The 72,089-nt window shown below is 38.2% G+C and overlaps 2 protein-coding genes across 2 annotated transcripts; both read right to left on the bottom strand.

The window, feature by feature from the left end:
* Positions 1-38,316: 38,316 nt before the first annotated feature.
* Positions 38,317-46,201, bottom strand: LOC111901258 (uncharacterized). The gene is made up of 3 exons (XM_023897114.2): positions 45,816-46,201; positions 45,138-45,223; positions 38,317-38,755 (listed from the first exon to the last, which is right to left on the bottom strand). Exons 1-3 carry the CDS (start codon positions 46,114-46,116, stop codon positions 38,465-38,467), a joined length of 678 nt encoding a protein of 225 aa, XP_023752882.1. The 5' UTR covers positions 46,117-46,201; the 3' UTR covers positions 38,317-38,464.
* Positions 46,202-48,092: 1,891 nt separating this feature from the next.
* On the bottom strand, positions 48,093-50,729 carry LOC111901262 (zinc finger BED domain-containing protein RICESLEEPER 2-like). Its single transcript, XM_023897118.1, has 6 exons — positions 50,616-50,729; positions 49,432-49,503; positions 48,994-49,295; positions 48,722-48,939; positions 48,293-48,606; positions 48,093-48,251 (listed from the first exon to the last, which is right to left on the bottom strand). Exons 1-6 carry the CDS (start codon positions 50,727-50,729, stop codon positions 48,093-48,095), a joined length of 1,179 nt encoding a protein of 392 aa, XP_023752886.1.
* Positions 50,730-72,089: the final 21,360 nt, after the last annotated feature.

Below are 72,089 nucleotides of genomic sequence, written 5' to 3'. Positions count from 1 at the left end.
CATTCATTATTGCATGCAACTTTTCTTAAATTGTTTGGAATCATTACCCTCATTTCTCTTCTGAATAAATTTTTTTACATTTCACCTTTTGAAAGCCCTTGCATACATGAGATAATCTGGGAAATTTCAAGAGCTTTTGTTATTTCTTTGATTTATTAGAGTTATTGCTAAAACCAAGGTGATAAATCATATAAAATAATTCCAGAGGTCAATAAATCCTAAATAAATTCATGGATGATACTTATGGGGAAAACTGACCCCTCACTATATTTCAGCAATTTTTGTTACTGTTTAATATGATTTCTAATTATCTTTTATTTAGGACATGATAAATTACAAAACCACTTTAGATGATACTAAAATTGTATCTAACAATTTTCGCATACCTTACCTGTGATGGGTGACTCCAGAAAATAATTTCAATATTTTTCATCATGTCTTACTATTTTTTCCAATTTTTGGTAATTATAATGGTCTAAAAATGGGAGAAATAGTTCTGATTATCCAAAATTCATGAAAATTTACCAGGATATAATGTTATACAGTAGGAGGTTACATAAAAAATTTGAATATTTTTCTCTACTGTAAACTGTTTTTCTCTTTTTTTCTAAAATTAATTGCATTAAAATGCACTTAAATACACATAAATACCCAAAACCAGTTTATACATTAAAACCAGTTTTGATATTTTTCCCAGGTTATTTACACTGTAAATGATGTTACAAAAATTTATGGTGATTTATTTTAACTGTTTAATATTATTTCTTTAATTTATGATTATTTAAAGGAATAAAACAAGGAAAAATAGAAATACCCATTGAAAAATATCTTTTATATTTTCCCAGCCTATTTATGTATAATAACAGTTAATTAAAAAGTTTGGGTAGTTTTGGAAACTGTTTTCTATATATTTCAATTTTTATTGAAATAAATGCTCAAAAATCATAAAATATAATTAAACAGCTTGGAAATCCATTTTATAATTTTCCCAGCTTAGTATTGTGTAATAACAGTTAAATAAAAAGTTTGAGAATTTTTATCCTTTGAATGCCATTTTCGTGAATTTATGTTTTAATAAGGACTTAAAAATTTGGAAAGTTTATATTCCAAGGTTGTAATTAATCGCCCGATATATAGAATTTCATTACTTCAGAAAAAGTGTAACTAATTGATATAAAATCCAATACTAAAACATAAATTGGCATTTCCCTATATGTAGAGTTTAGTATATTAGCATTAGATATCGACATGGAAACTCACTAGTGCGTGTGTTTGATGTCGTAGGATCCCGGTAGTAAGACGTTGGTGCATCCCGAAGTACCGCTTGTGCCTACACAAAACATCGTGAGTATTCACGTACTCCCCTATTTTCGGTTTTTATGTTTTGGGGTGGAAAAGCATGTCCTAAACTACTTATGTTCGTTATATTTAATTGATTCGTATAAACTTGATTACTATATTTTGCATATTGTGAGTATTCACGCACTCCCCTATTTTTAGTTTTTATGTTTTGGGGTGGAAAAGCATGTCCAGAAAAACTATTGTTTGCATGCTGTATTTAAATTGATTATTATCAAACACGATTGCTATTGTATTGCTATGTTTCTCTATGTATGTCTATGCAACACGGAACATGAGAACTTATTGTACTAAGGCCCTTCCCTTATCTCTAACCATTAACTCTTTGAGCCAATGGTCATTATGGATAGCGCTATTAGGAATTGACAACTCCTCACTCGCCCGAATCGCTAGAGTGCATGATACCATATTCATCTATGGAATGATAAACATAGATCTCGATAGGGCTTCAGTCATAGGTTTGGTTGAGACTCATTGTTTGCTCATACACATACAAACTCGTTTCTCGTTATAGCAATAAACTTGTATTCATTAATAGCAATCAACTATGTTTATCATTAAAGCAATGTACTTGCATTTACGAAAAGCCTTATTTCAAGCTCGATTTTATAAACTTGTGAACTCACCAACTATTTTCATAGTTGACGCTCGTTTTACATGCTTTTTCAGGAAATCATTAGTAAGTGAATGTAAAGATTCATCATCATAGAGCATGCTGCATCGTGTTGAAGCTATTATGAAGTTATATTTTGATTAATGTTGTTTTTGAAAAACTTGTACTTTGTTTCTTTTAAGCTATGGGTTGTAAACTTTTAAATACTGCTATGGTGATGTATCTTTATCTTTTGCAATGAAACCGTTATTGCTGTCATACCTTGCGTTTCCGCTTTCGCGGGGTGTGACATCTGGTAAGTAGGATCTTGCTATGTTGTATGTGTGAGAATAGGAGTGCGAGAGATAATTACTAGGCATCTAACTCTTATAATTAATTACTTATAGGGGTGATCCTTATTAGTTACTTCTATAATGACATAGTGCATACAAATTACATATAATAAGATGTGATAGACCTTTGAATAAGTGATCCTAACCTAGGTCCACATCCAAACAAGGAAAAGGAAGTAAGGCATTGACCACCGATTCTAAGTCTATGATCTCTAAGTTATATATAACTTTGGAGTATCCACTTAGTGAATATAGACCTATTATTAAGGATCTATTTAGTTTTCATATAAGTTATGATATTACAAAATACTCCTATAGTATTTTAAATTTTATGTTTGGTTCTAAGTAACTTTCTTGTATGGGAAGTTTTTAGGCTTGTTGCTCACCACGACCATGCCCTGGCATACCATAGTCACACCTCGGATAAATATAGTTGATCAGGCTATATTCATCCCAAGTCTGATTAGATACCCCAAGGTCTACTCGTAGTGTCCAACTCCTCGTTTTACTTTTGTATTGTCTTGGATAATGATACTATACTAGTATGTATGTATGTATGTACTCATACTTTTAACAAGAAACTATTTCATTTCTAAAAGTATAATTGTTTTGAAAACTTAAATCAGAGACTTTAGTCCCAATGTATTTATATTTTGTATATCTTATGTGGTTCGATATACTTAGTTCACTATAAACAATGCTCTGATACCAATCTGTCACACCCCCAAACCAAGGATGGCGGAAACATCCGGGGGTGGCGGGCTTCATGTATAGTATCACAACGTGTATAATAGTGCTCTGAGTAAATACAACCATTCATATATATATATATATATATATATATATATATATATATATATATATATATAATCAAGAAAGAATTACATGGTTTCAAGTATTACATATTTCGATGATTGATCACGACATGATATAAAAATAGTTGTTCAACGCCGTAGCGTTCCATCCTCAAAAGCTTGTGGTTACTTGGTTTCGTTGATTTCCTGAGAATACAAGTAATTTTGAAAAAGTGTCAACAATTAAGTTGGTGAGTTCATAAGCTTTTTAGATAAAGAGTTTGGGAACCGTTCTTTGTAATGTGTTGTGTGTTACCAAGAAAAATCCAATATTTTCCTTATAAAAGTTATGTGGTCCTAAATCCTAGGACCCAGAATAAACAAGTATTTTCCATACTTAATGATATAAACGTGGTTTTAAATCGGCATAAAACCCTTTTAGATTTGAGGAAAATCCCGTAATGGATGACGTGTAGTCTTAAATTCCAAGACCGAAAGTGTACAGTAATATCCGTACTTATTGATATAGAAAGTGATTTTAAATCGACATAAAACCCTTTTAGATTAATAAAAATTCTCGTAAACTTTATGAGTTTTTAACTCCCTATGTGAGTCGCTATAACCATACTATGACTGAATGAACCTGCCACGACGTTTCTCAGGCGTCGAAAACTGATATGACACTTGTCACCCGTAGACTGCAGGTCCCACTGTAGCTAGCAACAAGGTGTGGGGTGTCAAACCCAATATAGATCTATACACAAATATCACGTTCTCCTTACAAGAGAATCTGGTTATAACTACCAGGAATTTTAACCCATACTCTAAGAGTACTGAGAAGAATGTCTCACAATTTAAGTTAACAAGTTTACGTGTGGTGTGCGTGAGTGTAAAACCTTTTTCTGTGTGAATAAAACCTTCCGAAATGTGTTTGTTGTATTAATGGAAACATAAACCATACCTATTAGTGTTTATCAAAACGTTTAAATGTCATAGTTATAACTTTGTTTATTATGGTTAACTACTGTATTTGTGAAGGTAAAAACCCTTTTGTTTACCGATATGTGTATATACCTTTTACTAAAGTGAAGCAACATGCAATATAACAACTAATTAATTACCATACTTTTGAAGGTAAAAATCCATTTGTTTTCTGATGTATGACTATATACTAAGATAAAATGTCATCTATTTGCAAAAACATATATTCACATAAAGATATACACCTTGCTCAACATGTTACAAGGTGAAATGAAATTTATAGCATTTTTCTGTTGTTAAGATTTTCCTTTACTGTTCTTGGAAAATTTATAGAAAAATCATAAGAGGTCCAAATCAAAATCCGTAAACTCTGAGCGTTTGGGAAATGAGTCTAGCTTGTTCATAATTTTTATTATGAATTTTAATGACCTCCAACTTGTGTCAAAAAGTCCATAATCACAGAATGGTCCGGATTTGCTCTTGAAATGATAGGCATGTTTCTAAAAATCACCATAAATTGTAAAAAAATCGTGTCGAGATGTGCAAGTAGTCATTTTAAAGCTAAGAACCGGAACTACTTGCACCTGAAACAGTTTTGAAAACTAAAATGTTTAAGTTGCTCAAAACAGTCAGTAAATGGAGTTGAACTTTTTTGATGAAGCCTGTTAAATGAGTTTAGTTGTGTTCTTGGTGATTTAACTTCTATTCCCCCCCCCCCCTTAAAACTTAAGAAAAACATGAAAAGATAGGGGTATGAACTCACCTTATGTGATTTTAGTTGGTGAATGTTGAAGATGAGAAGTGTTCGACTCAAGAACACTTGAAGGATCACTTGAAGATTCGAAGATCTAACATGAATGTGATGATGTTTGTGTAAAATATTTATGATTTGTGTAAGAGGGAATGTAATAACCATAAGGAGGGTGATGAAACTTACCAAAAATGAGAGAAAGTTTGATGATCAGCCCTTAAATCTAGAAATTTGAGTGAGAGAATTTGAGAGAAAAGTGGTGTTTGATACTTGGTGGGAATGAGGAAAAATGAGTGAAGTGAAGAGTGAGAGAGAGGGTTTTACAACTTATTTTGATGTGGGTTTGCTGGGAAATGAGTGGGGTAGTGCCATGAGGTGACTAGGAGTGGTGGGGAGTACAATAGCTGGTCAAAGGAATGGACATGGGGTGGTTGTTTGTGTTAAATATTATGGCAAGATCCACACTCCACCTCAAGATCTCACTTAATAGATTTTATTCTTAAATAAATATTTCCATAAAAATATGTTTAAATTATGAATATTTAGGGTCTTATATGTTAAAATATGATTTTTGGAGAAAATCCCGCGTTAAAATAATTAAAATCGGGCTTAAAACGGAGTCATGGTCGAAAACCGGGTGGAAAATGGCAAAATCCGAAGTCAGGAGGGTGACTCCGGCCTTACAGCATTAGATCGGAAGTGGGGCTTGGCAGCTGAAATGGGTGCGAAGGGAAAAAGGGGTTGCGGTCCGAGCAGCTACCGCGGTGGCTTCACTAGCAGGGAACCGAAGGTGAGGTTGCTACGGTCGGTGGCTGCGTCTTGCTGGCTGCGGTCAGCTTGCTGTAGCTATTCCATTGCGGTCCAAAGACTGCGGCTGCTCAAGGGCCTTGGACTCGGTTCAAGTGGCCTCGGATCCAAGAGGACTTGGCCCCTATAGAGAGGCTTCGGCCCTAAGGGGCTATTTTCCAAACTATCTCCCCTCTTTGAGTGGTTTCTCATCAAACCAAGTACCGGGATGCCCTCAAATGATCAAAATAAATCGAAAGGGGTTTTGAGAGAGATTTGGGAGAGATTTCACAATCTTGGAGAGATTTTTCATACGAAGAGAGATTTGGGAGAGATTTCACATTCTTGGAGAGATTTTTCATACCAAGAGAGATTTGGGAGAGATTTCACATTCTTGGAGAGATTTCTCATACAAAGAGAGATTTGGGAGAGATTTCACATTCTCAGAGAGATTTTTCATATGAAGAGTGATTTGGGAGAGATTTCACATTCTTGGAGAGATTTGGGAGAGATTTCACATAGTTGGTGATATTTGGGAGAGAATTCGTATACTTGGAGAGATTTCTCATACAAAGAGAGATTTAGGAGAGATTTGGGGTAGCGAGAGATAGAGCGAAAGAGATTGGGAGAGGCTTCTTTTATGACCTTTTTGAGTGCTTGGCTCCGCAACGCAAGGTTTGTATGCCCCGTTAAGCCGTGTTTAAGGATCTTACACACTCCCAATGAGTATGCTACATCGTTTTATCGATTTGGTTCGTTACTTACCACAGTTTTAGGTTAAGGAAACCTAGATGTACGAAGTTTTCAATTTATGATTTCTCATTAGAATAGCGAGTTGTATAGTAATTACCTAATGTAAGCCCTAGTACACAAGGGTTAGTTGGCTTGACCGGTTTGACTTGTTGACTTTATTTGACTTTGAGTTGACCAGAATTTGACGGTTTCCACACATGGTTATTCACACCTTTTTTGTGATCCTCGGCATCCCAGTCACAAACTTGATAGGGAACAACCGAGATTTAAACATGCCATTGAAAAGTTCAATGAATATCAAAAGATCTAGGAGTTTTAATCCAATTAAAACCTTATTAGTTTTTTGTAGTAGAAATTGGTGAATCGTTATTCGCCTACCTTCAAATATTTTATAGCTTGGATTACGACATCCCTCTTCCAAGTTATAAAATATTGTGTTGGGTCCTAGCTTTAATATTTCATATTGGGTGTTATATTAAGGACTTAAATCAACTAACTTGAATTTCTCCCATTGTAGATGTATGGTTCAGACAACTATGGTCTTCCCAAATACCTTGTAACAAACTTTCCTAATGAAGATGATATCTCGCGATTGGTTCATGGAAATCATGCTTCTCTTCCTCCACCTCCTCCAATTATTCCCCTTAACCCACAAGTTCTTGAAAAGTTCAAGGTCACTCAAGACCTATTAGCAAGGAAAGTTTATGTGTGCTCACATCTTAGAGATGAAGTCACATATTGACAAGCTAGGAGAGTTGGGTGTCAAATCCTTGAGTAAGTTGGTTGTTGAGTAGGTTCTTCAATCACTTGCTAAGTCACATAGTGAGTTCCATTAGGACTACTATATGACAGACCATGACATGACCCTTATTGATCTCACCTATTTGTTTGATGTTGTTGAATCAACAATGATTTGGGGCACTAGTAAAGCAAATTTGATTGGAAGATCGACTTCCCAAACTTCCATGGACATTGACAATGGTAACATTGGAAATCCAAATAAACTTTCTCTTCCCAATGCAAATGGATCGGCCATAGTCAACTCGGTTGACCAAATAGTAAAGAGAAAGGTTAAGTTTGAGATAGTCTCGTCTGCCATTCCCAAAGCGTCCATATGTTTTCGTGGCCAAAGAAAGGGGTATTGGTTGCGAAGCTGCCCTATTTACCTAAAATATCATAAGGATGGTAAAGTCAAAAAGGTTTGACTCTACTTCGGGTAAAGTCCATTATCTAACTCTATTAAGTTCATATTTAAGATTCTTATTACATGATGTGAGTAGGTCACATTTTGATGTTTTGAGCTGTTGCTTAAGAGTTGTGATAGATTGCCTAGGAATAAATACCAACATTGTTTTCATATCCATTTACATTGTAAGGATAAGTTTTTCCGCACGTTTTAAATAAAAGAAACGTTATGATTTTGTTTATTTTAAATTTCCTTACAATGGCATTTATGAAAAAGTGTAGTTTATATGATTCCATTGATAACAATATTGGAAAATGGATTTGATTCTTTCGTTTGTGGTAGTGTCATAATTACCAAATAAGGAAAGATTCTCATCACCCAAGTTTCAGTTTGATAGAAACATGGAATCAGGCAACTTGTATTGTATGATGAATGAGAATTTTCATCTTTGGGAAATTAAGACTAATTCTTTGTTCACATGTATATGTGTGTCAAGTGAAAGATTAGGAGATCGGGTACACATGGTTGAGCGCTGATTAGTCCACCACAAAGAATGATAAGGTTATTCGACATGATTTACTAAAGTTTAGTAAATATGGTTATGCTTACAAGTTTATGTGTACTTCTGAAACATTGGAAAGAGTTCAATGTGTGAAAGGACGAATGAGTAGAATCAAATTATGTAGAAAGATAAAAGTTTCTCCAATCTGAAAAGATGGGAGAGTACTTTAGTATCGTGTTTTATGATTATCTTAGTGATTATGAAACCATATCACAATTGATTCTCTAAGGACATCTTAGTGCATTTGTTTGGCTAAGAACAGGAATCGTGAATTGTAGAAATGGTTAATTCAAGAAGATGAATCATACTTCGTTCCAAAGAAATTGTTAGAGTGATGCTCCAAGATTGTAACCTTGAGTGACATAAATAAAGGTTTAAAACACTTGTCAAATGTAGAGTAAAATGTTTTCTTACGCTTGTACATTTGAAATTGGTAATTTATGATGTTTTCGATAAAACATAGACCAACTAAGGCCAATTGTGTGAAGTTTTTGTCTTGATAAAGAATCTGCACTAACTCTTGAATATCTGTTTGTCAAGGAATGATTCTTGACAAGAGAATCTTATATGTCAAGAAGTTAGTGGGAGTCTTAAAGATCTTGAAAAGATTCAAGAACTAATCAAGAATAAAACATGTTGTTTATCACTAGCACACGACTTGAGGTTTATAGCCTATCGTGTTGACATATTCTTGTTTCTATGCCTATTCCATTTAAAAGTTGACTATGCATGTGAGTTCTATGAGTTCTCAATTGTTTGCATGACAACCTGGAAGCAATTGTAGGCCCTCGTGTTGTCAGGGGGCAAGAAGTTAAGATTGAACAAGTTCAGTCCATATGAGTTTGGATTTGTCACTAACCTCCTCTTGTTTTTATGACACATTCACATGGACAGGAACACATGCACCATAAAATTCTAATTTTCATAAGGTTTCTCTTTGATTCATGAAAGTGATGGTGAGAAAACGCTTTCACTAAATAGATTTTAAGTAGAAAACAATTGTGATATTCACATTCTCAAAGTCGTTAGTGGAGCATGTGTGGTTAACCGGCACACTAACATGGACTTGTGAGAAATGGCAAAGGTCTAAACAATTGAGACTATGATTACGACATCCCTTTTCTTAGTTCTAAAATTGGTTTAGACACACATGTGAGCTATCTAAGAAAAGGTGTATGATTTTGATAAAGTCTTATCAAATCATCTCGTATCAGAAATTTGAACTTTGGTAAGAAAGTCAATAAAGTATTGATTTCTAGAAGTCCAGCTGATTTCTCTATACATGTCAAAGCTACTGGGAGCATAAGTGTTCTGCTAATAATTATCATGTTAAGTATTACAAGTTAGCAATGTTAATTATAGAAAACAAAGTTTCAAATTTGTAAAGATGCAGGGTGGGAAAAGTTGTTTTGCTATAATTAAGGGAGAGGAAAATATACTTCATTTCAATTCTAAAAGCTTAGATTGAGATTTTAATCATCTTTAGTCAAGGATATATATATATATATATATATATATATATATATATATATATATGAATTTTATGTTGGAATGGTTCAACATAAGGAAATTCTATATATATTGCATTCTCAAAATTCGATTATGATTACGACATCCCTCTTCATAGTCGAATTTTGAAAACATGAAAAATAAAAAATATTGTAGAAAAAGACTAGTCTAGGATCATGTCTTTATGTGATACATCATGAATCGTGTCCCATATGCTTCGGGTATAGGATCGATTACATGTTCTACAATAATATATCCTTTCTAAATTTTCCAAATGCCTAGGGCATTAAGAAGTGAAAAGGTATAGAATTAGATATGACTAAATTGATTAAGCAATTGTCGAGGACAATCTGAGGTTTACCAAAGATTGGTTGCTCATGGACAATTGGAAGTATAGTGTTAACTTTGGAAGGACCATATTGACATATTCTGATAGGAGGCAACTCTTGTTTAGAAGTGATAGTCAAAACGGGAATGTGGAAATGTCTCCATAGGTGGAAGTTATTCGTTAAATATTTTTAAGATTAGAAAACATAATGCAAAAAGGATGTTAAAATGAATGTACTTTGAATTTGAGACTACGTTTCCATGGAATTGCTCTCCATTGGAACACGTTGTAAATGTCTGTTGCCAAGTCTTTGTGACTTTTGTGCATAGTCATTACAAGAGGATCAATGAATATAAGTTTAGAATCTAACATATTTCGGTAAATGGCAAAGAATCTTGTATTCTTACATTGGCGGTAAGGATTTGGGATTGTGAAATGAGCATAATTGGAATCTTGTTCAATTGATCTATTTCACAAAGTAAGGATAGTGTGCATACTTAGAGTATGGCATAACTATTATTTGGACAAACATAATGTGCATGCTTGGAGGATGGCATGACTATTGTTTTAATTCAAGTATTAGGTTGATAATTAGAAACATTATACAATGAATAATGCGTAATCAATATGGAGATAAATAAAATGTGTTTTATTTATATTCATAAGTTCTGAGACCATATTGGATTCAATTATTCTTGTGTTTCACTTTGCATGTTTTGACTTCTCGAATAACTAGATTATTCAAACTCTCCACAGTCAATCATACGTTGGAAGTAAGTATGAATCAAGATTGTCATGAATTGGGTTTGTAGATGTAACATCCCAAAATTCAAGACAAAAAAAATTTTCTTTTAATAAAACATTACTTAAAGCAAAATCATCAATCCAAATATAATCAGAGTATTAATTTCCAAAAAACATGTTCATTATTAGAGTAAAACATTCCCAGGCTGTCTAATCTATGGTGTGTGCCATGCAATCACCCCGAGCTCTTCTCTCCGCTACCGGAAGTACTTGAAACCAAAACTGAAAACCGTAAGCACGAAGCTTAGTGAGTTCCGCACCCTACCACATACCATGCATAACCACATACTGCACAAATGGGGCCACGCCCGCTATCCTGGGCCTTGCCCGCTACAACGGCCCCGCTGCTCCAGGCGCCGCCTGGCTTCGAGCCCCGCTTGGATACAGATCTGTTTCACTTAGGCCTCGCCTGTCACAGGGCCTCGGCCACTAACATATAATAACACATAAACACATCACATCACATCACATAAGTTAAACACATACTAACGGATCTTGTCCTAAGGCCTCGCCTATCTCTGGGCCCCGCCCTTGTCCTGCTACTGATGAGTCATGGAACCCCGTCCATACTCCTGCTGATAGTGAGGTACGGGCCCAACCCACCCTCACTCCTTCCCTAACTTAGGCCTCGCCCCTGATTTGCTGCTACTGAGATGTGGAACACCATCCACACTCTGCTATTGGTGAGATACTGGACCTCGCCCACACTCACCTCCCTACCAGGCACATACAAGTATCACACAGACAACAAGTATAAACTATCACATAAACCATTCCTTGGGCACCTGCCCTTTATCATTGGACCTCGTCCCGAATATCATGCTAGCATACTGTGCCTAGGGCTAACCCCTGGGTCTTCTACTCATAACTATATGGGCCGGTATGTTGGCCGTAGACCCATTCATACAAAGGGAAATTCACCTGCACTGGCTGAACTGGCTGATGAACCCACTAGCTGCTGCCCGACAACTCTCTAAGCTCCTGGTCCACTCGTTCCCCAAGCTACCAATATCAACGCAACACTGAGTCTAACTGACCCCCGAAAGACAACCAAGTCAACTCTGGTCAAAGACAAAGTCCTGGTCAAATTCAACCTTCCAGGTCAACCCTACTCGCCGAGTCACCCTATTGACCCGCCGAGTTCATATGTTCAGAGTCCTTCTATTTGCGACTCGACTCGCCGAGTCAGTCCATAACTCGCCTAGTCTACCGATTTCCGAGTCCTGACCTGTCCAACCCATCGAGTCTCCACATGACTCACTGATTCGAGTCTCAACTCGAAGGGTTTGGGGTTTCACGACCTGACCCACCGAGTCCAAGAACAGACTCGCCGAGTCCAAGGCAATCTTTAACCAACTCACCGAGTTGTTCTTCAAACTCACCGAGTTCCTGCCCAACTTCATCCGACTCAACGAGCTATTCATCCCACTCGTCGAGTTCCTCTTAACCTTCATGCTACTCGCCGAGTCCACTCAAAGGACTCGCCGAGTCCATTCAGATCTACATACATGTAGAGGACTTTTGAGTCATGTATGGGCTCCAAACTGTAGATCTACCCTCCCCAAGCCTATTCCTCACGTAAAGTTGCAAACTTTACGTGTAGAGAAGGATATCTAGGCTAAATACACCATAAACTAGGGTTTAAGGCAAAGAGGCTCCATAATCAACTCAAGGGCTGATACTTTATGCTTCCCAAGACCAAAATATGCTTAGATCTGAAGTAGCAACTCCAGATCCGGCTTCTAACTCAAATGGACAACTAATCATGGCTAAAAAGCCCCAAAACTCACAACCAAAATAGATCTAAAGGAAGGGAAACGACTTAATACCATCAAATGTTCAGAAATATCTTCCTAATCCCATATCTATAGCCCCCTTCTTGCACCCTCAAGATCCTTCTTCCTTCTCCAAGTTTAAGTGCACTCTTCAAGGCAATAATTGGCTCAACAATGGATATGGCGGCTAGGGTTTGGTATTCAGGGTTAAAGAGGCAGTACAGGAATCCTAGGTAAGAGAATGAGGCACTTAAATAGGCTCCATGTCCCGAATTTAGGGTTTTCCTCGCATAGACCAGACTCGCCGAGTCTCCTTGGCCGACTCGCCGAGTCGCTCACTTACTCCTTGACCCGGATCCCACTCGGACTCGCCGAGTTCATCCTTGGACTCGCCGAGTCTCCCCTTAAAGTTAGGGTTTTCTTTCCTTTCTTGGCCTTCAAAACTTTGGGTGTTACAACTCTCCCCCACATAAACTAAACTTCGTTCTCGAAGTTTGCTATGGCCCACCGCCTGCGATCTACCTCCAATATCCCACCAATTATTCCAACACCAGCTGCCTACCTTCGCTGGCCTTCCGTTCAGTCATTCTGACTTACACTAATCCTTGCAGATAATAGACTCGGGTCACCCTGACCCTGAACATCCTGGAAACACAACTTACTCACCGACAATCCTTCTGGTACTCACCGAGTACTGCATTGAACCTATAGGGGTTCACCCCTTCTTTCCTTGAGAAAAATCCTTGCCTTCCCCAAGCAAATCTCCATAACCAACTATTTACTCTGTCAATGTGAAGGTCCTATCCTTCACCAACTCCATCACTCCCGCTATTTCCAGTACGGGTCATCACCGCCAGTAACCACTGACACTCCTGTCTCCCAAAACTTGGTCTCGAGCACCCCTCGATTCAACTATCTCAATTCCACCATACACTGCTTCCCCACAGTACTACTGACTGAAAATTCTGCTATTCCTTGTCTGCCTTCCGGATGAACTGAGACCACCCCGGGTCCCTACCAACCTATCAATGTCTGGATTACTGGCTCCTACTGGTAGCTAGTCCCAACACCACTACTAGTTGCTCCCAGCGACTTTCGAAGAAACTTCGACCACCTATAACTGCTCAATCTATTCTGCCATTCAGGCACTACAAACCTGGGGATCCCCGATCCCCTAACTTGACACTAAGGTCCCTACCAGGTGCCACCTGCGCTGCTAAAACTCATGGGCCTCGCCCACGGGTCCCGTCCGCCTCTATCCTTCTAATCCCACTAGTCTAATTGCTCTCGCTTGGGCCTCGCCTACGGGTCTCACCCAACCATACTACTGAGCAACCCTGCTCTCAGGTCTCATCTACACTGCTAATCTCATACGGGCCTCGCCCACGGGTCTCACCCAACTATATCCTGGAGCGGCCTCTCCCAAGGTCTCACCTCTCTAGGGCTATACAGGAAAACTCCCTATCATTCTCATCCACTACCTATTCCTGATCCCTATCTGATCACTAGGAGATAAGGGCCTCGCCCCAACTCCGCTAACGAAGCTACTAAGGAATGCTACGGCTTACCCGTAGTCTTACATCACCGTCCATTGCTGATTGCTAGTGAATTCTACGGCTACCCCGTAGTCTTACAACACTTCCACTATTGACTGCTAGTGAATGCTATGGCTGCCCCGTAGTCTTACATCACTTTCTACCACTGACTGCTAGTGAATGCTACGGCTGCCCCGTAGTCTTACATCACTTCCTACCACTGATTGCTAGTACGAAGGCACCCATGTGCCATTAGCTCTCAAGATCCTCATTCCGACTCCCTCGAGTCCTACGGGCGATCAACAACCTGAATTCCCAGCCACATACTAACCATTACCATCACACGCACTAGCTGATGGGGAGTTCTCAAACTCCCAAACCTGAAATCCTCAATCCATCAAACGCCAAACTACTTCTTTTCCTTCTCGGAGGTCGCACACTCATTCTGGGTCTGCGTGCTCCTACCTTTACACACTCGGAGGATTCTCCCCCACTTCGATCCTACTTACCCCTTGTTGCTCAATACTCTAAAAGAAATCCCAATCCTTGCTACCATTCCATAATCAATCTGCTGAGGAACTCAAGCTTACCATAGCTAGGGATCTAACCAATCCATCTCTAACACTATACAAATCCGATCTAGCAAGACATACCAAGTCCCTCCCATGCATGCTACAGTTACTGCATCTTATGTAACCTTCTCCATTAGGGCACATCCCCTCACTACCATTCGAATATCCAAGGTATGCAGATGACATATAACTCGATCACAATCAACCGCTCAAAAATAAAATACTCATACTGATAATGATGCAGAACCATAACAATATAATCATGCACAAATAAAAGAATTGAAAACGGAAATCGCATACCTACAACATCCCGTGCTAATCGCGCCTCCAAGGTAGTCATCTGAAGAACTCTGCCTCCTACCGCAGGTGCCTCTGCACGGCCCTGACGGCCGTCTGTGATCCTCAAAGTTGCAGGGGCAGGTGCCATCACCCATCCTGCTGAGAACAAACTGGGGCACTGGGCCTTCTTGTCGCCCCGCTGATTGTAGTGAAAACATAACAAGTCTGATCCCTGCGAGGTGGTAACAGTACAATCCCTGCTGAAATGACCAGTCCGACCGTACTTGAAACAGTCAGACTCACCACCGCTACCACTCCTGCATGCGCCCCCGTGCGCCCTGCCACACTTGCGGTCCTGATAATCCCTCGATCTCGGATCCGATCCCTTGGGCATTTTGCCCGAACCTGTGGCTACCTGAACCTCATCCGGCTTCCTCTTCCGGATCTGCTCCAAATCAATTTCCCTCTCTCTAGCCCGAGAAATCATATCTTCCAGCGTCTTACAGCTGGATCTACTCATGAACTCCCTGATGTCATCCCTCAACATCTCATGGTATCGGGCCTTCTTCATCTCCTCATCTGCGACATACTGCGGTACAAGAAGAGCCCTCTCCCTGAACTTGGCGGTGATCTCCGCCACAGTCTCAGCGTCAAATCCTGAAACTCCCGTGCCAACTACTGCACCTCAATAATCGGTGAAAACTCCGCCCTGAACTTGGCCGAGAAATCACTCCAAGTCATCGCATCCAACGCGACATCATGCCCCAAAGCATGACCAATCTCTTCCCACCAATCCCTCACTCTATCCTTCAGAAGACAGGAAGTGAGTCTGACCTTGTCCCCCTCGGGACACCGGCTTGTACGGAATGTGTTGGCAACATCAGCCAACCATCTGCTGCTAGCGATGGGGTCCCTAGCCCCATGAGAATCTGGTGCCCCGCAAGCCCTGAACTCCCGAAATGTCAAGGTACGCACTCCCGTCAATGCCATCATCTTAGTACGAAAGGCTCCCAGCCTCTCATCCAAATCTCCAATATACCATCCTTGACCGTGCCAAAGATCACAAGAGTCTGATCTAGAATACTACGCGTAACCTCGGCGGATATCAATTCCCTCATTCGCTCCTCAAGCTACTCGGCCCCTGAACCCGAGCCTGATCCCTCTTCAGCGCCTGATCCGCCCGCTGGTCTCTCTCGCAACGTCACCATGCTGAAAATATACCACAACCACTATCAGAATACTGATCCCTGATGTGAGACCAAACACACCCTACCAGGTTCCTGGTCTTGTCTCGACCTTTCCCGAATCGAGTACAGATCCTCTGCTTTCAGTAGTACAGGCCCATACTACCTTCCACATCTATCCGTACTTTCCTCAGGAATTGCTTCGACTCCACCAGGTCCCTTATCCACTACTACTGCTCCCAGCACTATCTCATCCTAGGCTTACCCTAGGAAAACCTCTGACTCAACTCAAACCAGTCCTCAGCTGCTGAAGGTCTCCTTGTGATGCCAATTAGCAATCACCTGGATACCATCACATGTGACGAGGCTCAGATAATCCTTCAAGTAAAAGACTCGTCCCTACAACGGTTGGACTCAAACAAGAGCTGCGCAATAGGACCAAATCCAGCACTCTGAGATTATTCAACCCTGATCACATGTGACGTGTCGTATCCACCTAATGGCTAACTCCCATCACTCCGAATCCCACAATGCACAAACCAAGCAGCATTCAGACAAGGGAAAATCTAACCATAATATACTCAAGCAATCATATCTACGTAGCAAGAATCTGAACTAGCAAGCAACACAAACTCATAGACTCACACAACTCATAGACTCAGGCATAACCTAAACAGGCTATCCTACTACTGTCTAATCAGCACTATCATGCTGCTCAAAAGCACATATAACAGGCACATAAGGCATCATCCCTAGATCCTTAGCCCTATTCTAGCATGTTGTTCCACTAACTGATAATCAAATCATAAACTTGTATGGGTATTTTGAGTTACTTACTTAAGCTCGGCTGATTGCATGCACCACACCCTTTTTCTCTTTTTAAAGTTCTTTTCTTTCTGAATTCTTTTTGCTTTTCTAAAACTGTTTTCTTTCCCAAAACCCTCTTTTTACAAAACCGTCTTTTCATTTTGAAAACTTTTTATCCAACCCCTTAGTTTGAGTTCAGGCACACTCGAGAGTATGCTCGAATCCCTCAAACCAAGGCTCTAATACCAACTTGTAACATCCCAAAATTCAAGACTAAAAAAATTTTCTTTTAATAAAACATTACTTAAAGCAAAATCATCAATCCAAATATAATCAGAGTATTAATTTCCAAAACACATGTTCATTATCAGAGTAAAACATTCCCAGGCTGTCTAATCTATGGTGTGTGCCATGCGATCACCCCGAGCTCTTCCCTCCGCTACCGGAAGTACCTGAAACCAAAACTGAAAACCGTAAGCATGAAGCTTAGTGAGTTCCCCACCCTACCACATACCATGCATAACCACATACTGGACAAACTAGACCACACCCGCTATCCTGGGCCTCACCCCCTACCTCGGGCCTCGCCCGCTAAAACGACCCCGCCGCTCCAGGCCCCGCCTGGCTTCGAGCCCCGCTCGGATACAGATCTGTTTCACTTAGGCCTCGCCTATCACAGGGCCTCGCCCACTAACATATAATAGCACATAAACACATCACATAAGCTAAACACATACTAACAGAACTTGTCCTAAGGCCTCGCCTATCTCTGGGCCACGCCCTTGTCCTGCTACTGATGAGTCATGGAACCCCGTCCATACTCCTGCTGATAGTGAGGTACGGGCCCAGCCCACCCTCACTCCTTCCCTAACTTGGGCCTCACCCCTGATTTGCTGCTATTGGGATGTGGAACACAATCCACACTCTGCTATTGGTGAGATACGGGACCTCGCCCATACTCACCTCCCTACCAGGCACATACAAGTATCACACAGACAACAAGTATAAACTATCACATAAACCATTCTTTGGGCACCCGCCCTCTATCATTGGACGTCGTCCCGAATATCATGCTAGCATACTGTGCCTAGGGCTAACCCCTGGGTCTTCTACTCATAACTACATGTTTCGGCATTATGGCCGTAGACCCATTCATACAAAGGGAAACTCACCTGCACTGGCTGAACTGGCTGATGAACCCACTAGCTGCTGCCCGGCAACTCTCTGAGCTCCTGCTCCACTCGCTCCTCGAGCTACCAATATCAATGCAACACTAAGTCTAACTGACCCCCAAAAGACAACCAAGTCAACTCTGGTCAAAGTCAAAGTCCTGGTCAAATTCAACCATCCAGGTCAATCCTACTCGCCGAGTTACCTTATTGACCCACCGAGTTCATATGTTCAGAGTCCTTCTATTTGCGACTCGACTTGCCGAGTCAATCCATAACTCGCCGAGTCTACCGATTTTCGAGTCCTGACCTGTCCAACCCACCGAGTCTGCACTCGACTCACTGATTCGAGTCTCAACTCGAATGGTTTGGGGTTTCACGACCTGACCCACCGAGTCCAAGAACAGACTCGCCAAGTCCAAGGCAATCTTCAAGCAACTCGTCGAGTTGTTCTTCAAACTCGACAAGTTCCTGCCCAACTTCATCTGACTCGACGAGCTGTTCATCCCACTCGTCAAGTTCCTCCTAACCTTCATGCTACTCGCCGAGTCCACTCAAAGGACTCGCCGAGTCCATTCAGATCTACATACATGCAGAGGAATTTTGAGTCATGCATGGGCTCCAAACTATAGATCTACCCTCCCCAAGCCTATTCCTCACGTAAAGTTGCAATCTTTACATGTAGAGAAGCAGATCTAGGCTAAATACACCATAAACTACGGTTTAAGGCAAAGAGGCTCCATAATCAACTCAAAGGTTGATACTTTATGCTTCCCAAGACCAAAATTTGCTTAGATCTGAAGTAGCAAATCGAGATCCGACTTCTAACTCAAATGGACAACTAATCATGGCTAAAAAGCCCTAAAACTCACAACCAAAATAGATCTAAAGGAAGGGAAACGACTTAATACCTTCAAATGTTCAGAAATATCTTCCCAATCCCAGATCTATAGCCCCCTTCTTGCACCCTCAAGATCCTTCTTCCTTCTCCAAGTTTTAGTGCACTCTTCAAGGAAATAATTGGCTCAACATTGGATATGGCGGCTAGGGTTTGGTATTCAGGGTTAAAGAGGAAGTAAAAGAACCATAGGGAAGAGAATGAGGCGCTTATATAGGCTCCAAGTCCCGAATTTAGGGTTTTCCTCGCACAGACCAGACTCGCCGAGTCTCCTTGGCCGACTCGCCGAGTCGGTCACTTACTCCTCGACCCGGATCCCGCTCGGACTTGCCGAGTTCCTCCTTGGATGTCACACCCCAAAACCATGAACGGCGGAAACGTTAAGGGGTGTAGGACGTCATGTACAGTATCACAACAGTGTAATATAATAAACAAGCAACAACATCATCCATTGAGTTATAAGTAAAGTTTTAATACATGTGTGTTCTTTCATTGTAGTAAGACACCGAAAATATACAATCAAAATAAAAGACGTGACTTGTCTGCTCCATATTCCCCCCCCCCCCTCATTAAAGCATTTAAAATCATTTAAAACATTGATTAGGCGTATGAACTCACCTGTAGTTGGTGATTGGGATGAACTGAACGGTATAGGATTGCTAGGTGTCACACGAGGACTTGTACACACACTACGATCCTAATGAACATATAATCACACATATATGCATTCAATTAGTCTTAAATCACTAATTGATAAAGTTAAGACATCCTAGACATAATAAACACTTTATATAAGTGTTTTAAGCCTTAAGTATTGCATCTAAGCTATTGTGGGACAAGGTACTTGTGTTTAGGGTTCCAAAGGACCCCATATATGAGTTTACTCCTCATATACTAACACACATGGAGTTTACGGTTGTAAACTCTTGAGTTTACGGCCGTAAACTCCCAACCATGGGTGTTTTGTGTGTTTTGAAGTTCCAAATGATTCCTATAATTATTCCAACTTGGTGGTTCAATTCTTGAAAGGGTTTAAGGTCTAGAAACACTCCATTTAGGAGTTTACGGCCCTAAGGCCATTTCCTTTGGAGTTTACGGCCGTAAACTCCCTTGGAATGGTGTTCTTGTAGTTTTCAAGTCTTAAGCATAGGTGGTATAAGTTCTAGGCTTGTATTCCAAGCATATGAAGACATTAGGCACACTTTGGTGCCATTCTTTCATGTTTATGGCCCAAGAACAAAGTCTTGGCCGTAAACTCACTTTGATAAGTGATTTTGATGTGCTTAAGGCCTTAGATTAAATGGGAACTATTCTTGATAAAAGTCTTAAAGCTTTAGGTGCCTTAAAACACCATTTTGAGTTTGAAAAGGGAGTTTACGGCCTAAGTAACTCTTGGGCCGTGAACTCCCAAACTTGGGTGATTCTTGGTTGTTTTCTTGTCCCTAACACACATACATATGAGTCTAAAGCAGTTGTATAACACTAGGGTCAGTCTCGGCTTTGTTTCGGGAGTTTACCGCCCAAGAACACCTTGGGGAGTAAACTCCTAGATCTAGTGATTTAGCCTTCTAAATCATGTTATAAACACATAATAAGCATTCTAACACTACTAGAAAGAGTTACTCATGTTTTGGTATAAAAACCCGAAGATCCATGAGAGAGAAAATGGCTTTTCTCTAGTTGGAAATGTGAATAATGAATGAAGTTGGTTCAAAATTCTATTTATAGTCCTGAGATATTTTTGGCAGAAAATATTTTATTCCTGAAATGATCTCTAATATAACAGAGTGTAGGAATAACATTGTTTCACAAAGCCCTAGTGCACCCACTCTCCTGATATTTCCTGAGTGTAAACCCTGAATTACTCAAACTTACGCGAAAAGTCTGAAAATTATCTGTGACTGCTATAACTTCTATTGAAGTGATATAGTTTGTACAGACTGGAAATTTCGGGTTGTCACATCATCCCCCCGTTAGAAGGAATTTCGTCCCGAAATTAGAATTTAAGCAAATAAGAAGTTACAAATAACTAAGCGAAAAGGTGAGGGTATTTCAGTTTCATCTGATCCTCACGTTCCCAAGTGAATTCCGGTCCACGCTTTGCGTTCCAGCGCACCTTCACTATCGGGATACGGCTCTGCTTTGTTTGCTTGACCTCTCGGTCCATGATCTCTACTGGTTCCTCCACGAAGTTGAGGCTCTCGTTGATCTCGATCTCGTCGAGTGGAATAATAAGAGTCTCGTCGGATAGACACTTTTTCAAGTTCGACACGTGGAAGGTAGGATGTACTTTACTGAGTTCTTGCGGTAGATTGAGTTTGTAAGCTACACGGCGGATTCTCGCGAGAATCTCGAAAGGCCCTATGTATCTTAGATTGAGCTTCCCATGCTTTCCAAAGCGTATCAAGCCCTTCCAGGGTGAGACCTTCAGTAGGACTCGGTCGCCCACCTGGAACTCCAATGGTTTCCTACGCTTGTCAACGTAGCTTTTCTGTCGGTCTCTAGAGGATTTCAATCGTGCACGAATTTGAACGATCTTCTCTGTCGTTTCCCGAATGATCTCCAGACCCGTGAGAGTGCTTTCGGGAACTCATCCCTTAGCTAACTGGGTATCACCCACTTCAGCCCAGCACAGAGGGGATCTGCACTTTCGGCCATAGAGGGCCTCGAATGGAGCTGCCTTTATGCTCGTGTGATAACTGTTGTTGTAGGAAAATTCAACAAGGGGTAAATGGGTATCCCAAGCCTTTCCAAAGTCAATCACACAGGCACGCAACATATCTTCCAAGGTTTGGATAGTTCTCTCACTTTGCCCGTCGGTCTGTGGATGGTAGGTTGTACTCATGCCCAGCCTAGTTCCTAGGGAATTTTGTAATGACTGCCAGAACCTCGAAGTGAATCTACTATCTCTGTCTGAGATGATAGATAAAGGAACACCGTGCAGCCTTACAATCTCCCTAATGTAAGTTCGGGTAAGTTTCTCCATCTTGTATGTTTCTTTGATCGGTAGGAAGTGTGCAGACTTGGTCAGTCTATCGACGATGACCCATACAGAATCAAGTCCACCCGTCGTCTTGGGCAACTTGGTTATGAAATCCATAGTGATCCGCTCCCACTTCCATTCTGGTATCTCCGGTTATTGTAGGAGGCCGGAGGGTTTTTGGTATTCGACCTTGACCTTTGCGCAAGTAAGACATTTACTCACGAAGGTAGCAATATCTGCTTTCATGTTAGGCCACCAGTATAGCTTTTTAAGATCCAGATACATCTTATCTGAACCCGGGTGGACGGAATAACGAGTGTTGTGAGCCTCGGTCATGACCAAGTCTCTGAAGCCACCGTGTTTCGGTGTCCAGATCCGATCCATGAGGTATAAGGCTCCGCCACCCTTGACTTCCAAGTTCTTATCCATCCCTCTAAGGGATTCACCAGCCACGTTTTCAGGTTTCAAAGCGTCGAGCTGAGCTTCCTTAATTTGTGTGGACAAGTGTGAATGGATAGTTAGATTCAAAGATTTGACCCTACGACCACAAGATTCTTTCTGACTTAGGGCGTCGGCTACTACATTGGCTTTACCCGGATGATAACGAATTTCGCATTCGTAATCGCTGAGTAGCTCGACCCACCGTCATTGTCTCATGTTGAGCTCTTTCTGGTCGAATATGTGTTGTAGACTCTTATGGTCCATAAAGATCGTGCTTTTTGTACCATATAGGTAATGTCGCCAGATCTTTAGAGCAAACACAACTGCTCCTAGTTCCAGATCATGGGTTGTGTAATTAACCTCATGTGTCTTCAGCTGTCTCGAGGCATAGACTATGACTTTACCTCGCTGCATCAGAACACATCCGAGTCCTTGATTGGATGCATCGCAATAGACAATGAAGTCTTCTATCCCTTCGGTAAGGGATAGTATCGGGTCGGTGCACAAGGCTCGTTTGAGCGTTTGGAACGCTCTTTCGTGTTTCTCTTCCCAGTCAAAGGCCACGCCTTTCTGGGTCAGGATTGTAAGAGGTTTTGTTATGCTGGAGAAGTTCTGAATGCACCTGCGATAGTAGCCAACTAGACCTAAAAATTGACGAATTTCAGTAGGTGTCTTTGGTGCTGACCAGTTCTCGTTGGCCTTAATTTTGGAAGGGTCCACGTGGCTACCTTCTTCGCTAACCACATGGCCCAAAAATTCTACTCGCCGAATCCAAAATTCGCACTTGGAGAACTTCGCGTAGAGCTTCTCCGATCGCAATGTTTCTAAAATTTTACGGAGATGTTGACTATGTTCTTCCTTACTTCGAGAGTAGATGAGCATGTCATCAATGAAGACGATGACGAACTGATCCAAGTAAGGACGACAGACCCTATTCATCAGATCCATGAATACTGCGGGCGCGTTAGTTAATGGCATCACTACAAACTCGTAGTGCCCATAACGAGTTCGGAAGGCTGTCTTGGGAACATCCTCCTCTAACACTCGTAGTTGGTGATATCCGGATCGCAGATCTATCTTCGAGAAGTAGTTGGCTCCTTGAAGTTGATCAAACAAATCTTCAATGCGGGGCAAGGGATAATGATTTTTAATGGTAAGTTTGTTGAGTTCTCTATACTCGATGCACATGCGAAACGATCCATCTTTCTTCTTGACGAACAAGACCGATGCTCCCCATGGTGAGAAGCTTGGTTGAATGAATCCCTTCTTGAGAAGTTCGTTAAGTTGACTGGAAAGTTCCTGCATTTCATCCGGTGCCAGATGTCACACCCCAAAACCAAGAACGGCGGAAACGTTCTGGGGCGGAGGACGTCATGTATAATATCAACAACAATGTAAAGTAGTAAACAAGCAACAACATCATCCATTGCATTAATAAAATAGTTATTATACAATTGTATTCTGTCAAATTTTGATAAACACTAAAGCATAAATCAAAATGAAAGATAAGTCTTGAATAAGCTCCATCTTCCTTTCTCCTTGCATCGGTACCTGTCTATGATGACCTGAGGATACAAGTAATTTTGAAAGCGAGTATCAGCTTTAAAGCTGGTGAGATCATAAGTATTTAGTGTCTTAAATTGTATGTAAGAATTTGTAAGTGTATATGAATTGCAAGTATTTGTAAGTGTATATGAATTGTAAGTATTTGTAAGTGTTTGAAAAACTCTAGAATCCCTATGATTCCTTCTAGTATATGAAGGTGTCTCCTACCAAGACTTAACTTTTCTGTGTGTATGTGTCTTGTAAGAGTATGTATTTTTCCAAAGTATAACTATCATTATCCAAAATTATAGTTTGTACATTTATGTTTAAGTGAGGTTATCACTAAAAATATGTAATGGAAAAATTAACGTAGTACTAAAACGTAGCTCTAAAAGGACTACTACCGTACTAACTACCTTAAGCCGGATTTTAGGCAAAGGCACTATGTGATAAATTGCGCCATACTATCGACTAGTAACAACGACATAATGAATGGTCGTAATAAAGAAATGACGTTTGGCACCCGCAGACCTGCAGGTCCGGCTGTAGCTAGCAGCAAGGTGTAGGATTGTCAATCCAGCATAGATCTATACGCAAACTCAACGCTCCCCCTTCAAGAGACTCTGGCTGCAACTCAAGTCATGAGGTTTTAAGTTATGCTACGATTTAAATCACAGTAATTAACGTATTCTTGTATATGTAATGTAATGTACTATTCTAACTGTAATGTAATGTACTGTTCTAGCAAGTATAGTAATGTAATGAACTATTCTAGCAAGTATAGTAATGTAATGAACTGTAATGTTCTATGTGTGCTAGCTGCAATGTGTATTCTCTCTATCTAGTATGGATAGTAATGTAACCGTTCTAGTATAGTTGTATATGTTCTCGTCCTAGTATAGTTGTATATGTAATGTACAGTAATGTTCTAGAAAGTATTGACTCGTGAATGAACTGACTCATTGTATGATATCGCGTTCTAGTAATGGTTCTAGTATCTTCCTGAACTACCCCTATGGTAGCTTACTAGTAATCTAAGTGGTACGTATGGACGTGGATGTATACCCTTGCTACCCAAGGGCATAGGATGAACTGGAAGGACCTTTTATGTCCTTATATGTACACATGATATATAACTAATATTTAAACGACCTTCGGACGAGTATCCGATATCCCACCAGACCACATCTCAAGGCGTGAAAAGGAAATAGGGTGGATAGCCTTCCTAAGCCTTTTAAACATTTCTTATATAACTATACATATAGAGGCATGCAATTTATAATATAAAAGCATAAATAAGTTTGGTAAAACATTTGAAACATAAATATTAGTTTAAGGAAAGATCGACTTGATGTCAATCTATAAAACAATTTGAAGGCATAAGTTTGATAAAACAATATAAGTACAAGGAACATTTGTTTGAAACACAGTTGTAAATAAGTTTGAAATATGATAAACAAAGTAAGAGGTACAGTGTAATAAGTAGTTTGAAACATATAAAATGCTTATAAAAATCATTTGAAGGAAACTATTTGGTAAAACGGCTAATGAGTAGCCAAATCTTTTGAATGATGTATATTAATCACATGTGATTGATGTAATAAGTAATATAATCCTACTTACTAATCACATGTGACTGATATAATGAGTAGCATGATTCTACTTGTATCCCCCCCATAAAACATTTAAAATAGTTTAAAACATTACTTAAGGGGTATGAACTCACCTGCAGTATGTGACTGGAATTGAACGGGCTGTTATCGTACGGAAGGATCGGACAAGTGCTTGGTGTCAAGTGGAGACTTAGACACACACAATGATCCTAATTACATATGAAAACATATGTATATAAATAATTAGTGATTATAACACTAATTATACAAGTAATAACATTTAAGCGCGAGGATAACACTTTTGGTTAAGTGCTAGGAGGCTAAAGGGTTGCAACAAAGGAGTGCAATGCCCCTAATGGGAGTTTAAGGTCAAAAGACCATATTCATTGGAGTTTACGGACCAGGGGAGTAAGCTCCTGGCCGTAAACTCTCAACCAAAGCTTGGAATGGTACATTGAATTACTACAACCTTAGTGGGAATTGTTTCAAGGCCTATGCAAGTGTTTGGGCACCATATTTACTCCTTTGGGGAGTTTACGGCCCAAAGACCCTTTTCCCTTGGAGTTTACGGCTGTAAACTCCCTTGGGAGGGTTCTTATGGTTCTTTCAAGTCTCTATAACAACTAGGAACAATTCTAGGCTTTAATACTTGGCTTAAGGAAGGTTTATGGCACTAAATGGTACCATTTTATGGAGTTTACGGCCTTGGAACCTTTTGGGCCGTAAACTCCCTCACACATGGGGTTCTAAATGTTTTAGTTAGTCAAAAACTCATCTAGGTACATGCCCTAATTGTCTTATGGCCTAAGGAAGTGTCTAGGGTGTCCTTTGACCCCTTTATGGGAGTTTACGGCCCAAGATCCACTCTTGGCCGTAAACTCTTCAATACTTGTGCTTTTCTTTTGTTTCCTAGGTCCTAAACACATTAAGGTATTTGCCTAAAATAGAGTCCAAGCCTTTGGGGGTGATTAGGGCACTCTTAGCCCTTGAAAAAGGGGTTTACGGCTCAAGAGCATATCCTTGGCCGTAAACTCCTAAAATGTATATGGTTTTGATTGATTTCTAGTCTCTAATGCTCATACATAAAATCCTAAGCTAGTTACGTAACAAGGAAATGGGACTAGATGGCCTTTAGGCTTGATTTTGGAGTTTACTCCCCAAGAACGTTATTGGCCGGTAAACTCTTGGATCTTGTACTTTGGACATGTAAATAATGTTATTAACCATATAACAAGTATTAAAACACATCTAGGAAAGTAGACTCACAATCTGGGATGAAAACCCGAAGATCCGAGAGAGAGAAATTGGCTTTTTTCTAATTGGAATTCAACTAATGAACCAATTTGGTTCAGAATTCTATTTATAGTCTTGAGATTTTTGGCAGAAAATATTTCTATTCTCGGAATGGATTCTAATCATCTAGGATAATGGAATTACAGTGTTGCACAAAATCCTAGTGCATCCACTCTCCTAATATCTCTTTAGGTGTAAAACCCTGAAAATTGCCAAACTTATTCCATAAGTCTGAATTTTCACTGTAACTGCTCTACTACTATTGGATTGAAATGGTTTGATTAGAATGAAAATTTCGGGCTGTCACACCAGACGATAAGGAGATTTGGCTACGGGGGTAGCCCCTGGCACTTAGTTGATTCTGAACTCGACTTGGCGTTGTGGTGGTAAACCGGAAGTTCTTCTGGGAATATGTCGGGAAAGTCGCGTACTTCTAGGATTTTCTGGATGTCTTTCAGTTCTTGACTGGTATCGACGACGTGTGCGAGGAATGCATGGTACTCCTTTCGCAACCACTTCTGTGCTTGAATGCACGAAATGATGCGAAGGCTTGTACTAGGTTTGTCGCCGTAGATAACTAAGGTTTCGTTGTTAGGAAGGTTAAGACGAACTGCTTTTTTCGAAGCACATAATGTCGGCACGAAGAAGACTCAACCAATCCATACCAATGATAACGTCGAAACATTTAATTGGGACTGGCATGAGATCTATCTTGAAAGTATGGCCATCTAAAGTTAAGGTACAACCTACGTATATGCAGTTTGTACTCTCTGTTTTCCTGTTAGCCATTTCTACCGTGAATGAATTATCTAATGCACATGGTTTTTGTTTAAGCAGGTGTGCAAATTTGTGACTTACAAAACTTTTCTTGGCTCCACTATCGAAAAGTATGCAAGCATATGAGTTATCGAGGAGGAACGTACTAGTAACTATCGTAGGATCAACTACTTCTTCCTCATGGCCTAGGGCCATAACTCTTCCATCCATCCCCGCTTTAGGGCAGTTCCTCTTGTAGTGACCCACCTCGCCACAACCGTAACAAGTTTGGCCCATACCGGCATTAGGAACCTGGGCAGCTTGAGCTGTTGGAGTTTGGCAGAAACGGGCTATGTGCCCCTTCCTGTTGCAGTTGGTGCATTGCATCTCCCTGCAAGGCCCGCGGTGGTGGAAGCTGCATTTATTGCACTTCGGGAGAGACCCATCATAAGTTTTTGCTGGTAAGGGGTTCGCAGGGACAACAGGAGTCACTGTGGCAGCATTGATCGCCACAAGTTGTTGTTTAGTGGAGGATCCTTGCAAAGCCCCTCTTTTTCTCTTATTCCACCCCTTCTTGTTGTTGGGGTCGGGGTTGGACTTTTATGGTACGGGTGTAGGGATTGTTGGGTTCTGAGGTTTCCGGTGATCTATGAGAGATTGTGCCAGTTCCTTGGCACTATCATAAGTGATAGGCCTTGAGGCTAGCACACTTTACTGGATATGTGGCGATAGTCCCCAGATATACCTTTCTATCTTCTTGCTCTCGAGAGCAACCATATCAGGGCATAAGTTTGCCAAATCACAGAACTTATTAGTGTAGGTCGTGACGTCGGATCCAACCATTTGCAGACCCCAGAACTCCTGCTCGAGTTTTTGTATTTCACCTCGAGGATAGTATTCTTTCATCAGCATGTCTTTCAACTTTTCCCAGCTGATGGAATACGCCACCACCAGAGTCAGATACTTAACATGGCCATTCCACCATGTTAATGCTCTGTCAGAGAAGGTACAAGCTGCGAACTTGACCTTGTTGCCTTCCAGGCATCCGCAGATTTTGAAGACAGATTCCATCTTCTCAATCCACTGTCTTAACACCATAACCCCACCAGTACCATTGAAGTTGCGGGGTCTGGCGTTTGTGAAGTCCTTGTAGGTGCATTCCTGAGGGTGTCCATGGCTTTCGCCGTGGTTCGAGGGAGGTGCACCTATTCCCGATCAACTAGGGACAGGAGCGTTGATTGCTGACACAGCAGCTGCAACTGCTACTGTGAAAGCTGCCTGGAACATGTTGGCATCGAAAGGATTTGGTGGTTGAAGAGGTACAGGTGGTGGTGGAGGTGGTGGTATCGGTGTTTCGTTGTTCGGATTACGCCTGGGATTCCTGTGTGGCGGCATCTTTAACTATACGTTTAAAAGATGATGACATGGATAAGAATAAATGATTAATGAATGTGTCTCATGGACTAACTCCCCATAGTCCAACAACAGAATGAATAGAATGACTAACTGAAAATGACAGCATTTGGATAATAATTTCCATAAGATTAGATATGTGTCAATAATACTGGAATTACAGATGTAACAAGTTCGGGAAAATGGCCTAGAAGTAGGCCTTACATCAACCAAGATGGAAAATTTTGACAGAATTAAGACTAGATCAAGACCTAAAAGGTCTAAGATTTATAAAGACAGGAAATTATACCAAAGTTTTACATAAACTAGGTTATATCCAAAAGATGAGTCGACGAGCTTCTATCGACGACGAGAGCTGCTTGCATGAGTCCTCGATCCCGAAAGTAGATGTTCAATGTCCCTTATACGGCTGTCCGACCTTGCTTGCTGAGCTCGAAGTTCTCTAACTTCAGCTTGGGTTTCAGCAAGTTCCCTCTGCACATTTGCATTGCTGACCAGAGTCCTTTCATGAGCAGACTCTAGTTGGCGAATGTGGACAGTGTTAACACCAGAGTTGGCGTCAACTTCCAAAACTTGATTGATAGTCGCCTGAGCCATTATTGTGTTCCGAGAAATCCTACGCACCATGATTGGTAGGACTCTATCAGCAGAACCTCCTTCAGCGAGGTTGTAGAAACTTCGGTCTCCATTGTAGGGAATGGGCTGACCTTGTTCCTGACTCCATTCAGTCAAGTTAATGGCCCACAAGGGTGTGGGTCCTTGAAACACAAGACGGGGGTTCAGGTTTGGGTTTTGAGCAGCTGGGGGTAGGTTGTTGACTTCTGGCTCCGAGTCAGAACTATCGGAAAAACCCTCAGCATGGTGATCTTCCAAAGGGATTGGGTGATCATCTTCTGGTTCTGCCTCTAGCCAACCAGCATTGCCTTTGTTTGGGATGTACGGATCGCCATGGTGAAATCCAGCCATTTTAATCTACGCGAGAAAAGGGATTATAAGAAATAGCTAAATAGACGAACTGACTAAGATAATTACAGTAAGACCAAATACCCCTATGGTATTTCTTTATGGTTGTGTTGGTAAGTTTTTAGACTTGTTGCCTCATCACAACCATTCTTGGGCATATGCTAATCACTCCTTGGACCAGCATAGTTGATCAGGCTATGCCATTCCCAAGACTGACCATACATCCCCAGGCTTACTTTGTGATATTCAACAATCGTAATACTTTTGTTCTTGTCATTGTGACACTGATTTTAGTATGAATGCAGGCACGTATACTTTGTTAAATATTTTATTATTTAAAAGTATAAACTCTTAGACAAAGTGTTTTAATCCCATGTATTTATAGTTAGTATATCTTTTATGGGTTGATATACTTAATTCACTATAAGCAATGCTCTGATACCAATCTGTCACACCCCAAAACCACGAACGGCGGAAACGTTCAGGGGTGGAGGACGTCATGTACAGTATCACAACAGTGTAATATAATAAACAAGCAACAACATCATCCATTGAGTTATAAGTAAAGTTTTAATACATGTGTGTTCTTCATTGTAGTAAGACACCGAAAATATACAATCTAAATAGAAGACGAGACTTGTCTGCTCCGTCTTCTAAAAACCTGGCCTCTGTACCTGTCTACTGATGACCTGAGAATACAAGTTATTTTGAAAGAGAGTATCAGCTTTAAAGCTGGTGAATTCATAAGTATATAAGTGTCATTGCCTTGCTTGCTAAAAGCTGTTTTAAAAGTCATCTAAACCTTTAAATGAAAATGTTGATGTAAGTATGAAAAACCCTAGAAAATCCCTTATTTTCTATCAGTTTGAGATGTAGTCTTCTACCAAGACCCGAATGTTTTGTAAGTAAAATGATAGTTTTTCCTTTAATTGTTTAGTACTAAAGTACTTAGTCTAACTCATCGTTTATGTGAAAGTATCACAAAACAAAGTAAACAGGAAAATGTACTACTGTAAGTGTTGTCACTGGTACTAGGACTAACACAACATTGCATTAATCGAAATATGTAACCTAATGAACATCCGAAGATTGTCCAGAAAAGTATTAATGTAGGTGTCACCGCTGGCTACTAGGAGTAACACATCATCGCAATAAGCGAAAGGTATAACCTTATGAACAATCAGAGATTGTCCACTTGTCCTCTATAGCAGCAGCAGGTGGGAGGAGGGGTTAGCCCCGGTTATCGATCTTCCTAGTATAAGTAGTAACCTTAGACCTCCGTAGATGGTCATCGATCACTGGTGCTAATCAGTGGGATTCGGAATGGTAAGTCCCGCCTAGATATCCCATTGAACCGGGATAGGAAAGATAATTTACACAGAGAGTACTAATAAATTGTCCTCGTAGTTCTAAGTACAAGTATCCAGGTAAGTGAATACACGATAATGCACCTATGTAACAGTGTTCCTGTATGGTATTCATGTAAGTGTGTTCCTGTAACAGGTAAGTATATGTATATGTACTCATGTATCAGGTAATGTACTAGTATAGACTCATGAATGAACTGACTCTTGTGTGATTCCTTGTAATAGGAGTAATGTTTGATATCCTCAAATTATCCCTATGATAATTTACTGAACTATAATTGGTTAATCATGTAGGTTTATACACTCTTACTACTCAAGGGTGTGGGAAACAAAATGAAAGATGTAAACTATAACATCAATACATATATAAGAATATAAGTGTATATGCATAGTTTAGTTCAAGAATGTAAAAATAGTTTTGTAAGACATCTTATGGGTTTTGAACAATAATTAACAATGACTTGATGTCATTTTAATAAACATTTCAGAAAGTAAAACATTTGATAACAACGTATTTTTAAGATTTAAAACCATTTCATGCATCACATTTTGTAGTATGTGAAATCTATTAAATGACAAACACAGTTATAAAATACATATCAATGATTTAATAACATGTTTGTTTCTACTTGTATTCCCCCCCCCCCCCATTAAAGCATTTAAAATCATTTAAAACATTGATTAGGGGTATGAACTCACCTGTAGTTGGTGATTAAGATGAACTGAACGGTATAGGATTGCTAGGTGTCAAGCGAGGACTTGTACACACACTATGATCCTAATGAACATATAATCACACATATATGCATTCAATTAGTCTTAAATCACTAATTGATAAAGTTAAGACATCCTAGACATAATAAACACTTTATATAAGTGTTTTAAGCCCTAAGGATTGCATCTAAGCTATTGTGGGACAAGGTACTTGTGTTTAGGGTTCCAAAGGACCCCATATATGAGTTTACTCCTCATATACTAACACACATGGAGTCTACGGTTGTAAACTCTTGAGTTTACGGCCGTAAACTCCCAACCATGGGTGTTTTGTGTGTTTTGAAGTTCCAAATGATTCCAAGAATTATTCCAACTTGGTGGTTCAATTCTAGAAAGGGTTTAAGGTCTAGAAACACTCCATTTAGGATTTTACGACCCTAAGGCCATTTCCTTTGGAGTTTACGGCTGTAAACTCCCTTGGAATGGTGTTCTTGTTGTTTTCAAGTCTCAAGCATAGGTGGTAAAAGTTCTAGGCTTTTATTCCAAGCATATGAAGACCTTAGACATACTTTGGTGCCATTCTTTCATGTTTACGGCCCAAGAACAAAGTCTTGGCCATAAACTCACTTTGATAAGTGATTTTGATGTGCTTAAGGCCATAGATTAAATGGGAACTAGTCTTGATAAAAGTCTTAAAGCTTTAGGTGCCTTAAAACACCATTTTGAGTTTAAAAAGGGAGTTTAAGGCCTAAGTAACTCTTGGGCCGTGAACTCCCAAACTTGGGTGATTCTTGGTTGTTTTCTTGTCCCTAACTCACATACATATGAGTCTAAAGCAGTTGCATAACACTAGGGTCGGTCTCGGCTTTTTTTCGGGAGTTTACCGCCCAAGAACACCTTGGGGAGTAAACTCCTAGATCTAGTGATTTAGCCTTCTAAATAATGTTATAAACACATAATAAGCATTCTAACACTACTAGAAAGAGTTACTCACGTTTTGGTATAAAAACCCGAAGATCCGTGAGAGAGAAAATGGCTTTTCTCTAGTTGGAAATGTGAATAATGAATGAATTTGGTTTAGAATTCTATTTATAGTCCTGAGATATTTTTGGCAGAAAATATTTTTATTCCTGAAATGATCTCTAATATAACAGAGTGTTGGAATAACAATGTTGCACAAAGCCCTAGTGCACCCACTCTCCTGATATTTCCTGAGTGTAAACCCTGAATTACTCAAACTTACGCGAAAAGTCTGAAAATTAACTGTGACTGCTATAACTTCTATTGAAGTGATATAGTTTGTACATAATGGAAATTTCGGGTTGTCACATTGGACTCGCCGAGTCTCCCTTTAAAGTTAGTGTTTTCTTTCCTTTCTTGGCCTTCAAAACCTTGGGTGTTACAGTAGATGTCTAAAGTGTTTAGACATAGCAAAAGTTGTTGCAACATTCATGAGTGCTCCTGGAATGAGATTCAAGTATTGGATTAAACCCACGCTCATTTCAATCACTTCATAGATTTTATTACGAGTGATCATGAGACGATAATATCTTATATTCTTCAAACGGAGACGTGTGGGTTGTAGTTGCACGTCGGTTGCACATTGACATATGTAAATGCAACCAGTAACTTGGTTGTTACAAAACATATCGTTGTGTGTAATTTGATGAGTAAGTACAAGCGAACATTTGGGTTGAAGTTTATCCATTCCATTTTACCCTTGGAGAGATAAAAGCGATATCTGTGGGCCTCTCGATGATTTAGTGATGACAAACGTAAGTGTTCGGCCAGGCCTGGACTGATTTGATTTGTTCAATTAATCAGTCATCATAAATCAGAAATCGGGAAACAACAGATGGATGAAGAAAATGATTAAAATCCATGTCACAGTCCATATGATATCTAGAATGGAGGAATATATGATCCCTTATCTTATGGACACATCATTGACTAGGTCAGAATTCCACAAGTGATTTTAAGAGCTACGATTGTTGGTTGGGATCTTGGAGTCATATTTGCAATAATAGTTTTAGACTTATCCAAGTGGGAGACTGTTGGATTAGATGTCTAAGCCCATAACTGTTATTGGTATGTACTCGACCCGAGAGTAGCATGGTCCATTTAGGTTGCATGACACCATGACAATTTGTTAGGATGGACTCTTGAGAGAAGATTATATATGATTTATTAATATATTATAAGTTCTAATATATTAATATGAGATCATATGTTTCAATTAGTATTGATCGAGAATTAATTTGGAATTAATTAAGTGATCAAAAGAGACTAATTAAATCTATGGGGACTAATTATGTTAATTAGTTATATTTATATGTGTTGGGCTTATGATCCATGTGGGACAAAGTTTATATATGGATACATAAAGAGTTGGGCCACATGAACTATGGATCATAACAGCCATGGGTATGGATTTGGGGTTATACCCATGACCTTTAGAATTCCACATATAAATATGTTACTTCATAGCCAAAATCACCACCAATGTATTCTTGGAGGATATGGACTATTTGGTGAGGCTAGGATTCTCTCTCAAGAGTCACCTTTGTTCTAGGTGAGTTGTGATTCCATTTGAGGTGCAACACTTGGGGCACTAAGTTCAAAAAGCCCAAAGTATTTCGGTACTAGAAAAACAACCTTTTACGATGCTCATTGTGCGTCGTAAAAGGCTCAGAAGACGCGCAAATGCGCGTCAAGGAACGCCTGTCATAAAGAGAGACGACATGCATTTACGACGCTCATTTACGACGCGCAATTACGACGCGCGTTTACGACACGCAATGCGTATCAAGGAAGGCCCTGTCATAAATGAAGACGACATGCATTCGCGTGTTGTAACCTTACGACGCGTGTGTTAATGACACGCAATGCGTATCAAGAAAGCCCCTGTCAAGAAAGGCCATGTCACAAATGAAGATGACACACATTTTTGCGTATCGTAAATTTAAATGTTTAAAAAAAATAAATTTATATATTTATTAATTTTTAAATTAAATTTGCATTTAATTTCTCATAATAGAAATAAAATGCCATATACAAAAAATACAATCGATTGCATAATATAAAATAAAATTTCATACTCAAAAAATAAAATAAATTGCACAAATTATAATGTCATACAAAGAATCATTCAAATGTTAAACAAAAATAATACATTGCTAACATGGGTTATACATTCCTATAAAACTAACAAATAATCATACAAATCTGTTTCTTACTAGAAAGGAATGCCAAACATGATTACAAGTCTCCCTTAATCTTTATTACTGACCTGCTTAAGTATAATATTGTTGTTGAGAAGGTTACCTAGCAAAAAGACTTCACTCTATTAAGAGCTTCTTCAAGAGAAGATGGGTCTGCAGCAAAAGTTACACGAATCTAGTTTTTCAAACCTACCGTAAGTCCTGCAAAACCCAAAAAGAAAAGTCAAAGTGGTATATTACTATATTATATGGTAGTTTATATTAAGATAAGAATATGTGTATCTACATGAGAACGAGTGAATTGACATAAAAGTCATAATTATGGTTATGCCTTTGATTTGAAAGTGACATACTATAAAAACTCAGACATGGCTAAAATGGAGATAACAGGGATATATATATATATATATATATATATATATATATATATATATATATATATATATATATATACCTTAAACAAATTAGCTTCAAGATCAGATTGAGAGCTGCAAAAAAACTAATATATGAGATTTAAAGAGACATATGTTAAGTAGTATTTGGAGGATGTAATATGATGACATATACGTTCAGAAGGTTATTATGTATGAGCAGCTAACTTGGCTAAGTTGACATGGTTTCTAATTGGAACTAGTTTCTAGATGATGAATGGAATATAAATTCAGCAAGTAGGATTTTGAAGTTTGAACAACAGATATGTTGTTACCTTAGGCCAGGTGGACCATAACACCACATTTTTGCTTAATTAAATAAATGAGAGATATTTCAAAATTTTCTAAATACACAGATCATGATACCTGATATTCGAATACAGACTTTGAGACATGAATAATAGTAGATTAACCTGGATACATAGGAAGTAAAGATGGAAGGTGCCAGAACTCCGGGGGCATTGAGTTGGATCCTTCCCATTCGCACACACTAAGTATCTAAAAACAAATAAAATTTTGTAAGTTTTTTTCAAATATAATCTAGAGCATATATTCTATATAATACACTCACACAAAGGAAAAAAGAAAAAAAGAAAAAGTTGATGTATTACAGAAAGCCATGTTTTGCCCCATGATGGGATGGTGGTAACACTGCCATGATCCAATATCCATTTGCGGGCTTTAGTGCATGCCCCATTCGGAGCACCATCCAGACCTTCACCAAAACACATGACCAGTGATATACAAACACATTACCAAGGGCTGCATGATAACAAGATCTTCAGACGAGGATCGAATAACCTCCCTTGATTTCTGCCTTCGCTTGATGTCTGTTGGTGTTATTGCTTTTAGGATTGATTATTGGAGCAGGAGAGGGAAAATGGAGGTTGTTGGTTGACAAACGGTGGCTAACGTTGGTGATTTACATTTGATACAGGTGGTTCTATGGCGGAGTAGTGGTGGAGCAGTAGTGATGTTTCAAAATCAAGAGGCTTGGGATATGTACTAATGTAAATGAAGTGCCCGTTTTTTATCAGTCAAAGGGTGTTGGGGATTGAGTAGAAGAAGATGAAAAAGACTTTCACGAGAGAGAGAGAGAGAGAGAGAGAGGGAGGTGGGCCCAATGAATTATTTATTTTGTTTTTCTATTTTTTAAAATAGGATTAGGTAAAATTAATTCTAAAAATAAATAAAAAGGGCATATTAGTCTTTTTATGTGGCTAAGGGACTGTCTGTTAAAAGTTTTGAAAGCACAGGGATCATCTGTGAGGTTTTTTGAACTTAAGGACTAAACTTGATATTTTCGAAAACCACAGAAAAATGCGCATTCTAAATCCTTCACATTTTAGGACATCTGACATTATTTTTAGGGCACACACTTTTGCGTATCGTAAAATAGCGCGTGTCATGGTTTTCACGTCATTAAAGGGTATTTTTCTAGTAGTGTTTCTAGCAACACCAATTACATCAAGACTTCAAGCCACATAAAAGGTATGTTAATCTAACTAGTATCTTGTATTGTTTATGTCAATCGCATGCTAGTTATAGGGTTGTATGTGCACCCTAGGATGTTGTAGTATATTAAAACCCATCAAGTAAAGGAGACAACATACAAATCAAACAACAAGATGCACAAAAACAAGACTAACAAGTAGAATGTTCATCAAAACAAGAAGTAGTGAGTATAAGAAAAAGGAACAAGTAGATAGGATATAATAACTTACATAATTTCTTAAATGGAACATAAGTGTTGAAGATATTGGAAAAAAGGTTTATATGGAAAGATGAAACCCTAATTAGAAGAGAGGTTTCTGTGTGAAATAAACTATATTCAGTTTTAGGGTTAATTCAATTAAGTTGAGATTGCGATTTAAAGAAATAATTTATTTGAAGAAAAATCACACTAGAATTGATCGACTTGAAGCAATGAAGAATACTAATGAGAAGGAGATCATATTTGGCGCGTGTCTAAGTGGATTTACCTGTTGCTTCCTCCTATTCTTTCGATCATGAGAGAGAAATGGAGAGAAATAGAAAATGGACGAGGATTTAGCTGCTTCTTGGAGGGTGAAGCTTTGTGTGAACGATTTTGTGAGGTTAGATGTACGGTTTATTAGCTAGGAATTTATACATGTATATTGAATGGGTGTACTTCATGTTTTTTAGCGTGACACTAAATTTATGACATACAACGTGTGTGTCGTAATCCTTCAAAATTTAGAAAGATCACACTGTTTTACGACTTACACTTTGTGTGTCATATTTTATAAATCCTTCAAAATTTAGTAAGATCACATTGTTTTATGAGACGCGTGTTTATGTGTCATTAAAACAGTGTGTGTCATATTTTATTTGTCATTGAATGCCTATATTTAAGTAGTTCCATTGTGAGGGATTACCGACAGGTGTGGCTGTCAGTAATAGTCTTTTTTATAGTAGTGAAAATATGTCATTTTTTTTACTTTTATACATTGTTCAACACCCTGGTAAGAACATTTGTCACTTATAATTTCTTGTTTACTTATTGATTATTTGTTTATAGTTTATAATATGACTTCAAGATAAGTTTAAAATTTTAAACCTTTGGTTTATCTATCTCTGAAAGTCATCAACAAATATTATAAAAACATAATTCTTTACCGACATCGAGTTTAAAATGTAGCCAACATATTAACTGAAATTTCACAATAATCGAATAATATGCCACAAATATGTATTCCTTCCATTTTTGGTATTTTAGGATTTAATTAGGCCAAGAGCCAGAAATTTTTTTGGCGCTTGGTGGTAATGAGATAACCACCAACTCTTTTATTCTTCCGTCGTACTGCCACCGCCATACAAGTGGCGTTTTGGAGACAATAATCCACCACTCCACCACCACCATTCATTGGTTTACCTGCCCATGTCAACAACAAACGCCATGTCATCGATTGTTTCTTTTGCCCCAACACTAACATCGTCGCCTCTTGCTTCTTTGCTTCCTCAACGATAGTTGTTCCTTTATCCTTCCCTTCGAGCAAGAATATTTCAACTTGTACCTTTCATCAAAAAACAAGAAGTCAAAATTTGTAACATTACTTAACAATTTGGCCGCACTTTCAAACAAGGGAATAAGATGGTTGAGGCCCGAACAGTTTGTTATATATATATATATATATATATATATATATATATATATATATATATATATATATATATATATATATATATATATATATATAGTTTATTTGAGACCATTCTAATTTTGTGAGATCGTAAGACCAAATCTAAAAATGACTTTAAAATGCAAAATAAATGGAAAAATCCAAAAAAAAAAATTTTAAATATTATTTTCGGAACTTGAATTAACTAAAAAAAATAAAAAAATAAATAAACAAAAAAAATCCCGTTTTTTTTTAAAATACGTGAAATATTTTAATAAAATATTACACTGACATATTCTAAAAAATAATTTTAAAATGCAAAATAAATGGAAAAATCTAAAAATTCTTTTTTTAAATATTATTTTTTGACCTTGAATTAACTAAAAAAAATTCCATTTTTTTTGAAAATTACGTGAAATATTCTAATAGAATATTACACTGTACATATTCTAAAAAATAATTTTAAAATGCAAAATAAATGGAAAAATACAAAAAAAAGAATTTTTAAATATTATTTTCGGAACTTGAATTAACTAAAAAAATAAAAATAATAAAAAAATGCGTCTCATGGTCTCACAAAATTAGGCCGTCTCACATGAACCTAACAATATATATATATATATATATATATATATATATATATATATATATATATATATATATATATATATATATATATATATATATATATATATATATATATATATATATATAACGGTATTATGTTTGACATGTATTATAACGAGACTCACTTTGGATAAAACAAAAGTTGTAATTTCCATATTGACCAAAAATATGAGATACTAGGGAATTATCCTCGATGCATCACTTGTGTTAAAGACATAAATTAATAACTTTCTTGATGGTTGTTGAAATAAGAGGCTGGCAATAGAAGACGAAGGAAGACAGCGGCGATAAGAGATCAAAAAAGATGGAATCATGCAGGGGTAACGACGATGTGTGTATCTAATATTCCTCAGGAGACTAGGATCGAATCCTTAAAAAGTTTATTCTCTAAATATGGGGACGTGGTAGATGTGTATGTGGCTACGAAGAAAGATGTAAACAAAAAGTCTCTTGCTTTTGTGCGATTTAAGATGATGGGAGATGAACGAAGATTTGAAGAATCCCTTCAAGGCATAACCTTCAAAGAAAGACCGCTGGAGATCAACATAGCAAAATTTGCAAGAAAACCAATCGATTTGACAGGGGACAATCATTCGAGGAAGCAGAACTATCACAAACGACCACAGGAAAATCGATGGAGAGGTAGAGATAACAGATATTTCGCTAAGGTGGTACGAGGAAATAACAAAATTGGGAGAACTATAGCCTACCAAACCCAAGCAGATCAATTATCTCCTATCAAAATCTCGGATGACTCACCGCTCAAGGGATGGTTAAGTAGTAAGTTAACTTTGATTGGGGAAACACACAGTTTCGACCATCTTGTGAAGGCGCCACTTGCATTCAAGAACTATGATGGGTCGTAATGTGAACTAAAATATTTGGGAGGGCTACGAATTGGAGTCAAATTCATAGATGATAAAAGCAGAGACACATTCCTGTTAAGGTGGTCGGAATGGTTTAGATCGATGGAGAGCGGCTATATTGCGGTGTATAACTTTGAAAGGATAGCATGGTTAAAAATCACCGGTCTCCCGCCAAAATTATGGTCGGAAGAGAACTTCTCGAAAATCGCTGGAACGATAGGCAGGGTGATTGTTCCATTCGAAGTTGATACATCTAGTGTGAACTTAGTCTACGGGAAAGTCGGTGTTATCACAAACTCGTTATCACCCATCTCAACTTACCTGACTGTGGAGATTAAGGGAAAGGCAACTAAAATCCGCGCCGACGAAGTCGATCTTGACTGGGCTCCATTCAAGCAGTTTGATCAATCATTGGAGGATACTTCCTCGTCAGATGAAGATGAAGACGAAGTGGATGACTTGGTGGGATCGGACGATGAAGACCATGTATCGGATACCTTTCCAATGCAGTATGAAAAGGAGGAGCCTGAAGAGGGCGAGATCAGAGAAGAGGATGGAATGGAAATAAACTCTCAATTACACATGGCCGGTAAGCATAACAACACGGTGATGGGTCCGCCGCCGGCGATCACGGCACCGGCAGGGACTGTCGGTGGAAGTCAAACCGAATTGCATAGGGAATCCCAAAGGACGCAAATGAATGCGATCAATAATGAACCGACGGTTAGTGGAATGGAACATGGTGAAGCAGGAAACGTTGCGCCGGAGTCTAATAATCTGGGCCACACAGACTCGTCAAATGGGCCCTTAAACACGTTATCTTTAACTGGCTGCTTTGGGCCTCTTCCTAGTAATACGGTTCGAAGTGAACCATTTTCGGGTCAGACCAACAACAATTTTAAAGGAGCCTATGATAAAAGAAGGAGAATATTAACGCCGATTCTTGAGTCGAACATGGAAAGTCAAAATTAAATTGACTCCTCAAAACAGCCCCCCATTGACTTAAATCTAGATCTGATCCCTTCCCAAATCCCACTCCTAGAATCGGACGACGAGTCACACTCGACATCAACATCGGAAATCAGGAACACGGTGGAGATAGGCAAAATGTTGGGCTTCGATATGGAATGTGACAACGAAGTCCTTAAAGATGTAATCGGTGAAGAAGGCGAAAACCAGAGAATATAATGAACATAATGTCACTTAACATCAGAGGTCTGGGAGAGAAACACAAAACGGATTGGGTGGGTAGACTGAGGAGAGAAAATAAACTTTGTTTGGTTGAGATTCAAGAAACGAAATTGGGGGAATCTTCTTCGCTTTTCAATCCATCTAACTGCTGGGGTGATGCAGACTGTAACTTCGAGCAAGTATACGCTACGGGAAGATCGGGAGGAATAGTAACGATATGGGATAGTAGAATGTTCTCTCTAGCGGAAGTGATCAAATAAAGGAACTATATCGTAACAATAGGGAACTTTGTGGGTATCAATGGGCTAACAGGGGTCGTAAATGTCTATGGCCCTCAACAGGAACGTGAGAAAACTAAAGTGTGGGACAAACTGTTGGCAATAAAATTATCGAGATCGGCAACCTGGATCTTCATGAGGGATTTCAATGTGGTAAGGCGCCCAGACGAAAGGATTAATTCTGAATTCTGAAATAGGAGTGCAAATGAGTTCAACAAATTCATCCAAAAAGGTGAACTGACGGACTTGAAGATGGGAGGTCAAAAATTTACATACTTCAGAACTCTTGGAGGGAAACTGAGTAAGCTAGATCGTTTTCTGGTATGTTCCAATTTTTTATCTGTGTTCCCTCAAGCTTCCTCCTTTGCAATGAATCAAGACCTATCAGACCATTCCCCTATTATATTGAGAGCTAGAATCGAGAATTTTGGACCGCCCCCGTTTAAGTTCTTAAATTCCTGGTTACTTAAAGACAATCTCGAAGGAGTTATTAAGGAAGCGTGCTTGGCGTTCAGAGGTTATGGTACTCCTGACATGATTCTCTTGAACAAATTGAAGCATCTCAAATTTGTGATTAGAAACTGGAAAGTAAACACAATCGATATGGAGAAGAAGGAAGTAGATTAATGGAAAAAGAGAATAACTGAAATTGAATTATTGGCGGAATCTAGACCCCTGTCTATCAATGAGATGAAAGAAAGATCAAATTTGGGAGTAAAGGTTTACGATCATGCGAGAAGGTTGGCCATGAACCTGAAGCAAAGGGCAAAATTAAAATGGGAGATCGATGGTGATGAGAATACTCGCTTCTTCCATAACTATGTGAACAACAGAAATCGCAAAAACCATATACATGGGATCATGATTAATGGTGCTTGGAGTACTAACCCGGTGGAAATCAAAAAGGAGGCAGAAAAGTTCTTTGGGAATAAATTTAAAGAAAGATGGCCCATTAGACCAAAATTTTACAATCTAGACTTCAAAAGACTTTCTGGAAGTGATGCTAGATATCTGGAAGCAGGAATTACAACAGTGGAAATAAAAAGAGCAGTTTGGGCATGTGGGGACGATAAATCACCGGGACCAGACGAATACATGTTTATGTTCATAAAAAAATTCTGGGAGCTGTTGAGAGAGGAGATTGTGGGGATGGTAATGTATTTTGAAGTTCATGGAAAGCTATCACGAGGATGTAACTCCTCCTTTATATCTCTAGCGGCGAAATGTAAAGACCAATTGCACTTCGGAGATTTTAGACCGATAAGTTTGATAGGCTTGATATATAAAATCATTGCGAAGTTGTTGGCGATTAGATTAAAAAACGTGATTGGTAACATCATTGGAGAAGTACAATCAACTTATATGGAAGAAAGGAACATATTGGAAGGGCCAATGATAGTTAACGAGCTTTGCTCTTGGGCAAAGGCAAAGGGCAAAAAGCTACTACTCTTTAAAGCTGATTTTAATAAAACATTCGATTCGATAAATTAGGCATTCCTGGACTCTATCATGGAACAAATGGGATTTGGACTGAAATGGAGAACATGGATGAACGGTTGCCTGAGTTCTGGGAGGGCATCGGTAATAATCAATGGTAGCCCAACTAAAGAATTCTCAATGACTAAAGGGATCAGACAGGGTAACCCACTCACTCCCTTTCTATTTATAATCGCGATGGAGGGACTCAATCAAGCTATGATAACAGCAGTGAAGAAAGGAATTTATATGAAGGAATTAAAATTTCACAACCTAAAATTTGCTTGTCTCATTTATTCTATGTAGATGATGCGCTATTCATAGGCGAATGGTCAAGGAGGAATATTGCAAATCTATCAAGAATATTACAATGCTTTTACGTGTCGTCTGGACTAAAAGTGAACTTCACGAAATCAAAAGTCTTTGGGGTGGGGGTATCAAATTCAGAAGTTTCAAACTGGGCGGCTCCTCTTGGGTGTGAACCTTCTTCCATCCCCTTCACTTACCTAAGAGTTCCGGTGGGCGAAAATATGAACAGAAAGCGAGCATGGAGACCGGTCATCGATAAGTTCCAAAATAAGCTCACGACTTGGAAAGCGAAATCGTTAAGTTTAGGTGGTAGAGTAACCCTCGCTAAGGCTGTCCTTGGCAACCTGCCTATATATTATATGTCGATCTTTGCAGTCCCGAAAGGGGTGATTGACACGTTAGAAAAAATCAGAAGGAACTTTATTTGGAACAAGGAGTATGAGAAAAAAAAGTATCAATTGGGTGGCTTGGAATAAGCTCGTCTCTCCAAAGATGATTGGAGGAATTAGACTAGGGTCGATTAAATCCCTCAACATTTCACTGCTAATAAAATGGATGTGGCGTCTGAAAACGGAGAACTCATCATTGTGGGTAAAAACCATTCGAGGCTTGCATAATTTAGATGGAAGGCATTGGTCAGTGTTTGCAAAGAAATCGAGTTCGGGGGTATGGAAAAACATAATCAAATCCAGGTCATACCTGCAAAAGATTAACATTGATTCCAAAGATGTTATGTCGTGGAATGTGGGTGACGGCGAGTGGAAATCAGAGTTTGTTTCTGATGGACGATTCATGGTGTCTCGGTTACGGGAAAGGATCGAACTAGCTGGATATGTTGTATGTGATGGACCGTTCGATTGGGGGAAATGGACTCCGTTCAAGATTCTCTCCTTCATATGGAGAGCAAAACAAGGAAGAATTCCGTCGGCGGTGGCACTTAGTAGGCGTGGGATGAATATCCCATCAACTATATGTAGTGGTTGTAGCTTGGAAGAGGAGACGTCAGACCACATTTTGATTACGTGCCCAATGGCGATTTCCGTCTTAGATTCGATAATATCCTGGTGTGAACTCAATGGTGGAAGATTTACTTCGGTAATGGACTTGATACTATTCGTCTCAAGGTGCTCCGGATGTAATAAGAAAAAGAGGCTTTTGAATATGATATTTAACGGAGCATTATGGTGCTTATGGTTAGCCAGGAATAAACGGGTGTACGAAAAGATTCAAACTTTACCGGAGGTCATAATAGAAAAGATAAAAGCTATGATGTTTACTTGGTGCAAACATAGAACCCCATGTAAAATGGTGGATTGGAGAATTTGGAACTTATGCCCTACTCTTTGTCTGTAATTTTTTTGCTTTTGATTGTCTTGTACTTTTGTTCATACCACATCCGCTTGATGTGGTTTCTTTTAATATATTTGCCGATTTCCAAAAAGAAAAAACATGTAATTAATACTTGCAAGTTTAATCTCATTAATTTGGTTTAATCTAGTCATGCAACATGGTAAGAAAAACGATACCTACATCTGAACATTTCATCTGACAAGTGTGTTTCATAGCATAAAGAAAACCGGGAAATTTTGTAGCTTTCACCTTAGTCGACTCATTTCCTGTTAAAAATAAAATAAGCAAAAAGGATGTTAGATGTGTGTAAATTCACTTGATGTCATTATTAAAATCCTAACAATCTGCAAACAGAAAATGTTCGCTAATAATGAGGAAAGAGTTCTTTTGAAATATATCTATCGCTACTTTAATTGGTTGAAAAGTAACAGAAACCGAGTATTTAATGACCAACCAGGGATGGAAATTATGCAAATTACGAAAAAAAATTGTAAACTAAAAGTATTATTTACATTAATGTTGACTCATAATCATGCAAACAGAGCTTTCAAACGAAATTGTGATGATTTTTGCATAAATTTTGTGTTTAAATTTGAAATATATTTTGAACGGGTGTAGCATAAATTATATACAATTATAGTAATTTTGTATATGTTTTTGTTATAATTGACATAAAATCTTAGACTAACATGCATAATCTTCAGAAATAATTTAAAAGTAGTTGGCAGAAAAAGAGAACATGTACAAAAACTAGTCAACAAAGAACGTATTTAATTTTAGGGTCTAATTTATAATTAATGACAATAAAATTATCACGCAAGATAACTACTAAAAACAGTATAGTCGCTAAAAGTGAACCTTGTTTAGAAGTAGTTTTCTTGTAATAGAGAAGGACTACAATGTCATGACTCTGAATCGTATGAGTTAAGGCCCATTGCAATGCGTTTTTGGCTTCAATGCTTGGATCAACGACAATCATCACTTTCCTACCAATAACGCTTATGGGTGCTTCAGAATTTGCAACCCGGCCGGGTTTAGTTTCTTTATGGTGGCAAGAACTGATAGAACCTTCTGTTTTTTGATCGTTGGTTTTTGTAGTAGAATCCACATGCTCTTTCAAGTGTATAGTTGGTGAATGTATGTGACCATTCCTGACCATTTTTTTTCTTTCTCTCGACTCGACTGCAGCACGTTCTAAACTATGATGAAGAAGGAGAAGAAGAACAATTAAAGGGGAAAAGCAAGAAAAGGGCATGGGAATTATTCCTCATAGGCTTGTGGGTCTTATGATCTCTTTCCACTTTTTCATTTTTTTTTTTAAATTGATTACTCCATATATAATGATAGAAAAGAATATTGAAGAATAATAAGTAAAAAGAAAAACATTATAATTAATTTATTGATTTAGTAATTTAAGAATGTTTTTTACATGAACAAAATGCAACATTTTTTACATAATTAATAAAAACTCTAGTATTTACTAGCATACAGTATCAACTTCAGAAATAAATTTTGATAATATTATTGTTTAAAATTAAAAAAACTAACATAGGATAATTATACATCAACCGTATAAACATATTTGAAGGTATATTTAATAGTTCGATCTTAATTTTATTCCATGTTCATTTTATAAATTATTTATATAATTATATTAAACATTCAACAGTTAAGTAAAATTTTAAAGAATACACGAATATTAACTAAAATGACTACAATTAAAATTAATAGTAATAAGAAAAATAAGTCATAATTTTGATAATGGGTAAAATCACCGACCAACATGTCCGATACATCTCATTTCGGATCTAAATTAACTACTTAAAGTAGGGGTGTTGAATGGGTAATTTTTTCAGGTTTCCGGTAATTCAGGTCGGGTAATTCGGGTATTCCATATAAAAAAAATTACACATTACCCTACCCAAATTAAATTCGGGTAATTCGGGTTTGGGTAATTAATTCGGGTAACGGATCGGGTAAAGGTAATTCGGGTATTACCCGATTTTTTTTATTTATTTTTTTATTTTTTAATGGCACCTAAAAATAAATGTAATGAAATAAGTATGTCGTGCTAAACTTTGAATATTGAGATTTTTTACTCAATAATATTTGAGATATGGAGTATTTGTTTAACAATTTAGTCAAATCTAATATGATATTAAAAAACCAAATACTTAAAGAAATAATAACAACCAAAGTCTATCATTTAAATTACTTGATATCAATGTATATGCATGTATTTTGCATTTACCAAAAAACTCACGTCTTAACTCTAGAAATAGAAAACAATTACATAATATGAAAATAATAACATATCAAGTTTCAAAAGACATTCATAAATATACTCGTTTTCTTGCACCTATTCATCTTCTTGCACCTACCCGTTCTTCTTGCACCTTCACTACTTCATCTTGCTCAATTCTATGTAAAAAAGTCAAATAATGTTAGTATTAAAAGGAAAAGATATTAAATTTACATTAACTAAAATAATGAACGATAAACAATTACCGTTGTCAATTTGTTGATTTTCTTCCCAATCTTTTTCATAATCGATTGTGTCGCTTACGCTACCCCGAATCCATTCTTGTGTACAAATTAAACTTTCAACAATCTTAGGAGTTAAAGAACTCCTAAACGGATCCAACACCCTCCCACTAGTGCTAAAAACGGATTCCAAAGCTACGGTTGAGACGGGAATGGCAAACACATCTCTTGCCATCAATGATAGAATCGGGAATCTTGGACTATTCACTTTCCACCAATCTAGAATACTAAACATTTCTGAGTTGTCTTCAACACTTTCGTGCAAATACTTTTCTAACTCCCCAATTGATTCAACTATGTTCTTCTTCATCTTTTCTCTTAGTTAATTTCTCAATAGGGGATTAGGTGCCAAAAAATCCGGGTTTTGGCGTTTCCCTAGTATCGATGATGTAGTGGTAGACTCGGCAGTACTTGAAGTGGAACTTGGAGAATGAATTCTAATATAATCATTATATAATTCATACCTAGAATCCATGATATATTTCTTTTTGGCCTCCACCCCCGTTTCTCCATAACGATCCTCAAGTAGTATAACCAAATACTTTACTTTGTTCCTCATATCAAGAATCAAAGCAAAGTAGAGCAATAAATTCATTTTTCTATGTCGCCAAAATACTTATCAAACTTCAATTTCATGGCCAATGCAATATCACAAAGACTAGAATCGGAAATAGCATCATCCAAGAGCGTACGAATAGAATATATATCTTCAATGCATGTGTTTGATGTCACATAAATGTCCCGGAAATCCTCAAAGTAACATCATGAAAAGGTTTTAAAAAATGACATACATTCCTAACCCTTTCCCAATCGCTTGATGAAGGTATTGACAAACCCGCCTTTTCAATTTTGTATCGAAAATCAAATTCCTCAAGATCATATCTCTCAAAAGTTTTTTCGTAAGCTTGGGCAATTTCCAACATATGGTAAGTGGAGTTCCATCTTGTTGGCACATCTCTCTTTAAATGTTTTGTTATACCGGGATTAGCAACCTTAGCAAACTCAATAAACTTATGAATTCTAGAAGGTGATTGCCTAATCCATTTAACCGCCCATCGAACTATTTCAACCACCTTATCAACTTTTTTTATGCCATCTTGCACCACTAAATTTAAAATGTGGGCAACACATCGAACATGCATCCATTTCCCATTTAGAAGACACTTGTTGGAGTTTTGAAAACTTTTTTTTCAAAATGTCAATTGCCACATCATTCGTACTTGCATTGTCAACAAAAATTGTGAAAATGTTTTCTATTTCCCACTCCATTAAACATTTCTCAAACATTTTCCCAATATCAACCCCACGGTGACTCTCTTGAGAGGAAAAACACAACACTTTTTTTTTCAATTTCCATTCATTATCAATAAAGTGGGCGGTGAGACACATATAACATGATTGTTGTTTAGAAGTCCACGTATCGGTGGTCAAATATATTCTACCATCATTTTTTTAAATAAAGTCACGAATTTTTTCTTTTTCGTCTACAAACAATTGGTAGACATCCGTTGTGCTTGTACTTCTACATGGAACTTTAAACAATGGTCGATTAACACTATTGTAATACCTAAAGCCCGCACCTTCTACAAAGCTAAAAGGAAGTTCGTCAACTACCAACATGTGAGCTAGAGCTTTCCGACTCTCATTTTGATCAAATTTCCAAGCTGACAATTTGTTTTCATCACCATGTTGGAAAGCTAGTTGTTTTTGTCCACCATTAAGTTTAGCCAAGTAAACTTTACATCTAGCTAAATGATATCCTAGATTTTTGGTCCCATAAACACCTGATTCGCACTAGTAATTCCCGCCACCACAATGCTTACATTTGCATTTTTGAACACCCTTTTCGTCCTTATACCTTTCAAATTCTTTCCAAACGTTCGATCTTGGGTTAAATTCTTTAGTTTTTTTCTCTTTTTTTTTGTGGAACTTGATCATTGGTTGGGTTGTCAACTTCAATCGTCTCATCTTCTACTTCAATATAGTCATCCGTTGTTGACATCTAAAACAAGAAAAAAAACATATTAGCAAATAGCAATAAACAATATAATAGAAATGTGAGCAACAAACATATTATCTTATTTTTATAATATACAAAAAATCTAATAAAAGTTCTATTCAATTCAAGTGATATACCTAATTTGCCCTTACAAAAGAAACATGATAATTGCTAATCATGACGTACAATTGCAAAAGAAACAAAAGTTAGTCATTATAAATAAGTTGATTTTTAAGTTAAATGTTGTAATAAAAAATAATTAAAATGAAGTTATACTTTTTTAAGTGTTATAGCAATACATACACAGACCATTCATTATGCTAGTGTAAACTACTAATAAGTCAACCAAGTAACCATGCCTAACACCTACAATTATGCTAGTGTAAACTACTACCTCTTAATTTATCAAAAGCACACCATTCATTTGCTTTCCTTGATTTATAACCTATTTAATCGATCAAATTATTGCATTTTTTAATCAACCTAGTTTTGTATCTAATAACTTAACTTCCCACCTTTTTGCATTTACCAAAAATAATGAATATGTAAGATCATTATTACCAAAATAGATCATTAAACATACATTAAACATTTGTTATTTATCAACAAAAATGAATGACCATTCATTTTGTTTATGAAACAAATAAAACAAAACAAATCCTAGAAAGATAATGGAAATGTTTACAGGTACTTTAAATATTCCATATTCAATGACAAAGCTCATAAATTTCCATGTTTTAATCTTCTTTTTAACAGTCTATATTTGTTTTCCACATGTGGATCCATCTAACTTTATATATTTTTCCCAATCAAATTATCAAACTTTGAGTTTGACTAATTGATACCACAACTGTCAAGCCTATACCATATGGCATATGCCACACAGAAACTTGGAAATAATAGAAAATCTTTAGAAGAACACTAGCTTTCACACATGGCATACACACTAGTTTTCTAAAGACAGGAACATATTTAAGAGGTAAAACAAAAGCAATACAAATAGAATATCCTGGAGGTGACAACTGGCGAGGATGAAATCACGAAATCACGAATAATCAACGCCGAAATCACGAAATTTAACTGTAAAATAAAAGAAATTGGTAGTTATCACTTACATTCAAGCCAAGTTTGAACTTCAATCGTTGAATTCCAAATATCTTGGAGGTGACGATTGGCGAGTATGAGTGCGACGCTGCGAGGCTGTGACGAGAGACGACGACGACCAACATCGGTGACGACTGACGAGGCGGGGACGACCGGGGAGGAGGCGGGGACGATCGGCTGTCAGCTTGAGGTGATCGGTGATGAACGAAGATGCGATGCGAGGGTTTTTTGACGATAAAATAGAACGAGTGAGGCAGGCCCTGTAGAAGTAAAAAAACGCATATACCCGAAACCCCAAACACTTACCCTTTACCCGACCTAGTTTTAATAAATTTTCGAGTAATCGGGTATACCCGAAACCCCAAACACTTACCCTTTACCCGACCTGAAAAAAATTCAGGTTACCCAGATACCCGAAAATATTTACCCGATACCCGATTTACCCGACCTGTTTTACCCAATACCCGAAAAAATCGGGCGGGTAATTCGGGTAATGGGTATTTTCGACAGGGCCAACTTAAAGACCTTTATGAATGTGTTGGTCAGCGTCTACCGTGAACAGTATTTCGGAAACACTACATTTGGAAAGAGAAAAAAAATTGGTAGCTCTTTTAGAAACCGCAAATATTATATATAAAAATGTCATACCTTTAACAAGTAACTAGGAAATATGAAAAATAGTATATAGACAATTACAGTGAAAAAATTTAAAGAAAATAAAATGTGACATTCTCCAATCAATCCATCTACCACACGATTTACAACTTATGTGTTTAAGCCATGAAAATTATTGAGAGATAATGTCCTCTCCAATTTTCGCCGGAGAAATGGTAGCTGATGGTGAAGATATTGTGATTTTATGGATACTTTCTTGCTTCATTTGTTGATATCTCTTATTATCATGATGTTGCAATTTAAAAAAAAAATGCACTACGGATTATATAGTTATTTTTCTATAAGAGAAATTAAATATCCTCCTATCTTTTGATCCTATCAATCCTTCTACCCATTTAAATGATGATATGTGTCATATTAGTATCCTAAAATATCATTAAATCTCATTAAACGAGTATTAAATGTTGCACATGTCACCATTTCATTGGGTATGAGGATATGTAGGAACAAAAAGTAGGAGGATATTTAATTTCTCTTTCTATAATGCTCTGTATAGTTAGATAAAATATTGGGTCAGACCTCTCTCCCAAACCAATATGCCTGTAATATTTTATTTCTATATATTCATAAGTAGTTACTCATCTCTTTTGTTCATTATTTTGTATATCGGTTAAACTTTATGTTCTTATTATTCAGCATCTATCCCTTTCTATTTCCAACATCTCCGGTAGCCAAAAACTGGTATACCTGTTGTTGCTGCTGACATAGGTCTCTAGACGAAACCGTTTTATTTTGTTTTTTGAAAAAAAATATTCATTTATATTTTAAATCCATTTAGTTTTTCTTAATACCATTTATTTTATTTAGCACTCGTTTACCCCATACCTCCTACATACCTTTTAACCTTTTTTTTTACCAATTTTTTTAAAGATATTTATTCTTTTATTTGAAGTCCATTATTTTTAATATCCATTTTGGTTGTGATGTGTTGGTGTTCGTTCTTCGTTGGGTCACATATTCTCGTTAAGGATTGAATTGACCTTTGAGTCAGAAGCAAGTATATGTCAAGAGAATTATTCCAGTGTTGCAATGGATGAGTATTCGACATTTGGAAGTGTCTGCTTGGGTATGACTTATATGCTTGGATTTGGAAATCTTTGTGTTTGTAGTTGCAGATTAAGGCATTTAGAGTGACGTCAAATCGTGTTAAAGGAGTGGGCTTGGAAAAACCCACAAGGGGTTCAGAGGTTGTTTAAGAGTAATTAAAAAGCACAAATTTTGATGACGAAATCTAAATTAATTGCGGGAGAGTTGTAACACCCATTTTTTTTAATGAATTAATTGAGGACTTTAAGGGGTCAAAGATAAGATTTTTAGGAAAAACCTTATGCCAAAATGTGGTGCATGGAATGCCACAACATGGCATGATATTGGATGAAATGCATATTTTGTTGGACATCACAACGGGGTAAGAGAGATGCCACGATGTGGTAGCTGTTGCAACCCAAGCCCATGATTTTTAAGTCTTTCTTTGATATTTAAACACTATAACTCTTGAATTAGGTCATCTCCTTCAGCTTCCACCTCCCCATTTCGAAACCCTAGCATCCTTTAGTGAAGCTTGTGAAGTAGGTAACTTCTTCTTGGTGCAAGGAAGCAATGATAAAGTCTAGATCCATCATCTTCTTCTTCAAGTTTTTGAACCTTTGGAGGTATAAAACTTGCACCTTGAACATGTTCTTTTGACATTCATGTTTATGGTCAATATTGGTTGATTTTGCTCCCTTCTTAAATGCTTTTAGAGTTTGGGGAACCCCAGAGCTCATTATGAGACTCATGTAGTCATGGACTTCTGATTAAAGGAGAAAAAGATTTTAGTTTGAGTGTTCTTGATCCCATGCATAAGTTTTGGTCATATAACTTAATGGACTTGGGGTTGTAGATCTTGCTTTTGGGTGAGGTCATAATGGATAAAGTTGTAAACTTTATCCATTAAGTTATTGATAAGGACTAGATCTGATGTTTTAGGCCTTAATCTGTAAGGATTAAGCTCTTAATAAAGTAATGAGATATATGATGTTGTGATAGTCTCCAGCTTGACCCCGTCTTCTTTGACGTCTATAGAAGAAAGCATGAGGATCACAATACAACAGAGGAAATACATTAGACTTCATCCGGGGGGATCCCTCAAACGAAGTTCTGACGGTCAAGTTAGTTTTTTCCTTAAGATATTTACCCTATTCAAGAGAAGAAAAGAAGTAGAAGATCATCCGTCCATTCTCTTGGATGGGAAGGGACTTGTCCTTGGGGGAGCAGATCCCCAACAATATCTTTTAACTTTTTCCGGTCTTATAGGTCATGGAGGTTTTTCATTGGTAGGACGTGTCCCGCACTTGGTTGTTTGCTATTGGTGCAACATTGTCGAGAGGCGGGTTTCAGAGCACTATCCCTTTCTCTATGAGAGATGGAAGTATTCTTCTATACCGTAGGAGACGTAGGCCCCATTTCTAGAGGGTTGTCCCTGATTAGCGCAATATGGGGATGAGTATGTGAAGGTTCTTGGATAAAGGTCTGGGTCTGGCGCTCGTCTAGGTGGCATTCCTTGATGAAGTTGCTTTCTGGTTGATGCTTCTGTTACCCTTTGATGTATTCTTGATGAGATATGTCAACAAGTCCCCTAGGATAGTAAATGCCAGCGTTTTCTTGGGCTAGCTGAGTTATTCTAGCGTGGATTTGGGCACGTTTTCAATGAGAACGGTTCATGGCACATTTCTAACGTAACAGAGCCATTTTTGCCAGATAGTTTCCGCTGTTGGAACGGTATGGTTCCTTTGCTTCGCAACTTATTTAGGTGCCCCGTATTTTAGGAACAGTTACGTGTTTCATTTCTCCATATACCAGCCATCCTAATTTACTTTTTCGCTTTTTCTTTCTTTAGGCCTTTCTTCTCTGATTCCTGATGGCCCCTACCAGATCTGGAACCACCCTACGCCTGAGGAGCTCGAGTCTCTTTAGTTTCGGTTTGGGTTTATGCCTGAGCACGGAGTTTAATTATCGTTAGAAGGGTCTACGATTTATCAAACACCGGCGAGGAAGGTTAGTATATCGGTGGCGATTTTCAAGGCTAGGTTTCATCTTCCTATTTCGGACTTCTTCGACGAGGTTATGTGAGAATATGGTTTCTTTATTCACGACATGACCCCAAACGCTGTGAAAAAGATAGTTGGGTTTGAGTTGGGGTGTCGGGCGTTGGGTATCCTTTCCTAATATCGAGCATTCCAATCTTTTTTCAATTATTCTATCCATTCAGGTGTTTACACCTTTTCTCAGTGCCAAAATACGTACGCCTTTATAGTTAATTAGAAGGAACCTGTGACAACCCAAAATTTCTATCTTGTGCAACCATTTAATTCAATCAAAGTCAGACTCGTTTCTCCTATCTTTTAGCACTGTTTAGGGTCTGTTTGAGTGTTATAAGCCTAGTACCTTCAAGAAGGAATGTTAGGAAGTGTATTCTAGAGTGCAGTATGTAGCATACAAGCTGAAAACTCCATTTATAAGGACTTTACGGCCGTAAACTAGAGTTTAATGTCGTAAACACCTCATTAGCCGTAAACTTATGTCCATGTATGAGTTTTACCTTCATTTCTAGTCATTTCTTACACTTCCAAGCCTAGATTTCGGATTCTCTCTCAACTATCATCAAGATTTTCATCTTGATCTTCAAAAGAGTAAGCATTTCTTCCATGTTATTAGATGTTATTCTTCTTAATCTAGTATCACCCCTTGATGACATCCATTAAATTCATCTTTTTGGGTTAGCTCTTCAAGAACACCAAGAACAAGAAGAACACACACTAGTTCTTGGACCTTAAACACCCCCTTCAAGCTTCAAAACATAAGTAATCTTCCATATACTAGTTATCCTATAGAAGCTCTTAACATACACCCTTGAAAAAAAAAACATTTTTCCAAAAACAATGAGAGTTTACGGCCATGAACATCTCCCTTGGCCGTAAACCCTTGTTAAGGTTCCTAGTTTGGCCATAAAATCTTCTTAAGGCTACGAATGGGTCAAGACACACTTCCATGATGCTGAATAGGACCATAGAGAACTCTTTGGCATATGTATTCATGAGTGTACGACCGTAAACACATAGGGTTGTAAACCCCATGGCCGTAAACACATTGGGCCGTAAACATCATGGCCGTGAACACCATGTGTGGCCGTAAACCCCCTTTATATGCAATCACATGTGATTGTAACACTTCAATTCAAGTGTTTCCTAGTCCCTAACGTGGTTCCCTATCATGATTAGTTGTTATATACACTAATTATATCCATATATGTGTCATTATATGCTTATTAGGATCCGTTTGTGCCCGAGATTTCACTTAGCACTTAATACCCTAAAATCGATCTTACATTCACATCACTCACTACAGCTGAGTTCATACCCCTTAACTTATCTTTTAAATGATTTTATGGGGGAGAATACAAGTACAAACATTATAGTTCTTATATCAATCACATGTGATTAATAAATGTCAAACAAGTGGATTTTCTTACACATCAAACTGTTTTATCAAGCAAACTCTTCAAAACATTTTATAAACTGACATCAAGTCATCTGTTACCATTCAAATGGTTAAAACTCTTTATTAAAATCTTTTAAACTTATTTATATTGTCAAAATCATGTCTATATAGATATAATTATATAAGTAAGATTGAAAGTACTTAGGACTGATAACTCACTTTATTTCATGTTCCTTGTTTGGTTGTGGACTTAGGGTATCCAGTTATTTGTCCGAGTGTCGTTTGAATCTTAGTTATATATTATGCATATATGTATAGATATAAAAGTTCTTACATTTGTTCAGCACCTTTGGGTAGCAAAGATGTACAAACATACCCAGTCATTCAAACAACATTACTAGTAAACTATATTAGGTATAGTTTAGGGATTTACTACTCACTACTTCTAGTACAATGAAACATACAAGAGTCAGTTCATTCATGAGTCAATAAAAACTTACTATTATGAGAAACAGAAAGAACATACTATGATGAGAAACTAAGAGAACATACACTACACTACACAACGAGAACATACTATACACTAGAATAGAGAGAACATACAATACACTAGAACATACTATACAAACAATAGAATACTATAATGTGAGCCATTACTTCATGACATGGAAATCTACTGCTATGTCACGTTTTGTAACCAGAGTCTCCTGGAGGGAGAGCGTGAATTTGTGTATAGATATATACGGGACTGACTGCCTACACCTTGTTACTAGCTACAGTGGGACAAGCAGCTCTACGGGTGACGAATGTCATACCATTTCGACGTCTTTGATCGTCGTGTTTTAGTAGTCAATCAAGTATGGTTACAACCTCATCACATTTTACCTTAATTAACAAACTAGTTTAAGGTAGTTAGTGATGGGTTTTGAGCATTTTAACACCCCTATGTGTACATGCAACCCTAGAAAACCTTGGATATATGTTTGTCTAAAATACATGCAAAATATGATTTCCAAGGTTCATAAACCTATCTAGCATACATGGGGCACTTTTAATCTAAAAGATGGCTAGAATTACATACCTTGTAGTTGATTTGATTCCTTGGAAACCTTGAGAGCCTAGCACCCCAAGTGTGATGCCTCAAATGCTTCACACAACACCAAATGCTTTGGAATGACTTTGAGAGAGTGTGTAACACTCTAAAAATCGGCGTAACCCTCTTGTAACTTAGTGTAGCCGATTTTGGTAGAGAACATGTTGCTTAGAATGACTTTGAGACATTTTTCCATGAACATTTCCCTTGGCCGGCCGTAAACCCAAGTTAAGGTTCCTAGTTTGGCCATAAACTCTTCTTAAGGATAGCAATGGGTTAAGACACACTTCCTTAATGCTAAATAGGACCATGGAACACGCTTTGTCATATGCATTCATGAGTCTACGCCCTAAACACATAGTGTGACAACCCAAGTTGTTCCGTTACATTTCCCGTTACCGTTAACGGAATATTCCATTTTCTAAAAGTTCCGTTAATTAGAGGTCGACAAGTAATTAAACATTTCATTTGTTTACATTTAATATGCCGTTAAAGTCGTGATAAAAGGGAATAAAAACATATAACACACGTTTCCATTTAGTTGGAAAAAGTTAGTTTTTATTATTACGACCACTAAATCGGGTGCGACCAAAAGCCCCGTTAAACGACAGTATCGGGTAGAATATCATTGAGCTCCAACTGCCACCCATATATAAGGGGGAGTAAACCCCATTTTGAGCTTTTCCACCCTCTCTCTCTATACTCTCTCACTAGACTCGTTTTCGACCCGAATCCGCAACCAAACGCTTCCAAATCGTAAGTCCGCTTATCCTAGCTTGTTCTAAACATATTGATTCGTGTTTATAGCCCAAAAATTGGACTTAGAAGCTGTTAGAATGGAGTTTACGGCCTAAGCTCCTCCTTAGGCCGTAAACCCCTAAATAGAGACCAAAATGACCCCAAAATGTCCCTAAAGGCTTGGAATTAAATTGGGGATTTAGCCTAGGAGTGTTTAAACATTAAAACATAAGGATTTGGATCATAAAAGAGAGTTTACGGCCCAGGCATATGCCAAGGCCGTAAACACCTCTTAAACTTGTTAAAATGCCCAAACACACTCCTAAAACACCCTTGGACTTCATATATATAAATTAGGGGCTTATCCTTTCGGGTTTAGATCATTTAAACACAAGGAATGGAAGGATGAAAAGGAGTGTACGGCCCAGACATGTGTCAAGGCCGTAAACTCCCCAAACCAAGCCAAAATGTTGGTTTTTATTCCCCAAATGGCCTTATACTATTTTTATAAAATGCTAGGAATGATTTAAGGGCTTAAAACTTCATTAAATCCATGATATAGGAGTTCACGGCCGTGAACTCCCTTAGGAGTGGTTCATGGGCCGTAAACTCCATGATGGAGCCCTTAGAAGCCTTAAACCCACTCATGCCTTTTGGAATTGGGCCTAGAAAAATCCCACTAACAAGATTGAACCTTTAAAACACACTAGAACCCCTCACCATAAGTTTACGGCCGTAAACTCATGGTGAGTAGTCCCTGGGCCGTAAACATGGTGTTGAGAGTTTACTCTCGGAGAGTAAACTCCATTCCTAAGCCATACACACCTTTAGACGCTACCCAGGACACCCCAAACACTTAACCAAAATGTTTTCCGCTCCTTTGAGTGCGTATACGTGTTTAATTAGTATTAAATATACTAATTGTATGTGAACATATGTTATCATATGTTAAATAGGTCATTGAGTGTGTTCGAGTCCTTACGTGACACCGAACGCCCAAACGGCACCTTCGTCGGACCTACTTATACCAGGTGAGTTCATACCCCTGAATGAACCTTTTAATGTTTTTACATGTTTTATAGGGGGTTATACAAGTTAAACATGCCAGTTATCACATCAATCACATACGATTGATAACCCGCATGCACAAGATTTTACCACACTATATGTGACAACCCGAAATTTCCATTTTGTACGAACAATATCTATTCAATAGAAGCTAGTCCAGTTTCAGTGATTTTCAGACTTTTCCGAATAGGTTTGTGTACATTAGGGTTTACGTTTAAGGAGATATCAGGAGAGTGGATGCTCCTGGGTTTGTGAAACTTGAACCTTTCAAAACTTCATAATGTTATAGTCAAATTCCGGAATAAAAATATTTTCTGCCAAAAATATTTCAGGACTATAAATAGATTTCTGAACTAAATTCATTCATTATTCACATTTCCAACTAGAGAAAATCCATTTTCTCTCTCACGGATCTTCGGGTTTTCATCCCAAATCGTGAGTACACTTCTCTAGTTGTGTTATAATGCTTGTTTTATGCTTATTAACATAGATTACATGTCAAATATGTGAGATCCGGGAGTTTACCGCCGAAGAACGTTCTTGGGGAGTAAACTCCCCAATGAAGCCTAAAGGCCATCTAGTCCCATTTCCTTGTTAGGTAACTAGTTTAGGATAATATGTAGGATCATTTGAGGCTAGAAAACAATCAAGAACACATAGCTTTAGGAGTTTACGGCCCAAGAGTTTCTTGGACCGTAAACACCAAATTCAAGGGCCAAAAATGTGTCCTAATTACTCCTAAGGCTTTAAACATTAAACCCCATTTAATCCTAGCTAATTTATGGACTTTTAAACATCAAGAACACCCCTTAAAGGGATTTTACTGCCAAGGAACTACTCTTGGGCCGTAAACTCCAAGTAAAGGCACCAAAGTGTGCCTAGGGTCCTCTTTTGCCTTAAACAAAAGCCTAGAAGTTATCCTACTTGTGCAAGAGGCTTAAAAGAATTAAAACACCCATCCCATGAGAGTTTACAGCCGTAAACTCTAAGGGATATGGTCTTTTGGCTGTAAACTCCTCAAAGGAGTATTATCTATGCCCTAAACTACCCAAATTATTAAACCACCAAGCTAGGCTTATTGTAGAATTCATTTAGCACTTCAAAACACCCAAAACCACCAAGATTGGAGTTCACGGCCGTAAACTCAAGGGTTTATGACCGTAAACTCCTTGTGTGGGGTTTATTGGGTAGTAAACTCTTATGCAAGGTCCTTTGGTACATTAAACCCCTTTAGCCTTGTCCCATAACAACCTAGAAGCAACCCTTAGGACCTATAACACTTATACAAAGTGTTTACATGTTCTTAAGTGTCCCAACTTATTTCATTAAGTTATTATTTGGCTAATTAGTTATATATATGCTCATTATATGATAACTAGGCTCGTGCGTGTGAACAAGTCTCCGTTTGCCACCTACCACAGTATCCGACACTACAATCCAATCCACTCACCACAAGTGACTTCATACCCCTTTAATTAACCTTTGAAATACTTTTAAATGTTTTAAATACTTTATGGGGGGAATACAAGTTAAATACTTATAGTTATTGCATCAATCACATCTGATTGCATCAATCACATGTGATTAACGACTAGAAAACAAATGATTTTTATCACTGTTCAAACTGTTTATCAAACTGTTTTACTTCAAAATGTTTTACAAACTCTTTTACTTATCAAATGCTTTTATTAAACTTTATTTTACTTCTTATCAATTGCATGCCCATATATGTATAGATATATAAGTAATGTTTAAAGGGCTTAGGAAGGCCATCCACTTTATTTCCTTTTTCGCGATTTGGATGTGGTCTGGTGGGATTTCGGGTAACCATCCGAAGGTTGTTTCAATATTAATTATATATCAAATATACATATATAGACATAAAAGTACTTCCATATTCATGCGTATTAGACACATCATTAGTAAGTTACCATCGGGGTAACACAGGATCATACTACTACAATTTCTAGATCAATAAGTCAGTTCATTCATGAGTCTATACATTACATTACTATGAGAACATATACATTATATTACTATGAGAACATATACATTACATGACTATGAGAACATATACAACTATACTAGAAAGAGAACATATACAACTATACTGGGAGGAGAACATATACAACTATACTAGAACGAGAAACATTACATTACATATACGAGAATACGTTAACAATTGTGATCCACTGTATCAGAACATGCCTTAAATGTCATGACCCGAGTTGTAGCCAGAATTCTCTTGGAGGGAGAGCGTGAGTTTGCGTATAGATCTATACTGGATTGACTATCCTACACCTTGCTGCTAGCTACAGCCGGACCTGCAGTTCTGCGGGTGCCAATTGTCATTCCGTTATTACGACCATTCGTATGTCGTTGTTACCAGTCGATAGTATGGTGCAATTTATCACATTATACCTTAATATAAATCCTATTTAAGGTAGTTAGTATAGCAGTAGTTCCTATAATACAACACTACAGTACTACAATGATTTACCCATTACATATTTTTAGTGATTATTTTACTTAAACATTAATGTACAAACTATATTTTGTTAAATGATAGTTACATTAATGCTGATAAACTCTTTCAAAATAACTTGTATTCTCAGGTCATCAGTAGACAGGTACCGAGGCCAGCTTTTGAGAAGATGGAGCGCATACAAGACTCATCTTATTATTTTGATTTACATTATTTTTTGTGTCTATAACTGTACAGAACACGCTTGTATTAAAAATTATATATTTAATGCAATGGAGGATGTTGTTTTCTTATTTACATTTACTGTGTTGTGATACTTTACATGACGTCCTCTGCCCCAGAATGTTTCCGCTGTTGTTGGTTTTGGCGTGTGACACTGTATACTGTTTTACCGAGTAGGACACTATAATGGTTTTCATTTGTTTCAAAACTCTTACTTATAATGTTTTATCTAAATTCATTTCAAACTGGTTTATAAAGGTTCCAAAGATTTCTAAAGGTTTTCAAACTCAATTTACCAAAGAATATCAAATGTTATTTTCCCTGAATATAAAGGTTTTTCCAAGATTTTCATCGAAGTTCCCTTTTACGACGTACACTTTTACTTGTTTGTTACTGCTGCTTCGCTTTTACTTATTTAAAACTCCTACTTGTTAACGCATTTCCTTCGTGATACGCTTATACCCGTTATTGTCTCTATATCGCTTATACTTGTAGCCTCTTATACTTGATATGTAACACCGTGAATTTTCAAAATAATTTTTCACAAATATAAAAACATTTCTCATTTAATTTTCATAAAACATAAAGTTTAAAATCCCAATTCACATCATACAAAATCCCAAGATCATATATATATCAAAAATCCCATGCGTGTGTACAGATCAAGCCGGCGCCTTCCCACGGTCATCGCTAGTACCTGAAACAACAACACTAACACTGTAAGCACAAAGCTTAGTGAGTTCCCCAAAATACAACACACATAACACATATTAGCCACTCGAGGCTATAACTCTATGGGTCCGTGCACCCAAACTCTGTGAACCCTCAGGTTCTAACTCTGGAAACCTTCCGGTTCCAACTCTATAAACATGCACAGCATAAATCACATAGAAATAATGCAGTACAACACATCACATACACATAGCATACAAATACTCTGATCACATAACTCTGGTTACCTACTCAAGGTAAAGTATAGTGAGAAGACTCACCTCGCGTATCTCGGTAACTCACAAATCCTGGAAATCCGTCGTGCTCGATCCTCTGAGCTCTAATCCTCCTATAACATCATATATCTCTAATTAACACTTTTATCACTAAGGTTGACTATCCCTAAGAAGTCAACATAGGTCAACTCTGGTCAACGGTCAACGGTCAACGGTCAACTTTGACCGGACTCGGTGAGTGCATTAGGGCGACTCGGCGAGTTTAGACGTTTTCACCAACTCTCTAGGATTCCCTTTTTGACACGTCGAGTACTCCCCTGACTCGACGAGTTCCACCTGATAAGAATCGTGGGGCCACCCCGACTCAACTCGCCGAGTCTCAAGAACAACTCGGCGAGTTCCAGTTCGACTCACTACACCTGTCAACCCTCTCTAACTCTCCCTGACTCAATGAGTCAACCCATAACTCGGCTGGACCACTCACTGAGCGATTTAAGGGCAATCTTCAAGCTACTCGCCGAGTCTGTTCGTCGGACTCGGCGAGTCCATGCAATGCAACCACTCAAACTTGCTTCTGAGGTTAGATCCGCTCCAACAATTCATAGATCTGGCCTTCCTAAGCTGATTCATCACGTAAAGTCCCTATCTTGGTGTTCATAACACAACCCATGGCTCATAAATGGTGTTTTGACCTTAGGCATAAGGATTCCAATCCAAAACCCCCATGGATTCACAAAAAGCTTGGGCAAAGGGACACTCTGGACCTCCAAGGGTCCAGATCTATAATCTAAATCGCTTAAGGGACCAAGGAAGCACTAGATCTAGCCACAAAAGGGCTCAATAAGCCCTAAATCAATATAAACATCAACATAGCAGAGAATAGCTTGAAGATAGTACCTCAAATGTGATGTTCTGGACCCCAAACCCTCAGGAAGTGGCTCCTCTTGTTTTCCCTTAGCTGATTCTTCCTTTCCCTTGCAAGATGACACCCCCAAGGTCAATAATGGCTTCCTACTTTGCTCCAAACGCTCACACTCGCTAGGGTTTCACTCAAGGGACTGGTGGGCACAAATGACGGCCTAAAGGCCCTTTAAATAGGTCCCAAACCCGAGAAATTAGGGTTTCATTAAACAGCATGGACTCGCCGAGTCCATACCTTGGACTCTCCGAGTCCAGGCGTGAACCTGCGTCCAGAATCACGATCCTACTCGGCGAGTCTGAGCTTCAACTCGCCGAGTCCCCTCACAAAACATCAAAATTATAAGCATAAAAGATACCTGGAAATCCGGGCTGTTACAACTCTCCCCCACTAGAACTAGACTTCGCCCACGAAGTCTCGCTCTGAAAATAGCTCCGGATGCTGCTCACGCATCTCACGCTCCGGCTCCCAGGTCATCTCTGATCCCTTCCGATGTTGACACTGAACCAACACCAGGGGTACCTCCTTGTTCCTCAGAACCTTGATCTTACGATCTCTGATGGCCACCGGCTTCTCGGTGTAATTCAGGCTCGCATCCACCTGAATATCCTCTAATGGAACCACTGCCGACTCATCGGCTATACACTTCCTCAGCTGCGACACATGAAAAGTGTCGTGAATCTGCCCCAACTCTGCTAGCAAATCCAAACGATAGGCTACCCGGCCTACCCTCGTGATCACACGGAATGGACCAATATATCGGGGACCCAACTTGCCCCTCTTCCTGAATCGAATCACTCCTTTCCAAGGAGAGACCTTCAGGAGAACGAGATCGCCGGCCTGAAACTCAAGCTCGGACCAGCGCCTGTCTGCATAACTCTTCTGTCGGCTCTGGGCGGTCAACAACCTCTGTCTGACCTGCTGAATCTGCTCTGTCGTCTGAAGCACGATCTCCGTGCTGCCCATCACTCTCTGCCCAACCTCTCTCCAACAAATGGGGGTCCGACACCTCCTCCCATACAACTGCTCAAAGGGTGGCATACCAATGCTCGAATGATGGTTGTTGTTGTAGGAAAACTCTGCCAAGGGTAAACACGCATCCCAACTACCCCCGAAATCCAACACACATGCTCGGAGCATGTCCTCAAGCGTCTGAATCGTCCGCTCACTCTGACCGTCTGTCTGGGGATGATATGCGGTACTAAAATGCAGTCTAGTACCCAACTCCTCATGAAATTTCTTCCAGAATCTGGAAGTGAAACGCACATCACGGTATGAAACAATCGAGATCGGTACCCCATGCTGAGATACCACTTCCCTCACATACACCTCCGCCAATTTCTCCGCTGAAGAACTCTCACTGATGGCAAGGAAGTGAGTGCTCTTTGTCAACCTGTCCACAATCACCCAAATTGCATCAACTCCTCTGGCAGTCCTCGGCAATTTGGTGATGAAATCCATAATGATCTGTTCCCACTTCCACTCGGGAACCTCCAATGGCTGCAACTTTCCATGCAGCCTCTGGTGCTCGGCCTTAACCCTACGGCAGGTCAAGCACCTCTCAACAAACCATGCAACGTCCCTCTTCATACAGGGCCACCAATACTCCTTTCTCAAATCCAGATACATCTTAGTGGCCCCCGGATGGATTTCACACCTTGTTTGTGATCCTCGGCATCCCAGTCACAAATAGTAGGGCATAATTGAGATTAAACATGCCATTGAAAAGTTCAATGAATCTCAAAAGATCTTGGAGTTTCAATTCATTTAAAAATTAAACTTCCTTTTCGTTTTTCATGGTGGAAATTGGAAAATCGTCATTTACATACCTTCAAATATTATGCAACTAGATTATGACATCCCTCTTCTAGGTTTGTCACACCCCCGAACCAGACGGCGGAAACGTTCGGGGGCTTGTGCGTGACTTCATCTTCAAATATCATTAGAGTGAATATACTTGAAACATAACATCATCATCATCACACATGTAATATAACAACATTCATTGTTTACATCGAGTATTGTACTTGAATATTACACGCCAAAATAGTAAGAGTATGATGAAACAAAATATAACACAATATCCATTAGTTTGTTTCGTTCATCCTGCTTCAGCAGTTTCCTGAGAATACAAGTTATTTTGAAAACGGTCAACATAAAAATGTTGGTGAGTTCATAAGCATGTTTGTGAAAATGATTTGTATAACTTTGAAAACCACCAGAAAATCCGATATTTTTTGAAAACTATTTAGTGTGTTTGCATTAGATCTTGTATTAAAGCATGTATGTTATTGTTTATTTGACTAAAACGGTAAGAAAATGTAGAGAGAATGTAAGAGCATGTAAAGAGAATGTTCTCAGACAACCCGATGTTGCCTGTAAAAAAAAAAGGTCTTCCGTAAACTTCATAACGTTAATTCCTCTAAGCGAGCCGTCATAACCATACTAAATAATGACAATTTCACCTGTCTTGGCGTCGTTGGACGCCAGTTTTGACTTTGATTATAAGGTTTTCGTCACTCTAGACTGAGTTAGTCTAACTGTAGCGAACAGTTGAGGTGTGGGGTGTCATCCCCGTATAGATCTATACACAAATCCGCATTCTCCCTCCAAGAGACTCTGGTTATAACTATAGGCTACGATCGTACACTTAATAGGTGCCAACCGACAAAAACTCGCTAGATCCTTAATCTAATTTACGCGAAGAGAAAAGGTATAAACTTATTCCAGGACCAATGATCCATGTAAGTGAACCACTAAGGCATCGCTAAACATGTAAATCATTTCAAGACCTAAAGAGAATGAGATTATATAACATGGGCCCGAAATATATATGAAAGGACAACTAAGGCCCATTTCACATGTAAAGTATTTACAGGCCTAAATAGCACACAAATAGTATCCAAGGTCCGTCGCACATGTTAATGGGTCAATGAGGCCCAATAAACATATACAAGACCTCTCACACATAAAAATGGGCCACTAAGACCCAATAACCTAGAAAATGATCAAATTAAATCCGTTTGTTGGTTTATCATTGGTTTTGGCTCAAGTATTCACTAAAATAACATAAAAAGAAGAACACATATAAAACCCATTCCTAGGCCCAATAAACATGGAAGTGGACCATTGAGGCCCATTATACATGTCTATTATTTCCAGGCTCATAAGGAATGTGAATGTCTATCCTAAGCCCAATATACATGTAAAATGACACTAAGGCCCACGAAACATTTATAGTATTTCTAGGCCCAATAAGGATATGAATATCGTTTTTAACCCGTTTGTTATTATTTTGTCTATTTTAGTTTGATTATTTACAAAATTGATATCTAAAGCCCACTTTTTGTAAAAATGACGTTCTTGGCCCAATAAGCCAAAATTTTACAATTAAGGCCCAATTTTTGTAAGAGTAACACTTTAATCTCCAATTTTGTTAAAAACTTGTGTGATGACTACTTTGTGGTAAAAATAACATTTTAAACCTATTTTTGTCAAAAATATCATTTTTGGCTTCGTTTTTGTGAAAATACACATTTTTCTGGTTTTTGGCTTTCCCGACATAGTTTTTAGAAAATTTGTAGAAAATTCATTGTAAGTCGAAATTTGGATCCATAAATTCTGGAAGTTTGTAAATTTTGTCTACTTTTTTTTACAATTTTTCTCATAATTTTTGACAGCCTTAAACTAGTGTGAAATTACTCATCTTCACAGGTTGGTCCGAAATTATTTCAAATATGATAGGTAGTTTTGTAAAATTCACCAAAAACTGTAGAAAAATCATATGAAAACGTGAGAGTAATCATTTTAAAGGTATGAATCTGTAATTTATCCATGTAAAACAGTTTTGAAAAATACTTCCATTTGGAGGATCAAAACAGTCCGAGAATGGACCAAAACTTTTCTGTCAAGGGCTGTTTTGTGAGTTTAGTTTATAGATCTTTGAACCCAACACTCATTTTTGCTATATCAGGTATAGAAATCCCAGATCTACAAGTTTACATGTATTATATGATATAAAACATACTTTTCTCATGTTTCATATGAAGATCCTAGTGATACACTTCAAGTGTCACACCCCGAAAACCGAAGGCGGAAACATTTCCGAGGTTGACTCCACGTTGAGTATCAAATTCAATGCACATAGTAAGTAAAGTAGAACAACCATTACATTACATATAGAAAAGTTTTACATTTGTTTCAAAAGATATAGTTATACAGTTGTGATACATAGTATAAACATAGACAAAACGAACTGGTCTTGTACGCACTCCATCCTGGATCAAGTGAATCTCCGGGTATCTGTTCTATCAATGACCTAAGAACACAAGCGGTTTGAAAATCAGCATAACGCTGTGAGTTCATAAGCGGTTTTTGTTTGTGAAATGTTCATGTTTCCTTTCTGTTTCTGAAAATGTAACACACGCCAAGAATATCCCACATTTTCTTAAAAAGATTGGTTGTTGTTTCACATTATGTAAAGTAAAGTTGTACACTGAAAACGCGTTTACTATTGTGAAAAATGTACATTTAGGTTATCTGTTTTGTTATACTATTCTGGTTATGTACCAAAGGATTCCCAGGAAAGTCCCATACTTTCCTGATTGTATATTACCAATTGTAAAAGATGTAAGGTTATCCAGTTTGTTACACTTTTCTAGTTATGTAAATGTTTCCCAAGGAAAGTCCCATACTTTCCTGATTATATATTACCAATTGTAAAAGATGTACTCTTGTTAGACCTGGTTATGTACAAGGTTTCCCAGGAAAGTCCCATAATTTCCTGAATGTTGGTTTCCGTATGTAAAAGATGTATTCCTGTTAATGTGGTTATGTTCACTGTTTCCCCAGGAAAGTCCCATACTTTCCTGAATGTTGGTTATCAATGTAAAAGATGTATTCCGAAACCTGGTTATCCATTGAAGTGTATAAAGTTGCTCATTATTACTATAAGTAAATCTCTGTTATCCTAATTGCGAGTTCCATAACCATACGATAGACTAAACATGTGGCAATAAGTAGTCCACATCCGTATGACTTTCGTCACCCTTGAACCATTTCGGTTCGGCTGTAGCTAGCAGCCAGGTGTGGGGTAGTCAGACCTGTATAGATCTATACACTCAAGTCATGCTCTCTAAATTCCAGAGATTCTTGTTACGGGTGTAGTCCTCCACTCGCGTATCTCTGTGGAGTGTTCGCCGAGGACGTGTCTCCAATCATAAAGGAATAACAAATTTACTAGTAATAATATGATAGTCCTCCACTCGCGTATCTCTGTGGAGTGTTACCGAGGACAAACAGTGTACAAGTTGTATTGTTCATGTGTTCTAATGTCATGCTTTTAACTGATAAAATGTGGAAAACCATTTGTGAAATATATGAAATATAACAGTTTATAAAACCCATTTCACAAATAAATGTTTACGTGATCTGCATGTTCGAATGGTTATCAGTTGTATCAATCAGTATTAAAAGCATATAAAATGTGAAACACACACACGAAAACAAGTTTTTGAGTACAAGAAATCCCTTGTACTTTGCTTGTGTTCCCCCTGAAAACAGTGAAAAACAGTGAAAAAGGGTAGGGGTATGAACTCACCAGACTCGGAAATGCGACGGTTTCGGGCACTAGACGTTGGTTCGGGGCTTGATTACTCGCAATGTCCCTATGTAAAATGAAATAATGTCCATATATATTCAATTATATTTACAATTACTAATTATATGGAACATTACACCCCAACGAGGTTAAACACCTCAAAACGAGCGTTTGGAGTGACCCGGGTGACATCTACGGACGTATAATGGCACTAGGGACTTGGGATTTGAGTTTACTCCCCAAGAGTAAACATTTAAAGGAGTTTACTGCCATATATCACACACAGACACATGAGTTCACGTCCGTGAACTCATGTTTGGGTGGTTTTGGGTGTTTTATGGCTTGAATGGACATGGGGATTGCTAGAATGGATTTATCAAATGCCTTGGATTAATTTGTTTGGACTTATACACTATTTATGGGAGTTCACGGCTGTAAACATGGAGTTTACGGCCTTAAACTCCCCCAAGCTTAAACCAAAATTAATTTGAGGTGCTTAGGACAATCACATGTGATTCTAGTTAATTTTTCAAGCCTTGGTATGAATTTTGGGCATCAAATGACATATAATTAGGAGTTTACGGCCTTGGAGTATGTTCTATGGCCATAAACTCTTATATGTGGTGTTTTGTTACGTTTAAGGTCTCCAAACTATTTTTAGATGGTTCTATGATTTATTCCAAGGCTATTGGTTAAGTTTCAAGGCAATCTAACATGTAAAAAGGTGTTTACTCCCCATGTTTGAGGAGTTTACGGCCCAAGCACATGCCTTGGCTGTAAACTCTCTTTTGTCCCTTAAAATTCATGTTTTAAATGTTTCAAGTCCCGATTTGTAAGTCTCAAAGTCGTATCTAAGTCCCAACAATGATTTGGAAGGGTTAAATGGCTCTAAAACCCCATTTTTAGGTGTTTACGGCCCAAGCATGTGCCTTGGCCGTAAACACTTGTTCCAGGTCCTAAATCCTTGTTTAAACATCAATTTGAAGGCTAAAGAGGTTAGATAACAAGTTAGGGATGTTACCTCTTTGATTTGGAGCCTTAAATCTTTGTTTTTGGACCTTGATTATGGATGAGGAGAGAGGTTGGAAAGTGAATAAGGAAAGATGGCCAAAAGCTTCAAATGGAAGCTTTGAGTCCTTTATATAGTGTTCGGGAATTGGACACGGCGGAATTCCACCCGATACCGGCGTTAGGCGGGGCTTTTGGTCACACCCGAGCAAATTGCCGTAACCCGATATGGTCGATTCTATAATTATTCCGATAACTATTATGGGGTGTTAGAATGATTTCAAATGGCATTAAGACACCCATTAAGTCATTTTAGATCAATATAAGTTAATGACTTAATTAAACGGTGAAATCGGAAACGGATTTGGAAACGGCGTTTGGTTGATCGAATTGGATTACAATTTGAGTTACAAGAAGTGATATGAAATTTCGGGTTGTTACATCAAGTTTCTTAACATATTTGTAGATTAGTGAAGAAATCACACATAATCACCAAATGTTTCAAGGAAATAACACATAATCATGCATATACACATAGATCTACACAAATCAACTTGTATTCTCCCCCAAAAACAAGTAAAAACCAAAAACAAGGGGGGTATGAACTCACCATGGGGTTTGGATTTCGGTTTTGATGATGATAAGAAAAAGGTGGTGTAAGTTACGACTCTAGCTAGCTTCTTGAAGTGATCTTCGAATCTTGATGAGTTCTATGGAGCATGGTCACGAATTTGAGGTGGTAAGAGGATTTATTTGAGTTTAAAGATGTAGAAAATCAATTTAGGTTGTGAGATCTTACCAATGATGATGATATTTGATGAAAACTCCTCTTGAAACCACACACCAAAACTCGAAAATTTAGAGGAAGGAGGATGAGTTCTTTAGAGACTTCTTGAGAGTGTTTGAAGGAAATGAAAATGGTGGGGAATGGAGGGTTTGGCCGAATTTAGAAGAAGAGGGAGGATAAAAAGATTGAGGTGATGTTTGCATCGATATCCACCATGCAAACATGAGGTGTCAGAAGCAAGATTTTCTTCTTTTCTCATTTTTCTTTGTATAAATGTGAGTTGGGCCTAGATTTGGGCTAGAGTAATAAGAATGAAATGATTTGGGCCTAACCTTGGCCTTATTTGAAATTTTGTGAAGCTCCAAGCATTTTTCGGCCCATTGGGCCCTTAAGAAGGTTCACGGCCCACTAGGGCAAATGGAACCATTTATGGCCCAACATGACCTATTAGAGATAAAAATGGATTATTTTAGACCTACATGGCCCAAAATGCAAAATTTTTATGAATGTGGTCCATTTGGAATCCAATTTGGGTTCCTAGTACCAAAATAGTCAAATTGAAAATTTATTGGTCCATTAGGCCCAATAAGGGGATCCTAGTCCATAACAAACTTGAACCGGGATTTTAAGGTTTACAATCCATACGAGATGTATTGTATTAGCTTTTGACTTTAAATCAAGAGTTTTGAATTCAAACGAATGGTTTTCATTTAAGCATAGAGTATGATATTCACTTAGAATACAAGCCTTACAATAGATGATGTTTTCATGAGAATAGAATTTCCTAGCAAAAATGCCAGTTGTGACATCATCCCCCCGTTAGAGGGAATTTCGTCCTGAAATTCTTTCGAAAAATAGAATCATGAATGAGAGAGTAGGTGAGGGCACTTCTATTTCATCTGATCTTCGTGTTCCCATGTGAATGCCGATCTACAATTGGCGTTCAATCGAACCTTCACAATCAGAATGCGGCTTTGTTTTGTACGCTTTACCTCCCTATCCAATAACCCGACTAGTTCTTCGACGAACAGGAGATTCTTGTTTATTTTGACCTCTTTTTAAAGGAATGATAAGAGTTATGCCTGATAGGCACTTTTTCAAATTCGATACGCTAAACACAGGGTGCACGTTGCTGAGCTCTACAGGCAGCTGCAGCCTATAAGTCTTTGGACCAATTCGGGCAAGAATCTCGAACGGTCAAATGTATTGCAGGTTTAGTTTTCCCGTTTCCTAAAGTGAATCATTCCTTTCTAGGAAAAACATTCGATAGTACCCGGCCTCTGACTTGGAATTCCAAAGGTTTTTGTCATTTGTCATCATAACTCTTATGTCTGTCTCGTGATGTTTGAAGTCGAGTTCCGATTTGGATTATCTTCTCTGTCATTTCGCGAATGGTTTTTTTGGTCTTGTGAGAGTGCTGGCGATTGATCTGTATTTTCGACCATAAGAAGTCTCGGAAAGAGCA

Source organism: Lactuca sativa, chromosome 3 (assembly GCF_002870075.4).
Source record: "Lactuca sativa cultivar Salinas chromosome 3, Lsat_Salinas_v11, whole genome shotgun sequence".
Taxonomy (NCBI): Eukaryota; Viridiplantae; Streptophyta; class Magnoliopsida; order Asterales; family Asteraceae; genus Lactuca; species Lactuca sativa.
The sequence above is the reverse complement of the archived record's forward strand: the minus strand, read 5'-3'. Positions and strand labels throughout refer to the sequence as shown.

What these genes read in the sequence shown, in the direction of transcription:
- LOC111901258 (XM_023897114.2), bottom strand. Translation starts at nt 46,116, where the DNA reads ATGGTCAGGAATGGTCACATACATTCACCAACTATACACTTGAAAGAG. An exon ending in GAAAACTACTTCTAAACAAG is followed by an intron (nt 45,224 to 45,815) that starts GTTCACTTTTAG and finishes TATTTTTAACAG; the next exon opens with GAAATGAGTCGACTAAGGTG. An exon ending in GTCAGATGAAATGTTCAGAT is followed by an intron (nt 38,756 to 45,137) that starts GTAGGTATCGTT and finishes TTTTGATGAAAG; the next exon opens with GTACAAGTTGAAATATTCTT.
- LOC111901262 (XM_023897118.1), bottom strand. Translation starts at nt 50,729, where the DNA reads ATGTTGGTCGTCGTCGTCTCTCGTCACAGCCTCGCAGCGTCGCACTCA. An exon ending in ACAACCCAACCAATGATCAA is followed by an intron (nt 49,296 to 49,431) that starts GTTCCACAAAAA and finishes GGGAATTACTAG; the next exon opens with TGCGAATCAGGTGTTTATGG. An exon ending in ATTGGGAAAGGGTTAGGAAT is followed by an intron (nt 48,252 to 48,292) that starts GTATGTCATTTT and finishes TGTTACTTTGAG; the next exon opens with GATTTCCGGGACATTTATGT.